This window comes from Callorhinus ursinus, unplaced genomic scaffold, assembly GCF_003265705.2.
Source record: "Callorhinus ursinus isolate GAN/ISIS: 27379988/994484 unplaced genomic scaffold, GSC_fseal_2.0 scaffold5, whole genome shotgun sequence".
Lineage (NCBI taxonomy): Eukaryota > Metazoa > Chordata > Mammalia > Carnivora > Otariidae > Callorhinus > Callorhinus ursinus.
This window is the reverse complement of record NW_027397067.1, coordinates 14,906,088-14,978,176: the sequence shown is the minus strand read 5'-3', so window position 1 is coordinate 14,978,176 and position 72,089 is coordinate 14,906,088. Positions and strand designations below refer to the sequence as shown.

The 72,089-nt window shown below is 36.6% G+C and overlaps 2 protein-coding genes across 8 annotated transcripts; one reads left to right on the top strand and one right to left on the bottom strand.

The window, feature by feature from the left end:
* The first annotated feature begins 10,299 nt into the window (after positions 1-10,299).
* On the top strand, positions 10,300-10,608 carry LOC112823674 (small nuclear ribonucleoprotein E-like). Its single transcript, XM_073892691.1, has one exon. The coding sequence runs from the start codon at positions 10,303-10,305 to the stop codon at positions 10,579-10,581; it is 279 nt and encodes a 92-aa protein (XP_073748792.1). The 5' UTR covers positions 10,300-10,302; the 3' UTR covers positions 10,582-10,608.
* A 13,421-nt stretch (positions 10,609-24,029) lies between these two features.
* Positions 24,030-63,846, bottom strand: YTHDF3 (YTH N6-methyladenosine RNA binding protein F3). Of its 7 annotated transcripts, none has more exons than XM_025870639.2 (6): positions 63,539-63,846; positions 63,027-63,051; positions 59,559-59,704; positions 57,148-57,233; positions 45,895-47,493; positions 24,030-27,131 (listed from the first exon to the last, which is right to left on the bottom strand). In XM_025870639.2, the coding sequence occupies exons 3-6, from the start codon at positions 59,614-59,616 to the stop codon at positions 27,108-27,110; spliced, it is 1,767 nt and encodes a 588-aa protein (XP_025726424.1). In that variant the 5' UTR covers positions 59,617-59,704; positions 63,027-63,051; positions 63,539-63,846; the 3' UTR covers positions 24,030-27,107. The 7 variants fall into 7 exon arrangements, with proteins under 7 accessions (XP_025726424.1, XP_073748916.1, XP_025726425.1 ...); XM_073892815.1 differs by lacking the exon at positions 63,539-63,846 and adding an exon at positions 63,231-63,406; XM_025870640.2 differs by lacking the exon at positions 59,559-59,704 and having other exon boundaries at positions 63,539-63,844.
* Positions 63,847-72,089: the final 8,243 nt, after the last annotated feature.

The window sequence follows — 72,089 nt, the reverse complement described above, 5'->3', positions numbered from 1 at the left end:
GGAGGGCTGTCACATGGGAAAATCAGATTTTCACTGTGTCTTTTTCGAGAAACTTGCTAACGACATCTCTAACGAGAGAGATCACAATTGTTTCTTTATCCTTCTTTGAGAAATCGTTCCCAACTGCCTAGCCAGGGGTGGGGGAGAACTGCTTCAGAAGCTAATTTGGTATCTAAGTTATCCAAATTAGCTTTTTTCTTCGAATATGGGAACGTAAGCCTACTCCAGTAACATGTATTGATGTCACATTTTCTGTCCTTCAGTTTTAGTTACATTTAAGCAAAAGTAAACATTCATTTCTTTCCCAGCTGCTGTAATATGATAAAGAAATTTTTTTCTTTGGACTCAGGGGAATACTAAAACTTACTGAGGTTGACAATTTCTGTTTTAGTCACATCACTGTCCATTAACATAGGTCTTGGCTTCATTGTTAAAATTCAAGACTGCTAAAGAAATATGACTGTCCTAAAATTATATTATGTGACATATGTGTGTGTGTGTGTGTGTGTGTGTGTGTGTAAATAAAGAGAGAGGTCATTACATAGTGTTAAATGAAAAGTCCCTGATACCCAAATATATAAGTTAAAATCTTCTTTCTACATAATATTCCATAGTTAATAGAGATGCAGGATACCAAAGAAGCATGTCATCAGAATTGGTAGGTTTTATTCATGTGTTGCGCACAAGGACTTATCCGAAAATGATTCCTCTGCCAAGCAGGCACATAAGGGACAATTTATGAGAGACATGTTCCCTTTTTACATTTTATGGATTGTGGAAAAAGCCCCCAGGACCTGCGGAGCCTCAACTTAGTAGCTTGACCCCATGGGATTTCACCTGCCTTATTTCAAACAGAAGATGCTCCCAGTTGTCTTTTCTTCCCTTTCACTTTTTTATGCTTCTAGAAACTGAGGATATTTTATTACTTTTGTGTTCCCATCATACAAATTGAAAACACTTATTCCATTGTACTATCTAATTTTTTTACATTTTCATCTTCTGTCAGCAGTCTAAGATGGTACAAATGTTTTCACATAATGAGGAACAATGGGAAATACATTTTTTCAATTTTATTGAGATATAATTGACATGTAATACTGTATTTGTTTAAGGTGTATAACATAATGATTTGATATCTGTATATATGATGATATGATGACCCCAATAAGTTTTGGGACAGTCAGCACCTCACATAGTTACACATTTTTTGTGATAGGAACTCTTAATATCTACTCTCTTAGAAACTTTCAAATATACAATATTGTTAACTAGAGTCATCATGCTGTACATTACATCCCCAGAACTTATATATCTTATAACTGGAAGTTTGATCATGTTCACCCATTTTCTCTAACCCCCACCCCCTGTAACTACCAGTTCATTCTTTATTTCTAGGAGTTCGGTTTTTTTAGACTCCACATATAAGTGAGTTCATACAGCATTTGTCTTTTTCTATCTGACCTATCTCACTTAGCATAATACCCTCAAGGTCCATCCATGTTGTCACAAATGGCAGGATTTTCTTTTTTTACGGCTGAATAATATCCGTGTGTGTGTGTGTGTGTGTGTGTGTGTGTGTGTGTGTGTGTAAAGATTTTCTTGATTCATCCATCAGTGGACATTTAGGTTGTTTCCATGTCTTGGCTTTTGTAAACAATGCTGCAGTGAACATAGGCGTGTAGATGTCTCTTCAAGATAGTGATTTCTATTCCTTCAGACGTATACACAGAGTGGAACTGCTGGATCATATGGTAATTCTATTTTTAATTTTTTTGAGGAACGTCCATACTTTTCTCCATAGTGGCTGGACCAATTTACATTCCTGCCAACAGTGTGTGCACAAGAGTTCCCTTTCTCCCCATCCTCACCGACAGTTGTTATCAGATGTCTTTAATGACAGCCATTCCAAGAGGTGTAAGGTGATATCTCATTGTGGTTTTGATTTTCATTTCCCTGGTGATGAGTGATGTCATGCAACTTTTCATATACCTGTTGGTAATTTGTATGTCTTCTTTGGAAAAATGTCTAGTCAGTTCCTCTGCCCATATTCAATAACAATGGGAATTCTTAAACACTGCTTGTAGGAGTATAAAGTATTAAAACAACCTCCAAAAAAATTGGCAAAATCTAGTGAAGCTGAAAAGGTTCATACCATAAAACTCAGTAATTCCATTCCCATATATGTGCCCTAGAGAAAACTCTTATGTATTTACATGGAGACATGCACAAGAATTTTCAAAGCAATCTTATCTCTAATAGAAAAATAATATAAAGAACCTACATATTCATTAAGAAGAGAATGGATTTTTTAACGCTATGTATTCATATGTTGGGATATTATGTAAAAGTAGAAATCAGTGGATAACAACTACATGTATCAACATGGATGAATTTCACCAACATAAATCTGAACCCCCTCACAAAAGCAAGCTATAGAAGAAAAATGTAGTTTAATGTTATTTACATAAAGTTTATCAATATACAAAACGATACTAATAATGAGAATGAGAACCAGTAATTTCAGGAAAGTGATATCCTATTGGAAACAGGAGAATGTGATCAAAGAAGGATGCAAAGGGGGAATCAGATATACTGATAACGTTTTCTTTTTAAGCCAGGCTGTAAGCACATGTAAGTGAGTGTTTGTTATATTCTTTTTCTAAAAGTAATGTCACTATTTATTGAGTGGCTACTCTGTGCAAAATACATGACATCTCTTAGGTCATATATTCAAAACCATGTAAGGTAGGTATGCTTCTTTAAAGGGGAAGGAAATGCCCAGAGAGATGATTAATTTACCCTTGATTACACACCATGTAACAGCAAAGGTGGGGTTTAAACACAAGTCCATCTCAAATCAAATGTTATGCATTTTCCACTACACATCCATTGTTTTGACTGATTTTTCTTTGTGGAAAAAACTGTTTTTCAATCTAAGATTTTATGGCTGACTCTACCTATCTCCCAATGAGGGATACACACATACCCAGCCATATTCTCAGGCAGAGTAATAGATTCAGAGACGGACAGATGACACAAGCCAGGTCAATGAAACACAATCCTGGGGCCATTATGAAATTCTTGAGAGAGACATATATTCATTGGGTTTGCTTAAGTAATAGGAGATAGTTAAGTTAGGTATTATAAGTTGCTTGGTGGCTAGGATGGAGTTGCCAGGCTTGTAGGGAAATGTAAACTCAGACCACTGGTGTCCTCTTGGTCATCACTTTTGGAAAACCCTCTTAAAAATGAAAATAAGACAAAGAAAAAGAAGACAGGAGAAAAAGGGAGAGATTTCTAACAATACCATCTGAAACCTGGAATCATCACTAAATGAGCCATTTCTTGTGGTTTGGTTCAGCTTCACTTGGTTTTCTGTCACTAGCAGCCAAAAGTGTCCTAATATATCAGTTTTAGTATATGTTTTCATAAAAGTATGGTCATTTCCTTATACATCAGTAAGTTATTATTCATTTATTTGATGTATTTTGATTGTGTCTTTTTCTCTAAACAATAAGCTCCACGAGAACAAGAATCATGATTTATTTTGCTCACCATGGTAGTCTCAATATTTCCCAAAACCACCAATAAGCATTTATTGCATATTCGTTGAATAAATAAATAAAGTTAGAAAGCAAACATAGAGCTCCCATTCAAGAAGCTCAAGAGCAAAGACAAGCCACATGACCTGCCTACAATAATCTACCTAACCTTCATTCATAAATAGAAACAAACAACCAAGGATCACCAGAGATTTGGGGAAAACATTTCATAGAAGTATTGGGTGAGGAAATCTATCAAAATGTAGAACTTGAGAATAAAAGTTTGATAAAAGAACAAAAGCGAAAGACATGGCTTATTTCAGAGATCTCAAATCATCTAACGTAAATTCTAATAACAGAAAATATGTAAAATAGGTGTAGAAGATAATCAAATAATTACAAGGAGAAAATACTAGGGATATATAGACATGCTGACTTCCTCACTCATACAGTGGGAGTCAAGAGAAAATGCCTAAAGTTGGTGTCTCAAGTATTCTTTAAATGTACACAGGTAATCAATGAGAATTATAATGATACTGACAAAACAAAATCATAAAAATTAGAGTTATAAAGGTGGGACAATCTGAGTTAATTCCTTGTTTTTCAGAGTAGGAGACAATGAGTACTATATAAATTACTAAATCAGTTTCTAGAGATAAACGTAGGGCTAGAGAGGTAAGCACTGAAAAAGCTAAAAACAAAAATAATTAAAAGTGGTTAATTCAGGGGTGCCTGGGTAGCTTAGTCAGTTAAGCATCTGCCTTCGGCTCAGATCATGATCCCACAGTCCTGGGATCCAGCCCTGTGTGGGCTTCCTGCTCAGTGGGGAGTCTGCTTTTTCCTCTGCCCCCCCTCATTTGTGCACATGCGTGAGCGCACTCTCTCTCTGATAAATAAACATCTTTAAAAAAAGAAACCCCCCAAAATAAAAAAAAATAAATAAAAGCGGTCAATTCAGAGAGTAGAACTGGAGAGACAGAGAATATAGGAAACTTTTACTTTTCATTGATATCCTTCTGAAAAGCCTGAGGTAATTTTTTCCATTGTGTAGGAATTACTGGTAAAACTGTATTACTTGTATTTTTTCCTAAAAAAGGGAAAAAAATGACCAAAACATAAAAATAAAAAATACATGACCACAGTAGATCTTTCAAAAGATAATATAACATTGTTTTAAGTCAGGTTTACTGTGGTATAATTTGTATAAAATAAAATTCACCTTTCTGTATAAAATTTGTTGATTTTGACAAATATATAGTCATGTAGTTACCACCACAATCAAGAAATAGAATATTTCGATCAATCTCAACAGGGGCCCTTCCCCAGCCCCAGCTCTTAGGAATCAATCATCTTATTTCTGTCCCTAAAGTTTGTCCCTAAAGAAATGAAATCTTCAGTATGCAGCCTTTTGGATTTTGTTTTTTTCCATTTAGCATAATACTTTCAAGATTTATCCATGAAATTGCATACATTATAGGTTGTTCTTTTTTAGCTGAACATCTCATTACATAGATGTGTAACAATTTATCTATCTTAGTTGAGGGGCAGGTGGGTTGATTTTTGACAATTATTAAGAAAGCTGCTATAAATATTGCGTACAGGTCTTTTGGTGGATATATATGGATATACGTTTTCATTTCACTCAGGTGGATGTGTATATGAGATTGCAGAGACAGAGGCTAAATTTGTGATTAACCTTATAATAAACTGCCAAACTGTTTTCTAAACTGATTTTGCCATTTTGCATTCCCCCCAATAATGTATGAGAGTTCCAGTGGTTTTACATCCCCGTCAATACTTGGTATTGTCAATTTTTTTAAAATTAAGCCATGCTACTAAGTATAGAGAGGTATCTTATTATGATTTTAACTTTCATTTCCCATTACTAATGATGTTAAGCATCTTTTCATGTGCTTATGTTTGGTACAGTGTCAGTTCTCCTCCCCCTGCCCCCCTGCCCTCTCCCTCCCCCTCCTTCTCCCCCTCCCGCCCACATGCCCATGCCCACTCTCCCTCTCTCTCTCTCAAATAAATTTTGAAAAAAGAAAAGTTTTATAACTTTCAACATACAGCTCTTTCACATATTTTATCAGATAGATTTTTCCTTAAGCATTTTATGATTTTGGATGCTATGACTGGAATATAAAAATACAATTGATTTTCTATTTATATTGAAATTTTATCCTGTAAACTTGTTAATACTCTTACTAGTGTTGGTACTTTTTTCTATAACTTCTTTAGAATTTTCTGCATAGATACTCATGTCTTCTGCAAATAAATAGAATTTTGCTTTTTCTTTTTCAGTCTAGATTTCTATATCTTGTTTTTGAATAACTGCATCAGTTAAGAGGCAAGCACAATCTTGAAAACAAGGGATGAGAGCTGGTAGTCTCACCTTACTCCCAATTTTAGTGGGAAAGCATTAAGTCTTTTACCATTATCTATATTCAATAGAGGTTTATCCTAGATGTCTTTGCAGGAAGTTGACAAAGTTCTTAGTTTGATAAGAGTTTTTATTAATCAGTGGGTGTTGGATTTTGTCCAGTGCTCTTTATGTATGTTTTGAGAGTATTATTTGATTTTCCTCTATATGGCAATTTATATTAATTACTGAATGTTATAAAATCTTACATTTCTTAGATAAACCTCACAAGTTCACAACCTATAATATTTATTTATTTATTTTTACGTACGTATTTATTTATTGATTGATTAATGATGGCCTCAAAAATAAATTGGAAAATATTCCCTCCTCAATTTGCTGAAAGGAGCTTGAGTAAGACTGATGTGTTGTGTGTGTGTTTTACTGTAAATGTTGACAGAATTAACCAGTAAAAAAATAAAGCCTAGTTTCTCTGTGTGTGAATGCTTTAAATTATGAATCTAATTTATTTTATAAATATAGGTCCCTTCATACTTCCTATTTCTTAATTCATTTTTCATAATTTTTGTCTTTCAAATAGCTATCCATTCCATCCACATTGTCAACTTTATGAACATAAAGATGCTAATAATATTTCTTTCTTATCTATGGAATATCTGTAAGATCTGTTGTGATACCTCCTCCTTTTTTCTGGCTTTGGTTGTTTGAGCATTGTCTCTTTATTTCTCGATTAGCCTACCCAGATGTTTATTAATTTTATATATTTTATGAACAACCAGCTCTTGGGTTTTTTGATTTTCTCAACTGTTGTTATCTATTCCTTTAACTTTTACTCTTCCTGTTATTATTTCCTTCCTTCTTTTTACTCTACATTTAATTGTTTCTTTTCCTAGTTTCTTAAGCACTCTTCTAGCTGCTTTCCATAATTTTTAATAGATTTTATTTTTCATAGCATCAGTTCAAAGTGACTTCTAGCTTTCTTTTTGATGTTATCTTTGACCCATGGGTCATTAGAAGAATAATATTTTCTTTCTAAATATTTGGAGATTTTTCCAGATGTTGTTTGTTCTCTATATGATTTCAAGCCCTTCAAATTTGTTGAGATATTTTTATGGTCCAGTATGTGAGCTATCTTGGTAATGTTCCATGTGCACTTGAAAAAAAAAATGTGTATTATAGGTTCTTGAATGTAGGGTTTTATAAATATAAATTAGATCAAGTTGGTTGACAATATTGTTCAAATCTTTATATTCTTACTGTTTTTTTTATCTCCTTGTTCTCTCAGTTACTGAGAGAAGAATATTGAAACTCCAACAATATCCATGGATTTGTCTGCTTATTTTTCTAGTTCTGTCAGTTATTGCTTTGTGTACTTTTAGATCTCCTTCATGAACCAACATTTTTATCATTTAAAAGTGTCTTTCTTGGGGTGCCTACATGGCTCAGTTGGTAAACATCCAACTTTTGATCTCAGCTTAGGTCTTGATCTCAGAGTCGCAAGTTTAAGGTCTGCATTGGGCTCCACAGTGGGTGGGGAGCCTACATTAAAAAAAAAAAAAAAAAGTCTCTCTTATCTCTGGTACTATTCCTTTCCTGAGTCTACTTTGTCTGATTTTAATATAGGAACTCCAGCCTTCTTGCAATTAGCTTTTTCATGCTATATTTTCCATCCTTTTCTTTTAACCTCCGTCTTTAAATATAGTGTTAAACTAGCCCTAGGATAAAGCTTACTCTTGATGTGCCCTAAGAAAGCTTAATCATAAGCCTCCAAAAATCAAGCTAACCTCTAGGTAACATCTCTAACCTATTAAAACAAAATTCAAATATTTTTTTAAAGAAGACAACAAAATCCAGGAACTCAACCACTCAAGATTACAGTGACAATCAAAATCATACCAGATATGCCAAGTATCAGGAAAATGTCATCTAAAACCAGAATATAAGTCAGTCAGTAAAAAAACAACCCCCCAAGATGGTGGTGATAATGGAATTAGCATGTAAGGACATATTCAGTTACTGATGTTGCCTGCCCAGGCTGTGCAGGCCTGATCAGCCACATCATTTCCGTGAGTCTTATCTCAGTATGGACTCTTCCCGAGAATGTTCATAGGAGATACATAAATGTCCTATCTGGCTTCAGCAATGGCTTTCCAGAGCCCACAGCCTCATAGAGATATGTCTTTAATATTCCCAGTCAGTCATCACTCAGGTGCCCAACCAGATAGTTACGTTGTTAGTCATGGCTCAAGAGTCAATAAAATAAAACACACCTGGCCCTCAGGAGTACTGTCTATAGCAATGGAGTGTGCTTTCCATTTAGGCCATTGGGCTGACCTGACCTTATCGCAGTCAGTCTTCCAAAATTGTCTTTGGTCTAGCCAGCTGCTGCCACCCAGTAGACACCATCAGCTTCACATTTGGCTCAGCCCTCAGAAACCCAGCTGCTCCTTGCCAGAGACTCCAATCAGCATTGTTGTCAGTAGTAGGTACCCCTACTTCAAGGATATCCTGGGGTTCATGGACCCCAAGTGTAGGGCTACTGGAACAGCCTGTTGCCCTGCCTCTATTTCTGCTTACTGCTCAAATCTCCGGCTAAATTTTGCATATTTTCATGTTGTCTTATCTATTGGGCTCAACAAAATGCCTAAATGAGGCAACATTGTCTCCAACCCAAAAAATCAAATAAGGAACTGGGCTCCCATTTTGGTAGTGGGGGCCAGAGGGTAGGTAACTCTTTCTTTACTATCTCAGGAGTCACACTTTGAGCCTCATAACACATGGCTCCCAAGAATCTGGCTGTTTTCTATATTTTATCAGAATTAACTCCTGTCTTCTCTGTCCTGTGAGTTAGTATGTGCTCTAAAGTCACTGACACCTGTTTTTTATGTGGTCTACGGTGTGCAAACTCTAACAAACCCCGCCTCCTGGCATTTACAGCCTTGTATGGTCCTGCTTTTGAGTAACTTTCTTCTAAATCAGTAGAATACCTCAGGATTGAGGGGATGTCCCTTTGTAATTAAATTACATAATCTTATGCGACATCCATCCTTCTAGCAGACTCTCTCCCTTGCTGGCTTCAAGAAGCAAGCTGCTCCTTGGAGAGGCTCACATGGCAAGAGCTAAGGTAGCCTCCAGCAAACAACCAACAAGGAACTAAGGCCCTCAGTCCAGCAATCCTTGAGGAACTAAATTCAGCCAATCATTATGTGAACTTGGAAACAGATACTTTCCCAGCAGATGCTCTAGAGGAGAGCCTAGTTTTGGTCAACACCTTGATTGTGACAGATCCTGAGGCAGAGGACCCAGTTAAGCATGCCAGATTACTGATAAAAAGAAACTAAATACTACACGTCTGTTATTTTATTTTTTTAAAGATTTCATTTATTTATTTGAGAGAGTACAAGTGGGGGGCAGAGGCAGAGGGATAGGGAGAAGCAGACTACCCACTGAGCAGGGAGCCCGATATGGGGCTTGATCCCAGGACCCTGGGATCATGACCTGAGCCAAAGGCAGATGCTTAATCAATCGAGTCACCCAGGTGCCCCAAATGTCTGTTAGTTTAAACTACTGAATTTGTAGTAATTTGTTACCCAGAAATAGGTAATTAATAGAAGGCTTGTCTGCATGATGTCATCAATGCAGTGAAATCTCTCAATGGAGAGAGATTTACTTCATGTCCCAGCCCACCCATTGGTGACAAAGAACATGAGAATTCACATTCTCCTGTTGCAGTACCATAAATGTGTATTGAGGCCCCAGCCAGGTAAAGGCCACTGATCTTGACCTCCTTATGCAAAAAAAGATTTTTAAAAGGCATTAGCAATGCTCAAGGTGAAATTCCAGGTGCCACCAGTTTTTTTATATACAATATCTGGAACAGCCAGGGCTATAATAACTGAATTCAGCGGCAATAATCCACCCTAAGTATCCAGTTTCCATTGGTCTTTTCAATGGCCACACTGTACTATTGTAAAGAATTGTATCCTTAGTACCCCTGCTGCTTTTAAGTCCTTAATCATGGCCTTGAATTCCTTTACTTCTATATTATAATTCTATATTGCTTTCACTGTATAACATGGATGGAACTAGAAGCCAGTCAGTGCTTTCTTCCCACTACCATCTCCAGACAAACAACGTCTCTCAATTGGGAAAACCCTCTTGTAATTTATAAGCATTTACAGTACAAGCATGTAAAACATCAATACAAAGTATGCATTCAGCAATGAAAACAACAACAGCAGTGTTTAACAGTGGTTTCAACAGCCCAATACAGATGACTACAGTTCTCTTCCACATTTGACTCCTTTTTCAAATCTGATCAGTTGACTATGTGGCTCTCACTGCTCCAAAGAACCTAATAAAAGGTTAGCTTCCAGCATGGCATACACTGGCCAGGGCCAAAAAGTGCAGAAAGTGATGGTACAGCTCCTCAACCTCATCTTCAGATACTTGCAAAATAAATCTCAGGTTCAGGTGTGGCTTTATGAGCAAGTGAACATGAGGATAGAGGGCTGTATCATTGGTTTTGATGAGTACATGAACCTTGTATTAGATGATGCAGAAGAGATGCATTCTAAAACAAAGTCAAGAAAACAACTGGGTCGGATCATGCTAAAAGGAGATAATATTACCCTGCTCCAAACTGTCTCCAACTAGAAATGATCAATGAAGTGAGAAGTTCTTGAGAAGTCATGTAGTTTGGATTCTAGGGTCAGAGAGTTTCTTCTAGGTCCAGTTGCCTTTTGGTCCCACCCTTAATCTGTCTTTCCCTTATAGGCTGTAAATCTGGACATAAGAATGTAAGGTAAGAAAGCTCCCTGACTTACTACCTCTAGTAGCTGGGGGCTGATCACCATAGAGGAATCTGGTTCTAAAGAGTCACTTTCTGTTTCACCTTGGTGGACAACTGCCTCTTGGATCCCACCTCCCCCAGTTGATATATAAGCTAAATTTCTCCAGCGCTCACTTCATCCGTCTCTTCTTTGGGAAACCCCTGTTAATCTATATCCAAATGGCCTTATTACTGGGTTCCTTTGAAGGGGTATCATTTTTATTCCCATTCTTGATTTTGTTTCAGACTGCAGAGACATTGCTTATTGGGGGGGATGAGAATGTATCTATACTGGCCAATCATCACAGCCTCCTGCACAGGGACTCCAGGTACCAACAACAAAATTCATAAAGTTCCCCACACTGAAGGTCAGATTTTAAGAACTCATCAATCATTCTCGGGGTATGGGACTCATTATTGGGCTTGCCATTTTTTCCATCGTACTAACCAGTTTGAAGAAGCTACCCCCTCATGCTTTAATAGCTTATTGCATGGTATTTCCTGGAACTTTGGCATGCTTGAAAAAGTCTCCATGAGTTGGCCATGTTGTAACCATTGAAACAGAAATCCAAAGACTTTCTATGGAGCATGATTCTGCCCCGAGTGAATAGCTTGCATAATGGCTCGAGGCATTGGGTTACATGTGAGACAGCTGAGTTGCTGCCAGTCACCCTCTAACAAAAGAACCTTTGCTGTTTTCTCATCAACCAGAAACACCTGCCAAGTCTCTAAGAGTCCCTGCTGGAAAAATGTTTCCTTTAGATTCTGCTTAAAAATTCAATAATTTCTTCTCCCGTTCATCTCTATCGATTGATACTTTTTCCTATATAGCTAAAAGAAAACCACTGATACTTTTTACTCTGCCTGGCGATCCCCTAAGCCAAACTGTGTTAAAAGTATGACTCTGCTTTTTGGCCAATGAGGGCTCCCCAAAATGTAAAACCAGAAGCTTCTAGACCTTCTTAAGGCTTACACCCATTTAGGTAAGTGTCATTTAACACTGCCTTTTGTTGGTTAAGTAGTCACGGGGCAGGAAGATCCTTGGGGGATATAAAGTCTACCTCCCAATCAGGGGCATGATAAAGGAACTGTGGCCATTTGTGAGGACGTTCATGACATTTTTAGGCTTGTTGGAGACATATTTTAAGAAGTATTTCCTCCCAGTGTTATGCTGAGTGAAATCAGTCAATCAGAGAAAGACATGTATCATATGACCTCACTGATATGAGGAATTCTTAATCTCAGGAAACAAACTGAGTGTTGCTGGAGTGGTGGGGGGTGGGAGGGATGGGGTGGCTGGGTGACAGACATTGGGGAGGGTATGTGCTATGGTGAGCGCTGTGAATTGTACAAGACTGATGAATCACAGATCTGTACCTCTGAAACAAATAATGCAATATATGTTAAGAAAAAAGAAGAAGAAGATAGCAGGAGGGGAAGAATGAAGGGGAGTAAGTCGGAGGGGGAGACGAACCATGAGAGACAATGGACTCTGAAAAACAAACTGAGGGTTCTAGAGGGGAGGGGGGTGGGGGGATGGGTTAGCCTGGTGATGGGTATTAAAGAGGGCACATTCTGCGTGGAGCACTGGGTGTTATGCACAAACAATGAATCATGGAACACTACATCGAAAACTAATGATGTAATGTATGGTGATTAACATAACAATAAAAAATTATTTTAAAAAAGAAGTATTTCCTCCCAGATATATATATAACTTGGCATACTGACTTGGTAAAGGTTCTAGCTGTGGTGATCTGGACGAATCACCTGACCTCTTTGCTCAGCTCTGGGCTCTTGCTAGACCAATGTATTTCATTAAGAACAGATTTTGCTACAGCTATTTTATGCAGACACATTTTCACTGACTCATTTCCTGGGATAACAATCTTAGCTATCAAGAAGAATAGACCTTTAATTTGTTCTTGGTGGTAGGGGGAGGTTTAAAACAGAGATTAAAAACAGAAGATAAAACGACACATCCCTCGCTGCTGATAAAAACAACAACAACAACAACAACAACAACAAAGTGTCAAAACGGAAAGCTAAAACCAAGAACACTTCCAGCTTTTGTTGCTGGAAGGAGACGGGCAGCACTGAATTTTTATAGAGTCTATTTCTGACATGTATTTTGCTCACCTGGATGTATCACCTTATCACATTAATGCAGCACCAACTTACAGAAGCATCTTCTAAACAAGTGAACTCTGCCAGTAGCATTTATATCTTTACGTAACAATCAAGTTGATCAGTGGTTCTTGCCATATCTAAATGCTTCTCAAGAAGCAGAAGAAAATGTTTGATTATACCTCATTAAACAAAACGACATAAAATTAGGTGCCTGGGAATATTATCAGACTTGGGCAAAAATCATGGATTGATTAATTCATTCAAAATTTTGTGTTGACAAGATTCTGCTATGGGACAAATACTGCTTATGATTGCAGAATAAAACATAATAAAAAGCAGTATGGGAGAAATGCCTTTAAAAAGGGGGAGCTCATAAGAGGGGGCAACACTGTTAAAATTAGAAAACCACCACCTCTGATGCAGGCTGGTGATGCCCTCAGGAGCAGATAAAAACGCACCCCATCAGTAATATAGAAACTACCTATGCCGTTGGTTTGACAATGCCAAATCTTCATTGTGAATTTTCTATAACTGTGTTTTGTCCTAAAATGGTGCACTGGTGTCACCATTAGACTCACCTTCTAGGAAAGTCATTAGAGGACCATTAGAGACATGTCAGCCTTTGGTATTAAGTCACAATCAAGACTGTTCATCTGAACTGCTAGCTGAGAGTACAGCTTGAAGTGAATGAGACATAATTCAGGTGTAATTTGATACAAAAGTCTAGAGAATGATGTCATGCCACAGAAGAAAAACCTGGTGTAGAAAGCGTTACTGTATTTATTCAACAAAGTGTCAAGACTATAAGAATAGGGAAAACAATCTCTACCCTCAAAAAAAAAAAAAAATACCCATTACCTCCTGTTGAGCACCTCCATCTGCCTGTCATGCTATGAGCCCTTGCAGAAGTTCACATTGCCCCGGTAACAATCTTGCAATAATGGGGTCAATATTCCCAATCTTCTGGTGAAGAAACTCAAGCTAAAGGAGGCTAAAGATATCTTGCCCAATATCAGATCATTTTGCCCCAGGTATGCCTGACATCAAAGCCTCTACTGGTTCTACTACATGAAGCAGTCTCAAGTAGAGAAGACTACTAGTCAGGGGCCACAAAGGAACACCATCTAAATCAGACCATCAGACCAAGGAGTTATGAAAGGTTTCAGGGAAACACAGATGCTGGGATTCAATCTTGGAAGATTGTAGATTTATTCATTTAAATTTCAATTCGTTTGTTAATTATAAGTATAAGCTCTTGGTAGATAGTTCAAACTAAAGGAAGATATAAGACAAAGAGCAAGATCTCTCCTCTTCTCGCCCCATACCCAGCAAGTCTGGAGTTCAGAATTAGCCATTGTTATGAATGCCTTGTATATATTTCTGGAAACTTTATCTATAAAATCCTTTAAAAATTTGCTTTACATTTAAATTATGTGTTAAAATTCTATGTAAATCTTCTATTTCAATTATGTGTTTGATTTTAAAACTCATGGTACAGATCATTCAAATCATATGTGACATGAGTTTTTTAATTTAAAATACACCAACATCTCTCTGCATAAACATTCATGGCTGTAGAGTGTTTCGCTGTAAGGAATTTCACAGTTTATTTTTTAGACGAACAGACTTGTTCCCATTTCTTAGTTATTTGCTATCACAAATAATACTACAAGGAACATCCCCACATACCCACATATTTTGTGCACTTATGCACAGAGGAAAAAATTCCTAGAAGAAGAATTCAAAGTAGTATTGAAAACATGAAGACTATGGGCTTGGAGTGGGGGGGGGGGTACTCTGAGGCTGAGGATCCACTTAGGAAGCACCAGGAAAGTAGGTAGTGTCAGGAAGACAAAAGCATCAAGAGCAGAAGTAGATCATAAACACGGATGTGACCTAAAGAAGATTGTGGAGAAAGCCTGGAACAAACTTTTTGCACGTCCGTCTCCTCACCAGCACCCACCACATATGACACACACGCACGCACGCACACAGCATCCCTCTAATGAGGGTTTTTCATAAAATGCTGTGAATTTTAACCCTTCCGTGTTTCATATGCCACCACATATAACTGATACCGGGCAGAGCGATAGGGATCATACAAGCAATCCCTGGAAAACTTTTGAAACCCAACAGAGGTCCCAGGCAGCCAGACAAAAACACAGTGTGGGACAATGACCTGTAGAGCAGCTGACCTTAATGACCCAGATGTACACGAGGGAGCAGACTCATTTCTAAAATTACCACTGTAAAATCATCATTATTTTTCTTAGACCTTAGACCTTCTTTATAGGAACCTTGGGGATGGTAAGGGAATTGAAGGGGGGAGCGGATAGAAAAAAAGCTTCATTTTTTTGCAATCCCCCAAACTGCATATGCATCTTCCAATACGACAAAAGTTTTCCTGCATATTGATACTGAGATGAGAACGCTTAAGTCAAAATATTATAGTTTAAAGAAAAACAAAAAAAACCTCAACCAGGGCAATGGAAAAATGTAATCAAACCTCAATAGCTCCCTCTGCTGTCATTTTGGGTAATTTAAAAAATGTTTTGGTTTTATCTTTGTTTTATTTTGTAATTATTCACTTTGGAACCACATTAAACTGGGTAGCATTAAGAGTCAGTTGATAAAATCCTTACCGCTTTGTCTACAGTTGAAAGCATCCCTCCTGTACCATGAACAATGGCCATTTTATGATCAAACCTCTTCTAAATGGTAGAGGTGTTAGTGTCATTGAAAGAAATGTTGACAGTTCTGAAGTGAAAAGTGATATATATGCTTCAAAACACGGAAACATTAGTCTCTAAAAATGAGACTAATTTTTAAAAATGAAATGTTTGACGTTTCACTTATGTGGGCAATTTTTGGTCACGTGGAAGCCGAAAAGCCCATGGCTTTGAAGAGGATCTACAGTTGGATGCAAAGAAGGAAAGAAACACTAGCCAAATCAGGAACAGAACAGGATCTTCCACGTGCGGACAGCCAGAACTGCAGGAGGGACAAGAAGGAGGGCGGAAGAAAAGCCGGCCACAGAGCGGGCTTCAAGATGCCACGCACGGTGCGTCTTCATTTCAGTCTCCAACAAATCCGTGCATGAATATTTCTCCTTTTCCAAGTCAGAAAATGGACAGCTGCATATAATTGTTTGGTTGGCCAACAATTGAGTCAAAGGTTTGGGCTCAGATTTAGAAGTGTTTTGCTTTGAAGTAGAAAGGAGAAGTCCTGGGCTTGAAGTCCAGTTCTCTCACTTCCTGGGATCTTAGACAAGTCCAAGCCTCCCAGCCTGTTCCCTCATCTGGAAACTGTGACTGAATCACCCCCTAGGTCCCTTCCAGCAGTCTGAGTGGTCTCAAGATAAATCACTGGATTCCCACACCTTATCCGACCCAGAGAAAATCCAATTTAAGTTAGAATTGAAGGCAATTTTGGAAACAAAAGAAGGAAAGAAGGAAGAAGGAAGGAAAGGGGGAAGGAAAGAAGGAAGGGAGGAAGGAAGGAAGGAAGGAAGGGAGGGAGGAAGGAAGGGAGGGAGGGAGGGGAGGGAGGAGGCAGTTCTCCAAAGCAGTTAAAGAGAATACTGAAGGTAAATGGGGATGTTTCAGCCGCCTACTTCCTCCTTGATGAGGAAAATGAATGTCACATAGCTTTTTTTTTCAAGCACGAATTAGCAGCACCAATTTTCTCCTACTCTGTGCCTCCCCAGTTCAGAGGCTGACTCCTGGTTCCCAAGCAATGAGGCCCACCACTGCAGCAGTGATGGTGACGGTGGCCTTCCTGAGTCTAAGAACAGGCTTGGAGGAGTGAATGACTCATTCAGCAGCTCCTGAGCACTTTCTGTGCTGGTCAGCATTTATGGCAATAAAGAAGACAAAGTCCCTTGACCTCGTGAATGTCACACTTTACAGAACAAAGACCATACAGAGAAAACTTTTAGATAAGTTCTAGGAAGAAAATAGGAGGCAAGAGACTAGGGTAACAGAGTAACTACTTCAGATACGGTGATGAGGGACTTACTCTCTGAAGTCCTTGTAGCAGAGAAGAGAGCAAGTATCCAATACAGGCAGAAGACAGAAAAACTTGGAGGTAAAAATGAATCTTGGGTTTGTGGGGGGACAAGAAAGCCATTGTGGCTGGAGCGGAAGTGACAAGGCAGAAAGAAGGCAGGGACCCCAGCGGGGATCCAGGCTGCCTAACAAACGGGAATGAAAACACAGCTGAGCAAAGTGGAGACGGCAGTCACTGATTACTCGGCAATTTCTCTGGCTCTGGTTACCACGGCCTTTGCACGACGCGTGGTCAGTTAAGTCAGTGGCACGGGAAGAAGTGCAGAGGCCAAGGGCAGTGAGGGAATGCTGACTGAGTGGGAGGGCGGGGGTTAGGGAGACAAGGAAGACCCAGGATAAAAACAAACACTTCCCTTCAGACACAAGTATCCTTGTAAAAGCTCCTTAGGCATACGTATCCATACTAATCTCATGGCACAAATCAAAACTAATTTCTGGTTCAACCATTCCTATTCTTACTTTTATAAGCAATAAAGTATCAGATAAGGTGAGCAAATATGAAGTTAAAAAAGTTCAGCTATGACAAAAGCTAACGAATCAATAGATCCCTTGTAACGAATCTGCTGAAATGTGATTTTGACTTTATGTTCATAGATCAAAAAGGAAAAAGACTGGTGTGCACCTGCAGGAAGGTAAGGGGACCTGGGAGTGTGTATGGTGGGGAGTTGCCAAGACAGACCTCAAGAAGTCGTTCGACAGATCTTGTTAAGGATACCCATTCACACAGCAGAGTATGTACACCCCCAGTCCATCAACAAAGTGTGCCCCAGAGGGGTCTGCGGTGTCAAATGTATATTCATAATCATACTAAGACTTTTCCTCTCCTCTCTCAGGAGGGCACAAGTCCAGTCTTCCAGAGGATTACATGGGAAGTGATACTGCAAAGACTGAACACAAGAAAGATGAAAAGCCAGTTACTTTACAATGTTTCAGTTTTAACTTCAGTACGGTGACTATCAACAGATAGAACCCGCATGAACAAAAGCTCTTCGGGTTCCTCAATAATTTGTGTGTAACGGGGTCCTGAGACTAAAATGTTTTGAGTACTGCTGCCCAACCTGTTAATAGATTTGACATTATTATTACATATTATGAATATTGTATGTTACAAATAGGACATTTATATTGGTGGTAGTTTTATTATTAATAAATTAGAAGAGTCCACTAAGTACTGGGAGGTAGATCCAGGTATCAAAACCATTCAAAAACCACTCGAAGGTAGTGAAGAATCTGTGTCTACTGTCAGCCTGTGCAAAACTCCTGAATGGTGTAAAAAAAGATACACAATACACAATAATGAAACATCTGAGGTTTTCCTCGAAACTAGTTTAAGACCTCACTATGAATGGAAGAGTTTCCTCACCCAACTATAAACATGAACTAAAGAAGACAGGTACCTACATGTTTACTCACATGGTAAACATGTGAGTACAAACTTGGTATTGATGGGTCTTTTTAAAATTTGAACCTTTGGGAGAAAATTGTTCAAAGGGTCTTCTGTAAAATCTTTTTAATCCGGTTGAAAATAAATACTAATGTGAATAAGTAGTTTATTTCTTCAATTATATGCTATAGGAAAGCATTCCATTGGTTTTTCGTTTGTTTTTAAAGGTGTGACCTTTCAAATATTGCCTGGACAGCAGTAAAAATTAACAAGCAAAATCAAAATGAAAAAAAAACAAGCCTATTTGGAACGCCCAAGCTACATAATTCCAAAATAACTATTTAATGGCTTACTTCCTCTTCCTTTTTTTTTTCCCCCTTATTAAAAGGGAGTAATGGGGGAAAAACCATCAGTTTATATGAGCTCTTAGAAATGAAACATGTGCCTTTCTTTCCAAAAGAGAAGTGGTTTACTCAAAGCAATTTCCAAGACTTGAACAAGGTTTCTGCGGCTGTAAATGTAGATACCAGTAATTATTCTGGGTGTATGTCTTCTCTCCAGCATTTCATACAGAAAACATTTCTTACACTTTAGATATTTGAAATAAATATGTGAGTGCTAGCACATTACATTTACTAAGTGGTATGAATACTTTTCTCTTTATTAAATTTATTTGCAGAGATATAACAGATTATCATTACACACATGCACAACAGCCACATGCAGAAAATGGTTAACCTGTTTAATGCAGAGGGGAAAAAAGTTTTTGGACTTTAAAAGAATCATTTAGGTTAAAATCTTAAAAATGAACAGTGTTAAATAATGAAATTGATGTTAGTTAAGGAATGGATTCATAAGAAGTGATACAAACAAACTTCAAGCATTTTAATTTAAAAGAGACGTATACTTTAATTCACCAATTATTTGCTATACGTCCAAGACTTTTTCTTTGATTAGGAATCTGGTGATGCAAGTTCGCTGATGTCTTTCTTCTATGAACCATGCCTCACCTTTAATCGCCTAAGATTTCCCACGGGAGTGAGAACTGAAAATACACTTGCACACTATGTGCAAACTTGCACATTTTTCTGACTTTGCTGACAAGTATTTACAGTTTTCTCATCTATATACCTAATTAGACAACTCACCTCTATCAAGTATTTCCAAAGCCGTCAATTTAGTTTTCATAGAAACGACTCATTGTCACATTTTATCAGTTTACATATTTAAATCTCATAATAAAAGAAACAAATACAACTGGAATCAACGAGTTTAGAAAGAAGCACAGATGACTCTTGGGCAGCATACACACATGGACAAAATACAGAATAGCTACGAGATGCGCGAACCAAGTGCGCTCCAAGCAGCACCGGGTGCTTCCCAGAGGAATGCAAGTCAGTTCATACAGCAAGCCCAAGCAGAAATAATCCACTTAGTATCTTAGTTGGAGATCATAGCTTCAATATTAGCATGCAACGATATTATGTTGAAGTTGTATTTGTAAACATTTTACCTCAAGATCTCTTTCTTTCAAATACGTACGAGAGGGTTAAAAGTGCATGTCAAATACCTCTTGCTTCTCAATTGCACAGTATCACTGATGAAACACAGAACACATCCACATTAGTGTTTTCATTCTGAATTGTTAACTATTCATGATGAAGCTCTTGCTATTTACTAATGATAGAGTTAATTTGTATATTGGCACCCACAAAATGAAGGCTGCCCCAGAGGCCAGGCCATCGGGAAACTGAACCCAAGTCAGTCTGCACTTACACCTGAAACACCTGTCAAGGAAACCGAACACACACCAATCACAGTCCTCCAACTCAGCCTTAGCCAGCTCACCCTACCCTGCTAACCAGTCATGACCTGTTTCCCTGTTGCCTCTTATTGCATTCTGTAAAACTGGCACCTGCCCAAAATCCTTCAGGAAGCATGTTCCACTGCTTCGAAGGCACAGTACTGCCCAATCCGTGGATTATTCTCCCTTGAATAAAGGGCATCAAACTCATTACTAAATTGTTTTAGCTTTGTCATCGATACTAATACACTTAAATGGTATCAATATCAAGGAGTGTTTGTAACAAAGCAAAAAATTTCTTCTTAGGACCTAATTTTCATCTTTGGCTTCAATTTTCTTCTATTGTTTATAGGTTTTCTTATGCTAGTCCCCCATATTTGCTTTCCTTTTGGTCTAATTTGCCTTTGGTTCTGCCATCTGCTCTGCTCTAGCCAGATAAACTAATTTTATGTTGTTACATTTTACTTATTTAGAAAAAGCATGGCTGACAGTCAGCTAAAACTCTGGAAACCAAAAGTTGGCAAAACAAAGATAAATGATAATTTAAGCTTTATTCAGGAAGTGACTGTTCTCAGGATCTCAATAATAAAACATGAATTTAAAGTAATCAGTTTTCTACAATCTCTAAACTGCATGTAAGTAGTGAAGATTACCCTGAGAAATCTTCAATGGCAATCAATAAATTCTAAATTCTCCTAAATCTCTAAATTCTAAATAAAAGAGAATAGAACAGTTAACATTTGAAGGTTTGCCACAGGTCCAGGGATTGGGCTAAGCACTTTCTGAATGTTACCTCATTTAATCCTCCTGGGAAAGGGTCTATTTTCATTCTTTTAATTTTTTAATTGATGAAATCTAGGCTTGGATCTAGTTTAGTGGACCCAGAATTCAAGGACAGGTCTGTAGGCCTCCAAAGTCCATGCTCTTTGCCAGAATATTATGCAGCAGCCTCAGAAGTTATTTCAAAAGAATTCCATCAAAAGACATATGCCAAGCTGTTTAAATCACCCTCTCTTTTTAATGGAAAGAACCACTGTAACCTGTTTAGCTCCTAACTCAGGGCTTTCAACCCAGCCAAATCTGAATTTGTTCAGATTTGACCATCTGTTCTTACTTATACACGTAAGATCAAGATATTTTGCCATCATCTAAATCTCCTTTATTAAGATTTATTTAATACATCTTCAATCCCTTTGTTAAAAATCATCATTCCACACACAAATTTAGAACTCAGGGAGTAGGTTTGAGTCTCCATTAGAATTCCTCCAATATACAACTGTTTTGTTGAAAAAAGGAGAAAGTGGAAAAAGAGTTCTAAAATGATACAAGCAAAAAGGAAAACGTATCGACACAACCTGCTGGGATGAGGCCAAGTAGTAATAAAATATACTCTTATATTCCTCTTCAAAATTACAAGCATAAGGGGGAACACAACTGCCCACTGAAGTGTAGACTGTGATTCTTTAGGAGCACAGTACGGCAAGGAGGGAAAGAATGACTTTACAACGGAGAAACCTAACACTACCTCGGCCAGGTGACTAAGGTCAGCGTCAACAGGATATGTTGGGCTATGCATCTTCGATATGTGATGGAAATGGCAATTTCCCTATGGGTTATTCCCCTTCCCAAAACTCATAACCTCAGTCTAATCCTAAGAAAATCACAAGATAAAATTAGAGAGGCAGTCTACAAAATAATCTGACCAGTATTGTCAAGATCATCAAAAACAAGTCTGAGAAACCACCACAGCCAAGAGGGAACCTATGAAGACATGGAACTAAAAGTAATGTGCTATCCTCGATGGCATCCTGGACTAGGAAATGGACATTAGGTAAAACTTTAAAATCTCAAAAAAGTATGATAATGTGTCATCAAAATTGGTTTATTAATTGTAAAAAAACGTACCATACTAATGTAAGATGTTAAAAGGGAAAGCTGGGCACAAGGTAGACGGGAGCTCTGCACTGTCTTCCCAACCTTTCTGTAAAACTATTCTAAAAAAATAGTGTACTTAAAAAAAAATGCGTAAGGATAATGTAAAATGGTAGTATAATGGGAAAAAAAAAGAAAACCAACCTTGGATTTCTTTGGAACACATTCTCTTGTCTCTTTTTATCAATACTATGGAAAACGTGGGGATTTTGTACCACTGAACTTCAAAATTCACTGAAGGGAAGCATATTCCCATCAAATACAATGAATAAAGTCTAATTTGGGGTATTCATTACTTATATTCTGAAAATAAAGGATGACTATTAAAAATTATATTGGTTTCCGAACTTATTTTCAAAAGACCTAATATTCACCATTGCTAGAATAAGTCATAGCGTACAAAGCTATTTAAATCATAAATTATAGGGGCACCTGGGTGGCTCAGTCGGTTAAGCATCTGCCTTTGGCTCAGGTCATGATCTCAGGGTCCTGAGATCGAGCCCCACATCAGGTTCCCTGCTCAGCGGGGAGTCTGCTTCTCCCTCTGCCTTTCCTTGTGCTGTCTCAAATAAATAAATTCTTAAAAAATCATAAATTATGAAACTTGAGAACAGCAAAGAACCTTGGATGCATTCTACACCAATCTCTTGGTAAGTGCACTAAAACAAAGGAAATTTGCTCAGTGTCAACCTACCATTTAGAAGTAACTCGAAGTCTGGTCTTTCAAGTTTCAATTCTAAGATCTTCCCCTATATGATAATTCCATTCTGATTACAGACATGTCAGATAGAGCCAATAATGTTTTTAAATGACATTCAAATATCTACATCCTTAGGTGTGTTCTATGTAAGGGGTGTTCTTTTGACGGGCAAGTGCGGTGGCAGAAGGGATGAGGAACCCATCAGTGTTACAAATTTCACACTTGTATCTTCCTTGCATTCTAAGTTTTACAAAAACAGTGTTTCATTTACATTTAGTCCCAATGCTGTACAGGTAACTCAAATTAGAGAGTAGACAAATTCCGAACTTAGTGCAGTATTTATAAATAAACTATTTAAACTGCTACTACCATGTGTAGGTGATATATAGTTCTACTTGTCACGAGTACACCAAGAGGAATGAGAAAAGAATACACCTCAAGATTACGCAATTTGAAATACTGTAATTAGAAAGCCTTGGGTTGGTATGTTAACTTCTGACTGCAAGAATATTTTAGTTCCTAAACTAGACTTACTAAACCTAGTATCACTAAGCAAGATAAAGCCAGGCAGGTAAGAATTAGGGTCCCAACAACAAATGCGTAGCCTCAAATATAAATATGCTGATGAGATGCAAACCCTCCCTTTAGGAAATGACCAGTAAAAAGGTGGTTTCTGATGAGGCCAGTGTGGGACACCTGGGGTGATTCTGTTAAACTGTGCCCCGATCACATGCCAACAATGCTGTATGCATCTGGAAAGTTTTGACAGCACAAAACCAAACTCTGGTTTGCTTCATCAGAACAAGTGCCTTAGAGCCCAGCCAATAATCAATGCACCAGCCAGATTCATCACGATCTACGTAAGCTCTATCTACCCCAAAGGATAACATACAGACTGTTAGAAAAGCATTCCTTGGTACCAAAAATGGGGGATTAGGGTTATTAGACAGCTGGTACCACCACTTCCTCCTGTTACATGAAAACAAATAGGCCTCTTTCTCGTTTGCTCTAAGTTTAGTATTAAGAGCATGTAATTCAATAAGCTCACTGGAGCGGATAAAGATTAGGATAAACTGTTATGCTCCCTCTCTTTAATTCGCCCACTTAATTTAAATGGCCAACTAAAACAAGCGATACAATCTATTTGTACTTGAGAGAAACGTCAATCAGGAAATCCGTAATAGGACAGACAAAAATGTTGTGTTTTCTGGCAGGCAATACATATTTTTGAAGATAAAATGAAAAAAACACAGATATGAGTGAACAATTTTTATTGAAACCCTCAAAGATTAAAGAGGACCAAATGGTGAGTTTGGGTACCATAACAGAAAATCTCACCTAACTGTACCATCATTCACAGGAATGAACAAACCCAAACACGACAAAATTCAAATTCTCATGTAATTGCTACAAGTGAATGTAAATGAGCTAATCATTTTATCATAACCTTTCTTTAATCATACGAAAAAGGGAATTTACATGGCATAACAAAAGATATGCAAAACTTAATGAAAACACAATTCTCTTAAATTTTTCAAACTTATTTTTATAGGATGCAGAATGCACTTGAAATGATTAAATGACTTAAGCTGATTCTTTTTTTATTGCAAACTGTTTTAACATCAGCTTAACCCCCATGCATGGTATTCAAAAAGAACACAGCTTTTGAATTAGAAAGATCACTCGAGTTAAAATGAGGAATTAAGTATTGAAATTAGGAAAAGGCTGGGGTTTCTTCTGAAAGGAATCTTCAAGTACCAATACGTATAGAGAAAGAATACTAATTTTGGTTACATTTTCCCCCTTACTGTTAAATATACAAACTATAATACCTTTCAAAATAAAATACCCACATAAGATAACTTTAAAAAGAAACATTCAAACCAGATCTTGGAAAAATATTAAGAAGTTTACTGGGCCAATGTCTTAATTTGTGATTATTCCAACATTTGATGATGTGTCTCCTGCTGTAGAGCCCAGGTTCTCTCCCTTTTGGTCCCTACAGTTAAGAAATATTTAGTTAGTTGTGCTATTGAGACAATCTGTAATAATTTCACTTAGAGAAACTTTTTGCCATACACTGACAGACCAAAGAGGAAGAGAAGGTAGGTGCTCTGAAGAAAACTTAAATGAGAAAAAAATTACCAATTTTGAAAAGATAAAAGTTTTTTTGTTTTTGTTTTGTTTTTCCCAAAGGAATGCTGCACCCATTTCACTTAATATTAGAAATCCAGGTTAAAGGCACTGGGATGTACTCCTCACCATGAGCAGACTACTCAACTACATCTGACATCAGAGTCGGCTATTGCAATCAGCCTGCTTGCTGAGTGAGTGACACTTCTTACATAGAAACCTAATGTAAATTAAACAAGTTTGAATCCACTTATAATTTAACTAGTTTTATAAAAATATTCAGAGTTGCTAATAAAGCACCAAGAAAAAGAGAACCTCAGAGAGGACTCAGACCCGTCCTACAAGGTCACCCCTTTATAGTTTTGTCTAATAGGACCTCCAGAGTGACAACAGTCAGCTTTGACATGTCCTACCTATATAGTCTTAGGGATGTAGAACATTGCTATGGTGACTATACCCAAATGCCAATTTTCACTATAAATAGTTAAGAGACATGTTACAAGATTTCATGGCTTACTCTTAAAAAGGTAAAATAGGTGCAATTTTCCTTTAAGAAAGTCTTTATAGTGTAATATACCATTAACATTTTGAGTTCCCTTCAGTAAACACTGATATAACTACACTGGGACTACCAAAGAACTGTGAAGTAGCTACAATTACCTACAAATACTGTATTTTTTTCCACTTGAATACAGTATTTGTACATTTAAGAAAACATTGTACAAAAAAATTATATAAATGAAAGCCTCAAAGAAGTATCTGTCACTAAATTTTTTGAATTGAAGTGACCAAAGACCATAGTAAATGAAAACATTTCTAAACATGATGTAAACATAAATGGAGTAATGCAAAACATCAAGGTATTCAAATCTACTATATTGCTATTTTCACCCTTAATGTATCTTTCTACATAGTTTTCTCCTTTTGGAACAATAATATAAGGGGCAGTACATTATCTTCATAACCTTATGCCATCAAATCAATTAATACAGATGCTTGACACATTTAATTATACAAAATCAATTTGTTTCAAGTTACAAAATTAATGTTGATATGTAATTAATGAAAAAAAAATAAGATGTTAAAAAGATAACTATAAGAATACCCAGATATATGCTGTATTCCCATTTATATAGATCTGATCAATAAAACATCAACACATTCACTTAGATACTGATTTAATCCATGGATCAAGGCCATATTTTCAAAGTATTTTAAGGATGCCAGGACACTGCAAAAGCTGGAGAAAAGAGTTGAGGAACAGTATATGCTTGCTAAACAAGAACTATGTTTATTTAGCTAGTGAATACCTAGAGTAATAAATTTTTACTTCATGATAGCAATCAGGCTCGCAAACACCCAGAAAAGGAATTAAGGGTTTTAAATGTAGTTATAAAGGTCATAAAAAGTCTGATTAGACTGAGGTACATTTACTCAAAATTTTGAGATTCATTAAGTGGTAGCAAACAAAATAATTCCTCAGACAAATGCACATTTTTCAGTATACATATTATTGGGGGAAGGAGGGAAGAAGAATGTGCATTAACTGGTGAAATCCACCAAGCTGCATATCAATATTCTGTTACACCAAACAGTTTGAAGACAAGGGAAATGTTCTAATATAATTTCAGATTATGTTTCATTTGGCTAAAATAGAGCTTAAGGTTGCTTTGCCATATTAAAAGTTTACTACAATAATTTTTCACATAAACATTTAGACTTGAACTCCAGGACTAAATATGGCATGATTATTTTGCTTTTAATCTGTCAAATAGCTAAAAACTGACAATTTAAAAACTACAACAAAGAAAAAGTTGAAGCAGTGTGACTCTTACATCATTGAACCACTTCTAATGGTTAACTGTTAGTATTTAACAAATTCAAAGAGTTAATGAATCCTTGCATTCATTCAGTCTTCTGTGCCTTAGCTAGGATGCATAATTACAAAAGACAGCAGATACTGGTAAAAGCTTCAGGACAGAAAGTGCTTGACAAAGTTACAGTTCTCAAGTGTGTTTGGTGAGAGTATAAGGGCAGATGCGCTGATGAAAACCATTACAAGAAGAGTCAATTCTGTGTTAGAGTTCAAAGATGTCACCTTAAGCAGAAAAAAAGCTTTAATAACGTCTTCTTTGACTTATTAGGCATTTCCAGAGTCTACATCATTAGTGTTGTAATTCTAACAGGACATCTTCATATGGTTATTGTTTGTTTCTATTTCTCTCCTGAAAGAAAAACACAAAGAATTTTAATAATATACTATCATTATTTAAGAATTTAAATTATTTGTACTATAATACAAACCATCTTCACAAAAACTTCTTCAAATACTAATTGGAGTAATTAAAAAAGATTTACTACTACCCGTACACACCAGAGAGGGATGATTACCACAAAACATTTTCAAATAAAGCAATCCAAACACAAAGACTTATCTCAGGAGAGTATGGCCCCCTCTAGAGCCCTACTTTCCCACGAGATTTTATTTAAGGTGAGAATATGAAATGTCTCTTTGGCCTTTCAGTGAGTTTTTAATGGTGAGGTATCAAATAGACTAAAAGGCCTCTGAAGCAATTTGAAAACTATTGGCTAGGTAGAGTTAGAAGGAAAGGAGGAGTTGCATTAAATTGCATTCAAGTTGCATTACATTAAGATTCTATTGTTAATTAAAAAATACTATGAATCACAAACTTCCTCTAGATCACACTCTCACATTCATCATATTGTAACTTTTTCGTATCAAGAAACATGATTCCTTATTAATTCCTTTAAGAAAGTGGAAATCCCTTGAACAAAAAGTTAAACTGAGTGTTTTCACGAAGTTTATTAACCAAATATTTATCTACAGTACTTCTGTCTGTGAAAAAGGGATGACCAGCATTATGCATGTCTATCAAGTGAATGCATCATATAGTTTGCTTGCACCATCTTGTTTCATTTTTTTAAAGATTTTATTTATTTATTTGAGAGAGAGAGAGAGTACAAATGGGGGGGAAGGGCAGAGGGAGTGGGAGAAACAGACCTCCCCCTCCCCCACTGAGCAGGGAGCCTGATGAGAAGCTGGATCCCAGGACCCCGGGATCATGACCCAAGCCGAAGGCAGATGCTTAACCAACTGAGCCACCCAAATGCCCCTAGTAAGTTTGAACTTCTAACAAGTTCACAGGTGATCCAGACACTGCTGGTCCAGAGAACACACTTTGAAAACCACCTGTGTTTAAACAAATTATAAGACTCACTCTCTTCGTTTTCACTACTCCCACTTTATTTTTCCATGAGTAATACATGTTCTATAATAAATATGAATAACTTTGCAAATGGTCAAATTAGTTTCCCATCCTATGACAGCACCAGAAAACTGTATTTTACATTCTGAAGAAAACTTTTAAGTTCTTTGTTACTAAATTCCTTTCTTTTTTATTTTAATTTACTCCTAGAACTTAAAGAACAGTATTTTATACAGAAAGCTAATAAAATAAATGCCCTACTACATGATAGCTACAAATAATTTTATACACACATCAGTGGGAGACTCTGAAATTAAATAAAACAAAATGAAAGCAGACACAAAGCTAGCTAATTAATCACATTTCAAAAGGATAAACAAAAACAAAAATCCAACAACATAAAGAAAAAAAAGAAAAAAGAGAACTGGTACCGGGAAGCTGTAGTCTAATTTTATAAAGGCCCTAAGCTCTTAAAAAAACATCCTAAACATAAAATTCAGTTGTTCTAAACTGAAGGAAACAAATAGATTTGTATGAAAAATTCTGAAGCCTGCTTTAATTAGCCAGATATAAAAAAAACCAGAGAAATTCATCAACTCCACGAAGAGCCCCAGAAGTACAGACCAAAAAAAAAAAAAAAAAAGAAAAAAAAGGCACTATTTAAGGATATGTTAGACAAAGAGAAGTTTAACTCAAGGGAGATGATCAGCTATATCAGTGAGGATCATGTATTATTTAAATAGAAGTTAGAGATGCTATTTCAGTTTGAACAGTAATCAACTATACACTTTTAACTGGATCAAATTTAAAATATATAAATTACACATGTATTATAATAAATCTATGTATGTAATGTGTAACTTCTAATTCAGTGGACAGAAAAAAAGGAAAATAAAAAAGAAATCAATCCAATAGAACAGATGGGTAGGGGGTGGGGGGGCTTGAATGATCTAGATTTAATTAGGAAGTATAAAATAAGACAGCAGAAATACACATTTATATCAAGCATCAAAAAAATGTATGTTCATCAATGAAAACATAACAATTCAGATGCTTCAAAAGTCCAGTTGTACATGATTACAAGAAAACAACCTAAAACATAAGGACACAAAGTTAAAAGTAATGAAAAGACAACACAAACCAAATAAAGACTGACACAACTATATTAATACCAGACAAAACTGATTTGAAGGCAAAAACCATTGTTGGGAGATAAAATGGTCACTACATACTAAATAACAGACATTTTTAAAATAAGCTGTGACAATATTAAACTAAAAAAAATTTACATATATTAGAAGTTGTCAGAATTATAAAGAAAATTTGACAGGCTTCTCATTATAGCTGAAGAATTTTACACATTTCTCTAAGTAATTGGTAAATCAGAAATATTAGTAAAAATACAGACTGAATATACATGATACAGAAAACCGAGGCAATTATAGGGTACACCCTGAACCACCACAAAAGGTGACTATATGTCAGACTAGAAAGCAAATCTCAATAAATACCAAAGAGTCCATGTCATGCAACGTCACATTTTCTGACATCAGTTTTAGAAGCAAAACTGATAAACAACAAAACACTGTACCCACATTTGGAAATTCTAAAAACACACTTCTAAAAGTCTCCCAAAAGATCATAATGGAAATTCAAAAATTTTTACATCAGTACAGTGAAAATGCTTAGTCTAAGCCCCACCGAACACTTTAGAAATTTACATGTGCAAAACTGGACGAAAAAAAAAAAGCTGAAAAATAATGAACTCATCATCCAATTCAATATGTTAGGAAATGAGTAATAAGTCCCCAAAAGTAGAAGGAATGAAATAAGATAGCAGAAGAAAATAATGAAACAGAAAACAAGAATAAAGAGAACCAAAGAGAATAAATAAAAATTGGTGTTGGGGGGAAGAGCTAGTGTCTGGGGAGAAAAAAACCTAACAATAGCAGAAACATCTCTGGGAAGACTGATTTAAAAAGAAGATGCATTTAATATCACGAAGACTGATACAACTAAAAAGTAAAAATACTATTCATGCCAATATGCAAAAATAAACTAAAAACCTTAAAACTCCCTAAAAATGTAATTTGCCTACATACAATTTACCAAACCAAACTCAAGAATAAACAGAAAACCCGACGAGACCTGTAATAACTAAAGAACATAAATCAACAATTAAAAATCTACCCCACACAAAAACCTACCAGGCTCATGTTTTTGTCTGTTACGTACGTATGTATGTATGTATGCATGCATGAATGCATGTATGTAATCTCTACACCTAACATGGGGCTCAAACTCAAGACCCTGAGATTAAGAGCCAGCCAAGAGCCCTCAGACTCACATGGTTTTGGATGTACATTTAATTAATTGTCCTAGAATTGATCATTCTAAACTTAACACCAACTATTCAAGAAACTAGAAAAAGGGAGACTATTTCCTGAGTATTCTGAAGTTATCAATACTTTGATACTAACAGTGTCAAGAGAAGAATGAAAAAGTAACAGTCTAGTCTCACTTGTGAGGATCTCTTACAGGCTGTTCTGCTGGTAACAGAGTGTAGAGGAGCAAAGGTGAGAACGGGAAGGCCAGTAAGGCTAGCACAGTATTAATCCAGTTCAATAATAATAGCCCTTATATGGGGATCAAAGATGCAGAGCTAGTGAAGAGCTTGAATTCGGGAGACATTTTGAAAGCAGAATCAACAAGACTGACTTACTGATGTATCAACTGATTAGATGCGGAGTGAGAAAGAAAAGTATCAAGAATGAGTTCCGTAACTGGAAGGGTAGTGACCTGTACACAGAGAAGGCTGGGGGCAGCCAAAGAAACAGGAGAGTTATATTAGATTTCAGATGCTTATTAGACAGCCATGAGAAGACAGGCAGTTCGGTGAGTCTGGAGACAGGAGGAAAGCTCCAGGGTGGGCATACGAATTTGGAAATCCTTAGCATAGTAAATGTCTACCAACAAAACTCAGGTCTTCCTGAATATGGTCAATACCTTGGCTTTGAGACAACAAAACCCACATTTACATTAACAAGATCTAAACCTGAGCCTGACATTGTTAGTATTAAGTATTTAAATATAATGAGAGATCTAGGGAATGCTATCAACTACAGACCACCCGAAATATGAGACTAAACAGTATGGAGCTATCAGTGATAACTTCTTGTGCTGTTCTAAAATGAGATACATATTACAGAGCTGACATCATAAACTACATGTACTGGTGTGTTGTTAGGGAGAAAGAAAACCTGAATTATACAAAAGGAGCCATGGTCCAGTACACCTAAAGGACTACGTTTTTAGTGATAGTTCAGAAGGCACTTTAAACACACACTCTTTAAGGACACAAACTTTCCAAAGTGACTCACAGAATTCTTACTTTTAATAATCACCGACAATTCAAAAAACAACTGGCAGAGAGATCCCTCCCTCTCTCATTTTCCATTAATAGAGCTAGGCCTTGACCAGGCAGATTTGGGGATTTGAGGGCTTTTGAATCTCTGGTATAGGGCTTCTTCCCCACCTTGAGCTGAACAGATATTGGAGACCAAGGCCCAGATCCAGAACTTGGCCTGTGGAGATGAGCTCCAGAAGGAAGTTTACTTGCCAACCCACGTCTTTTTGACTGAGCATAATGGATGAGCTAAGACTTCCCTATCTAGTAAACAGCTGGAAAACGAAATTTTCTTCAGTGTCCTCAGAAGGGCCAACAGCTTGCCCTTAACGTTACAAGTAAATAACTTATTCCCTTTTAATCACTGGTAGGTTCATCACTATTAGTGATATTTCAGTAACCAGACCTGAGACTACATAAGCCACAAGGGAAAAAGCAACTGTGTATCTAAGAAGACACACCATCCGAAAAGAAAATGAGAATAAGCACCAGGAACATAATAAGTACAATACAAGAGAACTGCAGAAAGAGCCAGTGAATACCTGGGGGGGTGGGGGAGGAAAGAAAGAGAAAGAGAGAAAGCAGGCAGGCAGTCACTTGAGACCCAAATGCAACAAACACCTTTTGTCTAGCTTAAAAATCTGACTTACAAATTGAAAATTTCAGTAGATGAATTAAAAGGGGAAAACGGTCACTGCCTCATTTAAGGAGTAGAATATTAAGTCCCAGAATTACCTCAAATTACAAAGCAAGAAAAAGAGAGCTGAATATCACAAAGGAAAAAAGTAAGAGAACTGTAGGATAGATCTAGAACAAAATTAATATTCTAGAAGTAGGAAAAAGAACAAATACAAGAGCTAAATAAATAACAACTAAATAACAACAAAAAGAATTTCACAAATTCTTTAATTTTCTTTCCTGCATGAGGTGGGGGCTTGCTTTTCGTCCTCTAAAGTGTGGGGCTGGACATTCTGACTTGCTTCTAAGAACAGAGTATGCAAAGAGAAAAAAGGGATATTTACATTAGAGAAGCCTAGCAGACACAACCTTAACCAAGTAATCAAAATTAATATCACTGAGTACTAAGTTACATATAGTAAGATGAGAAGGACACACCACTTATGCAGTATTCTTCCCATAAACTCAGTCTAATCATGAGAAAGCATTAGGCAAACCAACACTGAAAGACACCTCATAAAACACCTGACCAGCAGTCTTCAAAAATGGTAAAGCCGTGAGAGACAAGGCAAGACAGAGAACTGTCATAGCTTAGAGAAGACTTAGGAGACATAAAAACTAAATGCAAAACTGGTTCTCCAAATCTTGAACAGAAAAAGACATTAGTGGGAAAAGTGGGGAAATCTGGAAAAAAGTCTGTAGTTAACAATACTGTACCAATGTTAATTTCTTAGTTGGATAAACACACTAGCATTATGTAACATATCAATATTAGGAGAAACTAGATATACAGAAACATCCTGTATTATCTTTGCATCATTTCTGTAAATCTGAAAATTATTCAATATAAAGTTTTAAAAAAGCATGATAAAAAGTTAGAAAAGTACAACTCCCAAATATATTAAGTATCACAGTGCTATAGAAATATGAAATACATAGACGTTGTACAGGGTATTAATTTAATGGCTGCCCAGCTTCTCTTTTTATTGTTTATGGAGGTAAGTGTTAAATTCTGAAATTTAAAGTTAAAACCAGTAAATTATCAGACTTCATTTTTAAATTAAAAAAAGGGGGGATAGGCATGTTTCAAAAAAGACAAAATTATATATGAAGAATGACTATAGTTAAAATATATACTACAGTCAATTCAGGAAAATTAATTACTTACCAAGAATACAATCTACTCAGATTGGCTTACACGACTGAAAATTTCACACTAGAGAATAGAACAAGGGCAGTAACAGATGGATAAAACCCCCAGCTGTTCAAAAGCCTGTACATTTGTCCAGATCCATTAAAGTGCTTTAATACTGAGATAAGCTTCTGACCTGCACTGTCCCAAAAACATGATCAATCATTTTGCATTAAGAAAGCAAAAGACAAAGAATATAAAGGAAACAAACCAATTCTGTACTGTAAAATAAATTCAAAATTTTTAAAATCATCAAGGGAAAGGACGATGATTATGCTTTGGAAGCTCTGTTTTGGGAAGCCAACTTTTCAATAAACTTGCATGTCTATGTAACTGAGACGAACATTCTCGATCCTCTGCATGACCACACTATAATAAAAAAAACTGCTTTAAAAGATTCCACTGCCCAAGTTTGCATTTACAGAATAAAGAAGTATTTCAGGTTTGAATAAGTATATGCAGTCTGATAATTCATAAACAATTCATCTGTACCAACCAAAGATCAAGTAATCTCAAAGTGTACTATAAAATGGAAGAGTTAAGAATAAATTCAAATAGTGAAAAATGGTGAACAGCCATAATATGTGTCAGTTTAGGTCCAAATGAGAGCAACAACGTGATTCTAAGAAGTCTTAGAATTAGGACTAATTCTTGTTTGAGCTGTGATTTAGTTTCAACAAAATAACATCACTCATCACACTAAATTAACTTTTGTGTTGATACGTAGCCTTATTTTGGTTTTAGAGTTTTCACTTAATTTCACATTTAAGTGACACTATAAAATCACATACAAAAATGAAGCATAAAGACCAAAAAGAAAGAAAATGGTCTCTATTTACACACAATGTGACTGTTAGGCAGAAAATCCTAAGGATGTTCTATTAAGAACTACTAGAACTAATAGGTGAATTTACAAAAGTCACAGGACACAAAATTCTATAAACCAGCAATGAACAACTGAAAAAACTGAAATGACAATTACATTTACAATAGCATTAAAGAATATAAAATACTAAAATAATGAAAAATTAAAAAGTACATATATAAAATACTTAGAATAAATTCATCAAGAGACATGCGCAGGTCCCCAACACTGAAAAATATAAAAATTCACTGAGAGAAATTAAGTGTCTGTCAAGCAGATTGAGTTCTACAAAGAAATGGCTATTTATCTTTAGTGGCTCACTGGTAAACTTCAATATTTACCTGTCGACTGAATAAGAGATCACAGTTAAGAAAAGAACATACAGGATCAAAATATATGGTGATATGGGTTGACCAGAACACAAGATGTGTGCTAGTTTTCTCACATAAAAAGGATGGTCTGGGGACCCAGGAACAGAGGTTCTGAAAGCCAAACAAAGGAATCCATATGCAGTTCTGTTTGGGATCAGATTTTAGTCTGTTTACAATAAAATGAAAATAATAAAATTATTACATTCCAGACTTTCATTCGCAAGTGGAATTTTTCACTAGCAGCCTTTTCATATCTTAGTTCTTTTATTATATATCCTATAATCTTTTTTTATTCCCTTATGTTATTTCAAATACAAAAAAAATATCAGTATTGATTGTGTAATGTCCAAGAATTGAAATACCTTTCAATAAATTCAGTTTTCTGCCAAGGAACAGTGAAGTCAGTTTCACTCAGTACTTAGAGTGCTATATAAATTTCTAAATTAAGAAACTGCACATAAAAATTTTAAAATTATAAGTAAATAGGAAAGATAATTCAACAACTTAAGTTACTTCCTGAAACTGAAAAAAGATATTTCATATTAACCTAAATACGTTCCTGCTGTTAATCATGTATTTGCTGCTCAAGAAAAATAAATAATTGGAATACCATTAAATTTGGTATCATAATAGGTATGAAAGAAATATCTCCAAAAGATCTGTAATTAATCCAGTAAATTACAGATAGTTCATTTACTAACTTCCTAAAATTCTTTATCAGCACTGGAACAAAATATAGCCACTATTAACTCTCCTATGGGGCAACAATATTAATCTGAGAAAAAAACAGAAACAAATCGGTATTATAAAATGTTAAATCAAAGCACCTCTTTTCCCACCTCTGGCCTACAAGGAATATTTACCAAGTTCAAAACAGAGTCTACTACAATTAAAACTGTATCATCTTTTTTTTTTAACTGTATCATCTTGAATATACAAAATGTCACTCAATGTTTTATCAGAGAATTTGTCACTTAAATATGCAATATAAAAGTTTATGGTATCCGGGTACCTGGCTGGCTCAGTCAGTATAGCATTCAACTCTTGGGTCATGAATTCAAGCCCCATGTTGGGTGTGTGGAGCCTACTTAACAAAAAAAAAGAAAAAGAAAAAGAAAAAAAAAAGCTTATGGTATCCAGGTGCCAAAATCTACTTTCCAAAGAAGTATTCTCTAAATTTTACAGTAAAGATCAAAGGAAAAGCAAGATTTTATGTACTGAATTTGTTTCTGTTAATCATAATCAACTCATTCAATAAAAAGGAAGTCCATCCATAAAAAAAAATTTACCAAAACGTAGTTGAGCACAGACTTTGATTCATTCTTGAGCCTAAGCACTATAATTTGATTAATGGGAAAGCATTAAACTAAATGTTCTACTTGAGAAAAAGAAATATAGAACTGTCAGGGAAATGCTTACTGTTGTCACAGGTACAGTTACTGTTGAAGTGACTTTTTTTTTTAAAGATTTATTTTATTAATTTGAAAGAGAGACACAGTGAGAGAGGGAACACAAGTAGGGGGAGTACGAGAGGGAGAAGCAGGCTTCCCGCTAAACAGGGAGCCCGATGCAGAAGTCGATCCCAGGACCCCGGGATCATGACCTGAGCCGAAGGCAGATGTTTAATGACTGAGCCACCCAGGTGCCCCTGTTGAAGTGACTTCTTGTACATTAACAAAATCTTGGTTACTCTGAGACAGACCTATCATCTCAGAATTAAAATTATTCCCATTATGAAAAATACTGTATGAGGTACAAAAAGTTACTCTTTCAAAATACCTAACAATATAAAATAGTATACATGACTAAAATTCATAGAAGATTCTAGAAATTAGAACCATTTATTAAGGATTTTATAATTATGCCTGGCTTAATTCTATATAAACTGCAGGTTTTCATCTCTTTCTGTGCAACTAGGTAAATGCCATATTTTGGAAATCCATCTCAAAGTTACAGGCAACCGAAAATCCTAATTTCTATATAGAGATAAAAGAGCTATTAAACAAAAAAGTTTCACTTGAGATTATGTTTCCTGGTCAATAAGGATTTATAAAAATGAGAGAAACTGGGCGCCTGGGTGGCTCAGTTGGTTGAGCGACTGTCTTTGGCTCGGGTCATGATCCTGGAGTCCCGGGATCGAGTCCCACATCGGGCTCCCTGAGCGGCGGGGAGTCTGCTTCTCCCTCTGACCCTCTTCCCTCTCGTGCTATCTCTCATTCTCTCTCTCTAACAAATAAAAAAATCTAAAAAAAAAAAAAAAAACTAGTAGGATCTAAATGACTTACAATCAAGTGCAACAAAAGTAAAATTTCAATAAAAGGATTATCTAGTCAAAAGTAAATTCTGTCGTGCAGATTACTTAAATTTATCTGTATAAATATACTCAGAACATTATTGGTTCTTTGTTTTCTTTCATTTTCCAATTAAACTAGCTTTATCATTAGAAGTAATACAAACAAATAGCAAGTTAAAAGTAAAAAGTAAGCTCCCCTATCCACCTCTAGCCCTTTCTATTTTAAGTTCCTCCTATGGGTTGCCACTGTAACTTTAAGTAGCATACTAATACATCAATTTCCTGTTTTCTCAGGGCGCCTGGGTGGCTCAGTTGGTTAAGCGACTGCCTTCGGCTCAGGTCATGATCCTCGAGTCCCAGGATCGAGTCCCGCATCGGGCTCCCTGCTCAGCAGGGAGTCTGCTTCTCCCTCTGACCCAACCCCCTCTCATGCTCTCTCTCTCTCTCTCAAATAAATAAATAAAATCTTAGAAGTGAGAAAAAAAAATTTCTTGTTTTCTCAATGGAGACACTATCAATTCCCATTGTAAAGAAGTAATTTATCACAGTGGATGGATATGTTATATTCTCCTTCTCTTCTCCCTCCTTACACTAGAAGCCACAATATTTTTAGTTTTAGTGGTCTTTATGACTCTAAATAATATGGAAGGCACAAGAACTTGATATATCATCTTTAAACAATTCATTGTTACCTTCAGAAAGATGAGGAAAATACTGCATTTATTTATCCTTCCTCAAATCTTTCCTTCCCATTCCATCTCATAACATTTTGTTCTAACTATAATTAAATCTTTTATATGTTATTGTCCATTTCTACAGATGGAAAAACCAAGAGGGAGCATTCATTATGTAACTTGAATGGATCAAGTACATAGTTCCTAAATTTAAAAAGTACAGCAATTTAAACCAATAAATAAAAATTCAATGACATTCAAACTTTCCAAAGGGAAAGAGATTCTTCAAAGCATTTACTCATTTAACAAATATTTAATCACCTACTTATTTATCAATCATTAGGTGCTAGGGATTCAGCAGAGAACAAAGCAAGCCCTGCTCTCACAGAGCTTATGTTCCAATGAGAACATGATTAGCTAGAAATGTTATTTTCTTTTTAGCTTCCTTCACTTCTCCAAGGTCAGTGGTTCCCCACTGAGGGCTCATTTTCATTTGTCAGGCTTCAAAGACCACAGTGCCAATTTAACAGACTGAGTGGAGATGCTTATAGTCCTGAGATAAACTACATACAATGAAGACCTATCTGATGCACAGTCCCTGTTGAGAGATACTTATTCTAGTGTAACCAGTTACCAGGTGTTATCTTTCTTGAATTCCTTTTTCTGCTGAAAAACCTCTTCAGGTTACTTTCTCATGAAGGATAATGTGGCTACTCCTGTACACCTGAAATCTTTATTTTGCATTTCCCCTTCAATGATAAAATGTGACACTCATCTTTAAGAACATAATTCTATATACCCCACTCCCCTCCACTCTGAAATAAGATTTTCCCTATGAGTATCCAGAGTTGGAGATGGAAAAATTTTGATGATAATCTGATTCTCCTTTGTCTGTAGTAGGTAATTTGTCTTTTGCTCAGGAAGCTTAAGATTTTCTCTTTATTCTGTCTTTAGTTCTTTTCAATTTGAAATAATCCTGCTACTTACTCAGCTTGAGCCCACTCCTTCTGAAAACATACATCTTTTGTCTTTGGGCATTTTTCTCCAATCATTCTTCCCTTTGTTTTGGGAAATTTCTTTGATTTGAAATTTCAGATTAACTGGATTTAAAACATTAACATTTTATTATCCGCTACGCACCGATTGTTTTTGACATTCATGTCTGTCATTTCCAAGAAAATTTTCTAGTTATCTTTTCTTTTTACGTATGAATCCTCCCTAACAAATTTTGTTATATTTTAAATTATCTTCTGCTCCCTAAATTCTTTGAGTTTGTCTTCACTGTTCTGCCATTAAGCTTGATTTTAATCAAATATATCAAAAGTATGTGTTCAAATCTAAGAATGAAGAACTAGGCAAATACTCTGATAACTAGCATGGATTCCTCTTCCAGTTTTAAGTTTCACCAATATCCCTTACTCTAAAAGACAGAGCATGACGTTCCAAGTATTATATAACCTGACAGGATGTCTAGCAGACTCTTCCATGGGGTGCTCTGATGGCAAGGTAACCTGGGGACTTACTCCACTATCAAAATAACCAGAAGAAAAAACAAAAAGAAAGTCAACTAAAGACCCAAGTGATGAAAAGATGGAATTAGCTTCTTAAAGTCCTTGTCTTCTATCACAAGTAGGCCCAAGAACTTAATGGAAAAACATGAACACACTAGGAAGAGAAATGAAATTACTCTAACCATAGACCCAAAAGTAAAATTTAAAACTAAAAACCCTAGGAAAAACCACAGGAAAAAATCTTCCCAAACCAAGAAAAGGCAAAGATTTGGGGTCAGATTAGTTTAAGCCTTCTAAAATTGTTTTTACTATTTAAAACTGTTTTGGCTATTCTAGGACCTCTACCTGATCTTAGCCTAGATCTTATACTAGAAAAAAGGCATAAGACACCGCAGATCAACTGATAAGAGCATAATAGTTATGTAAGAGAATATCCTTATTCTTAGGAAATATACACTATACTTTTTGGGGGTAAAGAACCATGATATATGGAACTTACTCTCAAATTGTTAAAAAATAAATAAAACAAACAGGGAAGAATGTTAATAGGTAAATCTGGATAAAAGGCATATGAGTGTCTCACATATTATTCTTATTCTTCCAAATAAATTAAAAATTATTTCCAAACAAGAAAAAATGAAGGAAAAAAAGATTCGCGAATATTGTTGCATGCTCAATCATTCCACTATATTACTAAGGCACCAATGTATTTTGGCTATTTTCCTACTGATGAACATTTAGGTTGCTACCAGTCTTTTTACTTCATTCTATTTACTTCATTCTTGTGTGTCTTCTGGAGTATTTGGGAAGTTTCTCTTGGGTATATATCCAGGAAAACTGCTGAATTATAAAGTATATGAAATGTTCAGTTTTATAAGACAATGCAAAACTACTTCCCCACATAGCTACTATCAATTTAATGCTCCTATCTGCAACTGCAGAAGAGATTTTGTTGATCTAGTTTCTCCAATACCTTATACCACCAAATTTCTTAGTTTTGCCAAATGAATGGATATAAAATATTTTCTCATTATAGTCCTGACTCATATTTTCCCTAATTATAAGACTTCTTATATATTTATTAGCCATATTTATTTCCTCTATCATGAAATGACTATCCATCTTTTGCCCATTTTTCAATTGGGTTCATCTTTTTCTTAAACCGATTCACAGGAGTTCTTTACATATTCTTGATACTAATTTTTGGTAGGTTACATCCAACATTCTTGCAGTGCCTAACATGTCTTTCTACTTTCTTTAAAGCATCTTTGGATGAACAGATTTTTATTTAAGTAGACTCCACGCCCAACGTGGGGTTTGAACTCACAACCCAAGAGTCACATGCTCTACTGACTGAGCCAAGTAGGCGCCCCTTAATGAACAGGTTTTAATCCGGTCAAATTTTATCAATCTTTTCTAATTAGTGCTATTGTGTGTCTTAAGAAATCCTATTTTACCCAAAGACCGAAGAGTATGCACCTGGGAAAATGTGACCTCCATATATCAGAAGGTTTGAAGAATTTCAGCAAAATACCAGAGGGGTCATGTTAAAAGAGAACACTAAACAATGACTTGCAAATCCTTTTATTTCAAAAAGAAAAAAGGCATAACAAGTAAAAAAAAATTCTACCAAAACACCACTAATTTATCCTTCTTGATGGAACCAAGGAGGACCTACAACAGACAGGGAACAAACACATCCTTCATCACTGGGATGCCAAGAGTATTTAAAAGCAGTTATGCTGGAAAGCTAAGTTAAAGTGCAAGCATGAGCTTATCTAAGAGAAAATCTATAAATAAAAGTCTACACATTCTTCCTGGACAAGGGATAACAGCACCAGGAAGAAAACTGGGCAAGGATATATGATACCGCAAATGCTAAACAGTTAACAAACAGGGAAAACTGTTTTCTGACATGGTGGTTTCAAACTCAAAGCAAAGTTAAAGTACGCCTACTAGCACATCCATTGTACTGGTTCTTCCTTCTTACTCTCACAGGCTGATGAATCACTCTTTGACTGGTAAAGTCGACAATCAACATGATTCTCTCAACTCCACATGTGCAGTGTGGGAAGAGAACGTGTAACTAACATGAAGCACTGAAAGGAAGAAAGAAAAAAACACCACGAACCTGTTTTGCAGCAAATACCTGACCTGGATGATTCTCTTCCAGGTTCAATGGTGACAGAAAAAAAGTCAAAATGAGTCTTAAAATATCGTTTCACAAAAAAGGATACTAATAAAACTATAATGAATCAAACTAAAAAGCTTCTGCACAGTGAAGGAAACCATCAACAAAACTAAAAGGCAGCCCCTACTGAATGGGAGAAGATATTTACAATACAAATGACATATCCACTAAGGGGTTAAAGACCTGAATGCATTTTTCCAAAGAAGACAGATGGTCAACAGACACGAGATGCTCAACATCACTAACATTAGGGAAATGCAAACACAATGAGATCTCACCTCACACCTGTCAGAATGGCTAGTATCAAAACGACAAGAGATAACAAGTATTGGTGAGGATGTGGAGAAACGGGAACCCTTGCGCAGTGTTTGTGGGAATGTAAATTGGTGCAGCCACTGTGGCAAACAGTATGAAGGTGCCTCAAAAAATTAAAAATAGAAATACCATACAATCCAGTAATCCCACTTCTGGGTATTTATCCAAAGAAAACAACACTGTTTTAAAAATATGTATACACCCCTACGTTTATTGCTGCAATATTTATAAACAGCCAAAATATGCAAGCAACCCAAGTGTCCATCAATAGATGAATGACTAAAAAAGATGTGGTGTGTATTGTATATGTACACACACACATACAACAGAATATTACTCAGCCATAAAAAAAAAAAAAGAATGAAATCTTGCCAAATGTGACATGGATGAACCTAGAAGGTATTATACTAAGTGGAATCAAAGACAAGTACCATATGATTTCACTCACTTACATGTGGAACCTAAAAAACAAAACAGAAACAGGCTCATAAATACAGAGAAGGGTACAGGAGTGAGGGAGGGGGGGGGAGGGGTGGGTAAGGATGGGTAAACCAGGTGAAGAGGATTAAGAGGTACAAACTTCCAGGTATAAAATGTCAGAGATCAAATGTACAGAACAGGAAATAGCCAATACTGTTAATTACTTTGTATGGGGATAGTAACTATACTTATTGTGGGTGAACATTTTGTAATGTATTGTAAGTGTCGAATCACTAAGTTGTACACCTGAAACTAACACTGTAGGTCAACTATACTTCAAAAAAAAAAAAAAAAAAAAAAAAACTATATTGAGTCCAAATCATGGCTGCCAGAGGTTAGACACTGGGGAAGAATGCAAATACAAATACAAAGGTATAGTACAAGACAATTTTCTGGGGATGATGAAACTACTCTGAATCCTAATTGTGGTGGTTATCTACAAATGTGTTAAAATTCATTAACTGCCCACTCCAAAAAAGTGAATTACACTGCATGATTAAAAAAAAAAAAAAAACTTTTAAAAAGGATATGTACACGAATTTATAGGTGCTTCATTTACATTCTCCAAAAACTGGAAACAACCCAGAAGTCCTTCAAAGGTTGGATGGATAAACTGTAGTAAATCCACACAATGGAGTGATGCTTAGTAATTAAAAGGAACAAAGAACTGATATATAAAACAACATTGATACATTGCAAAGATACCATGCCGAGTGAAAGAAGCCAGTCTTAAAAGATTACACATTGTGTAATTCTGTTTATATAACATTATGGAAAATGCCTTATAGAGTCAAAGAACAGATTAATCAAAGGGGGAAGGAAGCATTTGACTACAAAGAGGCAACAAAAGGGAATTCACAATTTTACTGTATGTAAATTTCCAAAAAAAAAGAAACAAATTAAAAAGCATATGAAAGAGGAAGTTTCAAAAATGGTAATTATAGGAAGCAGAAATAAGCTTTAAACAATCAGCTTTGTGCTCAATAAACAAGATGGATTCTGAATCAAATAAAAAAACAATCAACAGATGTAAGTGGTAGCTAGATGTAATAATGTAAGCAAACTAATATTGTCACTGAAGAATTCAAAACTTGACAAATGACAAAATCAACACAAAGGAAACCAAATTAATGACATGGAAATTCAGTCTCCAAATGTAGAGAAAAATGATAAAGAATCAACAGCACCCAAGGACAAAGATGCACTATATTTTTCGACATAACCAGAAAAAGGAAAATATATATTAAAAATTTGGCCTATAGACAGATTAAAGAAAATTATAATAGAGGTCCATACTAAACACATTCCACACAAATGTTCATACTCCAAGAATAATCTTTTGTGTACACAAACAGAAATAGCTATTTCCAAAGAAAGAAAATTTAGGCTGGCCTCAGACTTCTCCATGATATAAAACTATAAATAATGTAACTATAAGTCTAAGCCTGAATAAAAAGCCTGTGACCTAAGAACTTTATATCCAGGTAAATTATTGTTCACATATCATGGTCAAAGAAAGACATTTTCTGAATCTAGAAGGACTTAATACATTTATTATAAATATTTATATTCCATATAAACAATAAATATATATACCAAATTACTCCTCCTAAAAAAAAGTTACATAAGATTAAAAAAAAGGATTCAAAATAAACATGTCAAAGGTGGGTTAGACATCATCAAAAGACTGGCAGTAAACCATGAAACAATTTAAATGCACAATTTTAAAGTTTAAAAATTATTAACTTTAAATCACTATGGTATGTGATTGTAAAACAATATGTAACTGTCATAATTCCTGAGACAATTATATAATAAAAAAATAATAAAACTAGGACTAAAATTTTCAGACTGGGTAGGGAAGAAATGTGGAAGACATACAAGGGTGACCTCTCCTTAGTAGTGGGAGGGAAGAAAAAAGTTGAGAAAATAGTTCCTTGCCATGCATCTTTTTTCCCTGAGCAATCTCATCCCACTTTCGCAGTATCAACTATTTAAAAACAGAAAGCTCCCAAATCTGACTCCCACCTCTAACTGCTTAATCAGAGATTTCACTGTCTGTATTTCTCAAAAGCATCTTACAATCAGCACATCCTAAAAGGAAAACCTGTACCCCACTTTTCATACCCCAAATCCATTCTCCTGATCCACTATTTGTAATGGCAGTGATAATATGACCATTTACTCAACTGCTGAGCTCAAAAATTCAGGAGCTACTTTCAATCCCTTTCTCCCACATTTGACGGGAATCGCTAGCACCAGAATCAACTAAGTGCGCTCATTAAAAATGTACACCACCAGGTCCCTTATCAAATTACAGGTGACCCCTGAACAACATTGGGTGTGAACTGTGTGGGTCCGCTTATATACAGATTTTTTCTGTCAAATACAAATACTGTCAAATACAGTACTCTCTCTTCCTGATGATTTTCTTAATACCGTTTTTTCTCTTGCTTACTTTAATAAGACTACAGTATACAATTCATGTAACATACAAAATATGTGTTATCAGCAAGGCTTCCTATAAACAGTAGGCTATTAGTAGTTAAGTTCTGGGTGAGCCAAAAGCTATATACAAATTCCAAACTAGGAGTTTGGCACACGTAACCTGTACATTGTTCAAGGGCCATCTGTATATCAGATTTTCCTGCAGTGGGTCTCAAGAACCTGCGTTTCCAAGAAGCACCTCAATAATTTAAGTGCCCTAAGGTTTACAAACGACTGCTCTAGAATCATTATTTCAATTATTATTCACCAGTGAGGAACGTTCACCAAAATAACTCCCTTGTCTGCACAGACCAAGAAGCCACAGGACATGCAAGTTCACACACAGAAACAAATTGTTGACATTTTACAGAGTTAAGTTCCCACTTTACCTTAATTTCTACATAAGAGCTTTCGATAGTAACCAACATAATTTATTAGAAAAGCTTCTACCTTTATCCCTGCTGCATTTGAAAAGAAATTTAAATGTACTACCTATGGAAAAGTCTGCTAGTTGTCTACTCCCTCCATTCTTTCTTTTCCTCTTAAAAATAGGACCCAATTTTCTTTTGTGGTTTGAAACAGGAAACATTCCTCAACCTGTCTTGCTCTGTGTGCCCTGTGATCAAATTCTGGCCTATATGATGCAAGCAAAACAGTGCATAACTTCAGGAAAGTCTCCCTTAAGAGTCCCACAGAGGGTCAATAACGGAGTAAGAAATCAAATTCTGCAGTCAAAATCTAAAAGTCCCTGCCTTCCCAACTCTAAGCTGTGTTCCTAAAGTCAAATCCTTACTATACTTTGTACAAGTGCTTTAAGTGTACAAATTACAAAAACGATTCAGGAAAGAGTTTCAGGGAAAAAGTCTATTTTACGTCTCATAAATACGAAATAGTCAAACATTTACAAAAGCTGTTTCAAACTCCTAATATATTTTTGCACAAAATTAATAAAACAGAATTAGTACTAGAGTCCCTCACCAGTTCCTAAGTCTGCTTAGTTATAAATGCAGAACTTATGGAACTTTGATGAACACAACTCAATGACCTTTATCCCCTGAGTATGAAGAACAGGCAAATTCAGAGTCAGGATGACCCTTGGGAAGAGAAAATGATGCCCATGTGCCATGAGAGACCCTGAAGGGAGTTTGCAGGGTTCTGTTTCTTAAGCTAAGTAGTTGGTTTCCTTCAGAGTAAAGCTCCTAAACTCAGAATGTAATACTTAAAGGCGTTAAAGAACACCCATCCATACACACCACCCGAATAAAAAGACCCTACACAAAAAATTACTGTACTCTTACCCTACGCATGGCTTCCTCCTCTTCTTGACGCTTTTCATAATGTGCAAAGTCATCAAAGATTGAGGTGGTATGCTTGAAAGTAGCAATTATTTTAAGCACTTGCTTAGCTTTTTCTAGGGGTACCTCTTGAGTGTCCCTTGAATTGGTAACTGGTTTGTTGTCATTATTTTCTAAGCGAATATGCCGTAATTGGTTATTGGGAACATCTTTGACAAAGATCCATTTAACTTCAAATTTGCCCTTCCACTTATCCTGAGACCAGACACCAGCATATGCATTATAGTCCACAACAGACTTCATTTCAGCCACTCCACAAAAATGTCCACTGCCATTCACACTGAAGAGTAAATAGAGTGGGCCTTTCCCATTCAGGGAACGGTAAGCTGCATCCAAACGCTTATTACCATGCTCAGTACTACACCAGATAGAGTACTTAATTGAACGGTGTATGTCATCCTCAGAATAGCTTTTAATTATAAACACACGTCCATTCTTCAGGTTCCAGTCAAAGTCTTTGGGATTATAATTGTTTATGGCCTTTAGCTTTTCCAGCACTGGATGCACTTCTACGCTAGAAGGTGAAGCACTGACAGGAACAACACCTAAACCAAAGTTTTCACCGCCCACTCCATTGTTCTGGTTGAATCCAGCTCCCCTATTCCGAGGAGCTACCCAGCGATTCTGCAGCTGCTGCTGTTGTGGCTGCACTTGGTGAGGCTGGGCCTGTGGCTGAGGTCCTTGTTGCTGCTGTGGTTGTGGTGGCTGAGGCTGCTGTTGAGGCAGTTGGCTTTGCACCAATGGTGGTGGTTGAATTAATGGCTGAGGCTGCTGGATTATAGTTTGAGGAGGCAAAACTGGTTGGGTTGGTGGAGCCTTTACCACTGACCCCTTTTCATCCCAAGTTCCAATATTCATGTTGTGTTTTATAGGAGGTGGTGGCACAGCAGAACCCCCAATTCCCACATTGCCCTTGGGTTTAAGTTTCGGTTGAGGTTTGGCAGGCTTTCTGGCAATGGCAGCCCAGGAGGTTGGTTTAGGCGCTGCACTGCTAACTGGGGGCACACTATTGGTTGCAATGCTAGTCATACCACTGCTGCTCAAGGCTGTACCTACAGTTTTTGTCACTGCAGCTGTCAGGTCACCACCAATTTTCAGTCCGGTCATGCCTTGCTCAATACTACTAATGCCAGGCACCTTACTCAAAGTATCATTGCCAAATCCAGCCTGTCCATCTGTAATAGCTCTCCCAAGAGAACTAGGTGGATAGCCATAACTGCTACTATAAGCAGAACTTTGTGTTGATTGTCCCTGAGATCCACTTGTCCCCCATGTAGAGAAATCAGCATTACCAGGAAAAAAGTTAAATCCATGTTGACCAAGAAATGGAGGGGTATTTCCTAATGCCCCAGGTTGACTAAACACACCATCTGGTATATAATGATGTTCTCCATTACTCATTTGTCCATAGGTTGTCAGATACGGCATAGGTTGGTCTCCAGCCGTGGACCATGCTGCTTCCCCAAGAGAATATGGAAATCCAATGGATGGAGCATAGTAACTAGGCATGTATGGATCTGACATTGGTGGATAGCTGTTACTCTGGAAGACAAAAGATCAGAATCAGGAGCGAAATATCCTCTGAAGAGCAGGGGAAAAAAAAGACTCTGAAAGATTAAAATCAAATAGTTTTAAATAAATGAAAAACTGACGTGCCCATTCCAGATAAAATAAAAATCTCAAATCCAATTTTATCAAGACAAAGATTTGCTGGTATTTTTATTTTAAAATATTTGTTATAAAATTGCAGGATTTTTGCGGGGGGAGGAGATGGGTAGGATGGGGATAATTTTTAAGAGTCAGATCCTCTGGCACAATTTAAAAATACCATCATTTCTACAAAAATCTGAATTATAAACTCCGCACACACGAATTGATCATTTACAGCCAACTCTATTTTAAGCAGCTGATGTATCCAAAAATTTATATGCAAAGATTAAACAATCCTGGAAGCTATGCCAAATAATAGAGGAACTATAGTATACCTATCTATACGATGGAATCCAATTCGGCAATTAAATTTTGTACTTTTATTAAAATGCTCAAACTGAGAAAGAAAATGATTCAAGATTATACTTATGCCATGATCTAAATGTTTGTTTTGTTTTGTCTTGCTCGTTTTGAAAAAGAATCAAAACAAAATCCTTACTATGGTTTCTTAATGATGGGATAACAGGTGCCTCTTTTCTTTGAACTCTAATTTCCAAATTTTACCCAATAAAATCACCTTCCTGGTCAGAATTTTAATTTAGAAACAGTGAGTTTCTATATTTTTTTTCCAGAATTACTGCAATTAAATCTCATTTGTTTTGAATACTAACTAATCATTTAGTAATTTGCCAAAAATGAAGGCACTAAATTCTAGTTAAAGGAAAAAAAAAACAACTTTGTTACTAGCCAATGTAAAAAATAAGATACTTTAAGGATTTATTTTGAAATGGGTTTCTTAGGCCAAAAACACGTCTGAGAATAGATTTTCACTCTGGTTTAGCTGTGATTTTTCAAGTGTTGGACAGACCTTTAGAATGTACAGAATTAAGCAAAATTTAAAAATTAAATGCAGTCAGGGCAACTAGTACTCATCCTTATAAGGGTGAATACCATTCTGAGGGCTGATAATTCACTTAATATATAGAGGCATTCTTATCCTAAGTCCCCTGGAGCAAAGTATTTAACTTTTTTTTTTTCTGTTACTCTCTCAGAACTATGCTGCCACTACTTTCCCAGCCAAGAAGGTGTATCAATATAAACATGTAACAGTAACTTCAGAGATACTACCTGGAATTCAATTGAAATTTCTTTTAAAGGCCCATCAATGAACACTGAGATACTGTCACTATTAAGTTACTTTGACACACCTCATAAATGTTGAAACTGTCCACTGTCTATGAGAAAGTTAATTTAAGATTTTGTCCTTTGAAATGATTCTGATATAACTGATATAAAAATAACATGAGAATCAAATAAAGGTTGCATTTAAATTAGTAATTGTGACATAGATTTACTATTTCCAGCAAAGCTTGGACTTAAAAACAAAAACAACTCTGTCACTTAGTACTACTTAAAAAAATGACTTTTTAAATATACTCTCAATACATTTTACTATATTCAAAATGGGAAATAAATGGGTTACTGTTTACCAATCTAACTGAACATATTCTTTAATGGCATTACATAATTAACTACATTTAAAAATATATTCCAAGAATGCTCACAATATTAGTATAAAGGAAATAACGAACATTTTCGGAACCACAACAGTACTGGCATCACCACACAGACCAACACTGGAAATACTGACTGCCATATTTAATAAAAGAGAAGCCCAAAGAAAGCTCACAATCACCAACGATGTTTTTCAAAGAAAAAAATCTTTCAGAAATTAGTAATGATTAAACTTTATTAGCCATGAAGAGCGTGCACGCATGCACACACACACGTGTAACCCGATCACTAAATTATTTGCTAAAAATAAAAGTACTCAAAGGGCTTCACACTGACAAGGAGGTCCCTGCGATATAAAACTCTTCAAAAGCTTAATAAAAATGAATAGGTCAGCCAATATAACATATATAATAGATTAACATTTTTTTTCTTTAAGATATTCACTTGAGAGAGTACGCAAGAGAGAGCATGCAGGGCGGAGGGACAGAGGGAGAGGGAGAAGGAGACTCCCCATTGAGCAGGGAGCCTGATGCGGGGCTCCATCCCAGGACCCCAGGATCATGACCTGAGCCAAAGGCAGACGCTTAAGTGACTGAGCCACCCAGGTGCCCATGATTAACATAGTTTTAAAATTATCTTTTTTTGAAGTTGCTAAAAAGATTCTTCTATTACTGTATTATTTCAACCACTTACTGAATGCCTACATTGTGAAAAATACTGATACATTCATTCTAAAAGAAAACCTACAGTTAAAGAGACACAAAACACAGGGAAGTGAATAAATTCCACATGGGGGAAGAGCAAGAGAGCTGTGCTGAACAGGGAGGTAATCAGTTTCAAAGTTCTAATTTAGAATGCTGGCACTGAAATCTGGACTCAGCACGTCCTTACCTGGATGTGAGAGTGGAAAATGAGACCAGGTAGAAAGTTTGTTTGTTTGTTTGTTTATTTGAGAGAGTGAGAGAGACAGAGAGAGCACAAGCAGGGGGAGAGGAAGGAGAGGGAGAGGGAGAGGGAGAAGCAGACTCCCCGCTGCGCAGGGAGCCCCATGCGTGACTTGATCCCAGGACCCTGGGATCAGGACCTGAGCTGAAGGCAGACGCTTAACTGACTGAGCCACCCAGGTGCCCCGAGGTAGAAAGTTTTTAAAGTTCGTTCCTCATAACCAAGTTTTTGCAAAATTACACTCCTAACTTACGTTGAATTTTTTTTTAAAGACTTTATTTACTTATTTGACAGAGAAAGACACAGCAAGAGAGGGAACACAAGCAAGGAGGTTAGGAGAGGGGGAAGCAGGCTTCCCGCTGAGCAGGGAACCCAATGCGGGGCTCGATCCCATGACCCTGGGATCATGACCTGAGCTGAAGGCAGACACTTAACAACTGAGCCACCCAGGCGCCCCATGTTGAATATTCTTATTTCACCATCACAAATGCTGAATTTTGCAGTTACCTATCAAGTTCGTAACTTATCTATATCACCTACATCATAATAATTCAGAGGTTAGCAAACTAAAGGTCAAAGAGTAAATATTTCAAGCTTTGCAAGCCAAATAATCTCTAGTTGCTGTCAGTCATCTTTCTTTTTTTTTTTTTTAAACAACCCTTTAAAAAGCTACTAGCTTAGGGTTTTTTTCAAAGGAAACAGGGCATAGACTGGATATGACCCCAGGCTAGTTTGTCCACCCTGTTTTAACTGATTATCTAATCTGTACTAATTCCTAAAAAAAGGAAGCCAATATTCTCTGGGGAATGGGAAAACAAATTCTGTCAACTCTGTTACCCATGGGGCTGGACCAGGCCCAAACTCTTTAGGGTATGGGGGCTTTTATCAGATAACTTTTCAATTATTTTTTTAAATCATAATTTTTACTAATTCACCTGTGAATTATTGATTTTATCAAAATAATAAGTTTAAATTACTTTAAAGTGTATTCCATTAGTCACACCTGCTATCAAACAGACAGCTCTGGCTAATAAGCAGAGATACAGTGCTGTCCCTATCTGACTATAGAGCTCTCCAGTGTTACTGCTACCACCTATACTTGAGTATATTGGATAAGTGGCGTTCTGCACTTTATCAAACAACACTACCCATTTATTTTTCCAGTTTTTTCAGTAGTTTCAGCTGAATAAGATGTTTTTTTCCCTTAGCTCCATCAAAGTACTTAACGAGCTTCTAAAGGCAAGGCTTCATTTTGGGTTCTAGTAAGAACAAAGCTATAGGAAACTTTCAGAGTTTCAAAGTAAGATATGGTCAACACATTTTGAATTAGTAGAGCTTCAACTGTAACTGGAAATGTTTAAAAATATGTTCTGCTAAATTTAAGACTATTTTTAATTGCTAGCTATGTGGAATATCAACCAGAGGAATCTACCTTAGTAGTGAAGAGGAAGAAAAGTTCCACTTACTGATGATGCAAAATAACAACTAAAAACTTACTTTCACCTTTTACTTCAAACCTGGTTATAGTGAGACATAATCAGTATAACAGTTTATGTTCAAATAATCACTTTAATAGTATACTCATAATTTGGAAACTGGTTAGTTATAGTGAAATTTTACTATATTCTTTAAAGATATGCAACCTTTAAACCAAACGATGTGAAATGTTTGAAGTTTCCCTCACAGTCAAAGTACTATTTGGAAGAGGAAAAATTACATCAATATATAAATATATAAAGTGATTTAAAAAAATCAATGAATATAATGAAACATACTTGTAACAACAGATCCACAGACCCTTTACCCACAGAAATAACTTAGAAACACAATCTGGGGAGGCCATTTAACATAAGGTTGAAGTGAAGCCATGAGATGTCTAAACTTTAATCCCAGCCCAGGTACTTATCAGCTATGTGAAAGTCGCCAAGTTACTTAAACTGTGAACTGTTTTCTCATCTACTAAAAGGAAATAAAGATACAGTGCCTAAGACACATAAGTATTCAATCAACAATAGTTACATTTGTTAATACAACTTGCCCCTTTTAAAATGTAAATTAATCCCCAAACACAAGATATAATTTCAGACCTACGCCAGATCTTAAAAGAATATAAACTCATGGTGTAATGTAGTAGTCAAGGATATGGACTCAATTCTTTAATCTTTTACTTTCTATGTCAGTGATCTCATTAGATCATGTAATTTCTCTAACCCTGACTTCGTTGGTAAAATGAGGATAATAGCTGCTGGTCTTATCAGTTGTAAAGATTTTCTAAAATCTACCGCGCTAACTACAAAGTGCTATATGAAAATATAAGAGTAAGGTCTTTTACCTTTAGTTTTTAAAAAAATATTTTTTAAGATTTTATTTATTTATTTGTCAGAGAGAGAGAGAGAGCGCGCGCGCGCACACACAAGCAGGGGGAGCATCAGGCGGAGGGAGAAGCAGGGTCCTCTCTGAACAGGGAGCCCAATGCGGGACTCGATCCCAGGACCCTGGGATCATGACCTAAGCCAAAGGCAGACGCTTAACTGACTGAGCCACCCAGACATCCCAATTTTTCTTTTTTATTTTGAAATCTAAAATACAGAAAAAATTAAAAGATCTTCCTTATAATTTTAATATAATTTATAATTATTTCTTAGTCATGATACACATCAATTGTTTTTCTATTATCTCAAAGAAAACTTGAACAAGAAGTTCATGACTACTGCTGACTTGAGACATTTTAATACAACTCAATCATAGCTAGTCTTTCACACAAAAACTTAAGATCCGTTTTTACTTTCTTTCCAAGAAAGAAGCTATAAATATCCCAGAAGTTCAATTAGAAAGGAAAAGGCGTAATTCACCAATAAAAGCACTTCTGTACAGAGAAAAACAAAAACTGTTTTCTATTAAGAACCTGAGGTACTTCAAACTCCAGAACAGTTTAGAATACTTTTCTTTTTTTTTTTAAAGATTTTATTTATTTGACAGAGAGAGAGAGATAGCAAGAGCAAGAACACAAGCAAGGGGAGTGGGAGAGGGAGAAGCAGGTCTCCCACAGAGCAGGGAGCCCGATGCAGGGCTCGATCCCAGGACCCTGGGATCACGACCTGAGCCAAAGGCAGACGCCCAACAACTGAGCCACCCAGGCGCCCCAGTTTAGAATACTTTTAATGCTTATATGTATTTTCTTCTAAAACTTTAAAAATATTATTATACTTTTCAAAAAGTATACCCTGCACATATCTAATCACAAGGATGTCACCAAAAAATGTATTATACGTGGTACCCAGTTAACCTAAATATTTCAACTGTAATTCTTTGTTCCCTAATTCTAGCAGATAAAGCAATCCATTAATTCAATACTTAATAAATGCCTACTATGTGCCAGATACAGTGCCAGTCACTGGAGACAAAAAGATGAAGAACATGGACTCTGACCTGGAACACTTCCCAGGTCTAGTGGGGAAGACACATATACCCTGCAATTTGATAGGTACTGTAATGGAAGTACAAGCAAAGCAAAACAACCACTCTAGTACAAAGAGCAGGGAAGCAAGTAACTGGGAGAATCAGAAGAGACTTCATCAAGGGATAAATATAGGAGTCTGTATGTGTGTACAGATCATACAAAGAGCGAGATCATGAAAGAAAATATTCAGAAAATATTTATATTCTTAGAAAATAGTGACTCCTATATCCTCAAGCAAACTGGAGAAAGCTGACCAAAGACAAGACAGGGAGGGAAATGGAGCAATTTTAAGGGCACTCATAGAACAAATGTATCCACTGTTGTGAAGCTGTGGTAACTCTATAACATGACAGTGGCACAGACTTGGACTTTAGGAAGATTGCTGAGTGGCAATATAGAATTACTAGTTAGAAAATCACTCCAACAGGCAGAGATAATGGAAACCTTAACTAAGGGCAGTGATGGCAAGGATGATAAATAATAAAATTCAAAATATTCTTTACTTTCTTAGTTCTCTATTCCACTTCTCTGACAAACATGGCTAGGAATTTATCTCCCCATATAGACAAGCAGACAAACTCAAACATAATTTTTCCAAGTTATTCTTCAAATTTATATGTACAAATTACACGGCATCTTTAACAGTACCATTTAAACCTAAATTTTCCAATCAACTTAATTACCCGATTATTCTGAGGAACTTTAGAGAACTAATTTTAAGACCTGAAGGATGAACAGTTACTTTTCAAATAACTATAAAAATTATCCCTTAAGAAACTGAGCACTAGAAACTAGAATATGCTACCACGGAAGGCCAACAACCTGTTTTTAAAGTATCCCTGGATTTGATCTGAATTAGATCTAAGTATACAAAACAATTTAAGTCATTAGCCAAAAAATTAAACACCTTTCCAGATGAAAGATTCATTTTTCTTATTCACAATATTAAAATCAGATGAAGGAGTTTAATTTAAAGACATACTACACATTTAATTGAAAAATTTTTTAATTGAACATTGAACTATAAATGCTCACATAATTTTAATATGTTACTAATGGGGCTCCTGGGTGGCTCAGTCGTTAAGTGTCTGCCTTCAGCTCAGGTCATGGTCCCAGGGTCCTGGGATTGAGCCCCACACCGGGTTCTCTGCTAGGCAGGAAGCCTGCTTCTCCCTCTCCCACTCCCCCTGCTTGTGTTCCCTCTCTCTCACTGTGTGTCTGTCAAATAAATAAAATCTTAAAAAAATAAAAATAAAAAAATAATATGTAACTAATTACTTGAGATATTTCACCAATATTTCTAGTTTTCACTAACCTGCTTTAAAAGGTCAATTTTTAAAAATTTTCTTTTACCTAGGTGTTATGAGTAACTTAAATTCTTATACAAATCATCTCTAAGATTTCAGATAATTTTCAATTTTTCTCTCCAATAAGCCCAGTTTTCAACATTCTATAGTGTGAGTACTCCCTCAAAGGTAAATATGTGCTCTGGTTACAGATAATTATTTTTAGTATTACAGAAAGCTAATTGCTAAAAACCTATTCATTAGTACTGACAAGGAGAGGGAGGATAGTACAGCCTCAGTGGCATCAAATTTTAAAACTTCTCTTTAAATAGCACATGAAAATATATTCAGATATCATAAAAAACCTATTTAATTAATAGAAAGCATGAGACTATTTAAACATCACATTAAAACAAATCTTTTTTAGATTATTTTTGTCCCAAAATAAGGAAACTTTTTTATAAATACAATTTAAAAATTGGGTTCACTAAACAAATCTCTTCGATTGTTAAAAAATAACGGTTTTCTGACACTTCTAAAGTTTTTTTTTTTTACGAGTGCAATCTTATGCAGAATTCCAACATATAAAACAGATAAAAAGCAGAGCACAGCTCTGGTTGCTGCAGGGGATGGGATCAAGAGTACTCTCCCCTGGTTTTCCCTAGGCAGACCTGAAGCCTCTCTGTGGAATGCCAAAAAGCAATATTCTAAGCCCCTGTGACAAATAAATTATATAATCTGTTACCACGTAAAAGAGGATCCTTATTGGTTACAATTCTCAAACATTTACATTCCATTAAAATTCCTTAAAAACAGAGATTGTTTGAAAACAAGAGGATCTTTGTGACTATATCCTCGTCTTAGAAAATCATTTTACATTGTAACACATAAAGTATGAAATCAAGTAGCAAAAACATTCAATTATTTAATATTTAAAACAATTTCCCAAACTTATCTGATCATGAAGACCTTTTTGAGAAAATATCTACTATACTTCATAACATCAGAATTTCTAAAAAAACTGGAAACACTGCCATAAGAGATGTTAACTGAGATTACTGTATGGGCCCAAATAATAGGATACTGAACATTTCTTTTAAAACTTGCACTGCAATTCAAAACAATGATCTTCCTAATTTCCAGTTATACATTTCTTTCACAACCTTTAAGTGCAAAGTAAATTTGCTACCAAGATCATAAAGTTAGATTATATAAGTATGAAATAATTTTTTTATTCTCTTATGAGCAGCCAAACATTCATAGATTTTATCAACCGTTTTTATTCTTTCTCATTTATTTATTCCCTCCCAATACAAGCTAGGAATGTAGATCAACAGATAGAAGGGGGTGGTTAAAGAGAAATGACCAAGGGGCAGATCAGGTTGAACATAACCATGGCTCTCCACACTCCTAAAAACAATCCTACATACCACAAATTGGGAACTACTTCTTTTCAAACTTTCCCTACAACTCTAAAGGCCTACAAAGATATTTGTTTCCTTGTTCTTTTACAATTTAAAAAAAATCTAGGAGATTTCCTGGTACATTTTTCATATACCTTTTTTTAAGCAAAACAACGAGACCAATTTTAATATTCTTTCCAAAAAACTGGTTAATAATGAAAGTTTATTTTTTTAATTTACATTAAAAAATGAATGCAGATATATGCGGATGTATATAGAGACCAAAGAGACCAAAGAATACTCTTTCGTTTTTCAATGCTTAAGTCTAAATTATACCTGTATACAAACTCACACAATTATCCGTGAAAACTCTAAACACCAAAGAACCCCAAAAGTCACCAGTTTATTTGATTTTATGAAATTCTCCAAGCCTACAACACAGAAGGAAAGTGTGTTTATAAATCTTCTATTCCCTATGTTAACTAGTTGTATTAAAACTTTAATTCTCAACGCAATTCAAACTGGAATACCTTACAAAAGAGAAAACACTACATTTAACCAGAATTTCAGGCATAACTACTCCTTTCCCACAAACGTGTAGCTAATTAAACCTTGTAATTTGCTTTGGCTATGAAGATATGGCAGCAACATTAAAAGGTTAAATTCTTTCAAAATTCAAAAAAAAAAAGTCTACTATACCATATACAAATAATGTCCATCTTCAAATCTTTATATTTCACAATCATCTAGTTTCAGCCACCTAGAATTTCCAAAGAATTCTCCTGTACCACAAACCTGCTACTGTTACTCACTATTATGCAGGCACACTAGATTGATACATGTTATGGTTAGCCTCATTCAATTAAAATATCTATTTGAAAAACCCATTAATACTAATGTAAGTTTAATTTCCTAAATATGGGACTGTCAGACTTACCTGATTTGTCTGGCTACTTAAGTATGGCTCAAAATCATCATCATTTACAGCATCTTTTTGATGAATCGAACCGTTTTGTACTGAAACTAAAAAATATGTTTATATTAGATGTATGGTAATTATCTTTATGAAACTGACAGAATAACCTAACATTTTCAATATTTTTTGACCAACTCAGAAAAAGTTGTCCTGAGTTGTTCTTTTTTTAAAAATTTAACTTAATATAGGTACAAATATTTATGTGCAACCAAAAACTTAACAAATCTTGTATATACCCAAGATTACATAAACTATATATACACTTCCCATTACCAAAAACATAATGTAAATATCTCAATTTCAACATTGTTGCAAGCAGTTAAATTGTTGGAAGGGTTCCCTGATACTTTATTTGAATCTAAAATAAACACTTCAAATAGTGTTGTAGATAATCGATTGCTGAATGTTCTCTACCTTTGTTAAATCTCTACATAATTTAGCACAAGAAAGATAAATAAAAAAATGAAATAACTTTCCTTGGTAACTTAAGTTAGAGTAAATGTCTTAAATGTTTCCAGTTAAAGAAAGTGGCTAAAATTCATTGAAGCAGTTATCACAAGGAATAAATTATAAAAAATCTAAATAAAAAGGCCCTTAATTCTAAACCAAAAAATTACGAAAACTTTCACTTGAAAGTACAAAGACACTAAAGATAACCATGATTATTCTTCAAACACATAAGAAAACCAGAGAATAATTTATAATGCTGTATTTGTTCAGAGATCATTTCCAAAAATGCTTTATAAAGTTATTATTCTCTGAATGCTGTCTCAGAGTGCTTTTGAGCACAGACTAGAAATCAAGTCCTGGGTTTGAATCCCAAGTCTTCAACTGAGAAGTGGGGTGATCTCTAATTAGTGGCTTAGTCTCTCTTAACTCTACTTCTCTGTTCAAGGAGGTAATTAACAGTACCTACCTCATTTCATCTGAGGATTCAAAGACAGTATTCAATAATCTTGGCTACTATTATACATAAAATATTACAAGATCCAAAAAAAGATTAAAAATTACTTTAGGACCACATAAACAGAAGTTTTACAAGGCTAACACTTGACATGATGACACTGTCTAAATATACTATTCTACTTTTGAAACACGTGAGATGAAAAAAGCTGAAAGTTTATGTTTGTTGACTAATCCCTCAGAAACAAAAACAAAACCCTTTCTGAATCTGAAAATTCACTGCTTAAAAATACAGTGTCACAAAGTTATTATAAATTAAGGCTGGGAGCAATGAATTTAAGTTGTGTGTTCCTCTAGAGCATCATTACATTTTTATTTTCCCTAATTTTCCAAGAGTTTAGATCACCAAAAATGTATTACAAGCTGACAGTGGCATGGGAGCAAAGACAGGTGAAATCCCTTCATTCTTTGCCACTAATGATCACTCAGAGAAATGATACTACTCTGTGAAGCCTTCAAGGTAGACCTCTTATGATACTACATTGCCCTCAAATCACAAGAGCAACATGAAGGTCACCTTGATCCTGGCTCCACTGAGGTGGTTTAACTGTATTTGGTAAGGATTCCAAGAACCAGAGTTGAGGTACATGTGCTCCCTGAAATTTAAATATATAACAGCTACTAGAAACAAAAATAAAGAGAAGGGTACCTTAGGTTATTTCTGGTGGGCTAATCATTTCAGCCCAAGAGATTCTAACATACCTCTTGTCCTTCACCACTGGCTTTACCACCCCTTTATCAAAGGTGGTTATGCATGGTCTATTACCGCTAAAAAAAAAAAAAAAAAAAAAAAAAAAATCCTCACTACACTATTGGACTATGACACTAGTATATGTTACTCTCTGAAACAGCTACCCATTTCAAAATCACAACTATCTATTTCTTGTATTCATGATTCTCAGAAATTTAGTCCATGCTGCTAATAATAGTAAAAAGTACCCACTTAAAAATCTGTCTAAATCTATATTATGGTGCTATTCTTACTCATTTCCTCTGTTCTATTCTTTATCTTCTAATTCTAAGATGCTGAGACTAAGAACAAAATATTCTCATGCACTAAGTAAATATACAGTCTACGGTCTGTGCATAAATGATGCATAAATATGTCTAAAAAGTTCTAAAAGAGTATTCAAGGAGTATGTCAATCTAAGGAAAAATATTTAAAGTATTTCATGAATACTAACAAGCAATTTGCATTAAATTAGAATCTGAATAAGAAGCTAGCCCTTGAATTTCAGAAGCATACCTTTCCTTAAGAAATTCAACTGTCTTTAAAGACTTTAGTTTTTGAACATTACTTAATGACAGTCTAATGTCTTGGAGACTGAAAGCCATTAAATAGCAAAGATATCCAAGCCAGTCCCATAGTCTGTACAAGTTCTTCAGGGAAAAAAGAACAGATGACTTACATGATTCTTCGCCTGTTTCCTCTGCTCTATGAAGCAGAGTCAAATCAAGATAGAACATGGGCCTTAGGAGCCAGGTGATTCTTTGCTCTGGTCCTGACTACATCAAGTTAGGAAAGTCAACAGATCTGTGCATCATGTTTTCCCACCTACAAAAACAGCGACAATACCATATACCCTCTATCTCCTTATAGGAATGTTTTGAGGATTAATAATAAAATGAAGCCTAAAACGACAATAAAGTGCTTTGCAATCATTTCCAGAGGGAGTGTGGGCACAGGATACAAAGGAACACTGCCAAAACACTGCATTTTCCACTACTTTTCTGAAACACTAAATAAGATACAGCCAAATTCAACCTAATTCTTTTAAACTGCAGTTTTACCAAACAATTCTGTCTCTCTGTTGGGAAGGGATGGGGGGGGAGAGAGGAAGGAAAACATAAATTCCTTTCCATATATTTGTCTATTTATACACTTAAGGCACAGGAGGAAGCTGGTGGCAAGGCTGCTAGGAGTACAGGATCTGACACTTTTATCTGTGGCGCCTGCAGGGAGAGGAGAGGTACCCTTTTATTCTGGCAAGCAAAAATTCTGGTTATTAATAAATAAAAGTGATATAAAATCCGTTTCAAATTATGAACCAACAAAAATAAATAAATCATGGACCAATAGTTAAATTATCCTTAAATTTCTACTATCCTTCAGTACTACCCTAGCCAAGGATAATAAAGAGTTCTAATATTTAATGTAAGGAAAATCTAGTAACTAAAAAGAACTCAAACTTAACCAAAAAAAGTAAACCTAGAATTATTACTTATACTACGAAAGCATTTTTGCCTTACAAAGAGATTGGTATAGAATTCCTTTAAAATTTTAGCTGTTAGTGCACTTAAATCCTTAAGGATATACAGGAAAAAACTTAGAAAAGCAGAGACACTAAGACAGGTGTTAGGCTCACAGTGTCAAATGAAGATAATTCAGAAAGGAAATACAGCATCTCTGAAATTAAGTCATCTGAAAAGGATTATGCTTTCAGAACTTTGACAACTCCTCAGCGACATGTATTTTTCATGTTTGAGAAGTTGAATTCAAGTTTAATACTCATATTCTTAGAATATTCACGCTGTAGTTCAAGAAAAATAACTGCTTTCTGCTTCACAAAAGTAAACAGAACTGTAAAACAATTCTACTAGCTTGAAAACCAAGTCAGCTAAGGCACTGTAGTTTTTCTCAAACACACACATAGCTACTTGTATCAGTTCACTGCAGGTGCTGCCTTCGCCTTGTAATTCTCCCTGCAGGGGCATAAAAATACAAGTGATGTATATGTGTATTTGTGCACTTGCAGCATCTACCATTTTAAAGCATTTTAAATGATTACCAATACTCTTAGGCCAGTAGAGTTTTTCCCTCCTGCCATGTCTTAGGCAACAATCTCCCTGTACCTTAAAAATAGATGAGGTGAGGAAGGTGAAAATAAATCCAGCAAATAAAATGGCAACTAGAGCAGTGGACTACTGTAATTGTAATTCAGCATAACATACAATAGGATTTACAGCTAGAATTATCACTTTTATTTTGTAGATAGAGAGGAAATTCTGACCAAAAGGTACAATGTGTTCAAGCTCACTTGGCAAGTGAGTAGCCACAGGAAGTATTAGAACACAGGTCTCCTAGGAATCCCAGTCCATCATTCTATCCATGGATAAAACTATGAATGGAACAATAAGGGTGAAAGAAAAGAAAATTTCTTGGAATAAAGAGCTATCCAAATAAATACTCTGTGTGTGTCTAGATATATCTAAAAAATGCTATGCTGATGGATCAAAAAATTTTAACCCAAAAAATACTTATTTATAAATGTCAGTACGCAATTATTGTCATAGATAACTTATATCTATACCAGAGCTATCACTAGGACATACCTAAGGGAAATGACTAAATCGCAATCAAACTTAACAGTAATTCAGTAATGGCTTACAATGCTGCAGATGCTTTATTTTGTTTTGTCAAACAAGTAAGTACTTCATTGAACTTGCATACTTACCTTAAAGCAGGTAACACAAAACACTTAGCATTTCAAATAGCCTTGCAAAGTGCCACCTCCCCACAGATCTAGGATAAAATAATTTATGCTAGGCAATAATGACCACAGATTTCACATATCTCCAAGTCTATATACTTCCTCATGAGCAGACTAGCAAAAAAAAAAAATTAATGGATCACGCTTTTGAAATTTACAATATTTTAAAACATTTAAAATAAATAGTATCAAACACTGAGGTTTATGCTTACAACGGAAAACAATCCTAAAATTGAACTTTTAACTCTAAAAATTAAAACTTCTAAATGTGCATATACTCCCCCAAAATACATCTTTAATCAAGACAAAACAATAAATTTATGCTACCCGATACAGTGCCATTTATCTGGTATGTACAAATTCTCAAACTGTACTACAACTCAAAATTAACTGACCTGAGTACTCAGAACCTATTCTTTTAAAATCTGCGAAGGCAAATAAAAACCCTAAGAATATAAAGAGCACCAATAAAGACCTTGAACTTACATCTAAAAAGCTTATTTTCTAGGTAATACTTTACTAACTGAAATAAAAAACAGGAAGTATAATTCTATTTAGTCTAATTTCAAGCCCTATTACAAAATGTTATGAATATATAATTCATTGTAATGTTAACTGGCACTATCCCAAGAAAGCAGTTATTGTTCTATACTTACTAATGTCACATGATTAATGTCATAATGTTTCAGTTGACTATTGTTCCATATTAACAGACACAAAAAACACATTTTTTTAAAATGCTTTACTTTCAACGGTTTTTTTGTTTTTTTTTTTAACTGAAGAGTAAATCATAGAGCCAGAGCAGAAACCTCACAAATTATTTCCTTCCCAGGCCTTTCTAAAATACCAGATTGAGTCACACCTTGCAATCAGGGCTACACAGCTAGATGACATGCCTGTTCAGTTTTGATCTCTCTCATGTTGTAACTGACTTCACTAGAACCAGTGGTTAACAGTACAATTTTCACTAATGTGACATGGAATACAACTTGAATTGCATTTTTTAACATAACCCAGCAATGCCGAACAAAATGTCCACTTATCTGCACGCATTTGGAGAAATTTTTGTGGTAGAAGTTACATAATACAGATAAATTGCAAAATTAAAGAAATGTCACCACGTTCATAATACCTCCTTAACTGAAATACAACTAAGAAAACTGTTTTTTTGGTACAATTTGGTTTCTAAAAAGGTAGCTTCAAAGCAAGGAACTACCGAAGTTTTGGGTAGCATTTGGCTGGTTTGGCCGTGATGAGTATTTCTCTAAACATACATTTCAAAAACAAACAAAAAACTGGAGCAAAAACAAACAAAAAGGCCCTGGCAAAGTTTAAAAGTGACATCAGACGAACATTAGGAGGCAAGATAAAAATACTCAAACTCACCTTTATTTCCTTGCCCTTTAGGTCTCTGCGCAGCAAGACGAAAGAGGTGGTAATGAGAAGAAAAAAGAGAGAGAGAGAGAAAGTGTGTTAATCAAAGACATTATCAAAGACAAGGTATTTTCAACAATCCGCGTAGGAGGAAAACCCACCACATCCTCCATAGCCTCCAATTTCCCAACCACCCCCAGTCTTTAAACCTCCTACCCGCCACTCGAAATCCGTCTCCCAGAGGTCGCCTGGTCTCAGCCCCAGGTTTGCCGCCCTCAGATTGCCCTAAGGCCCCTAGGAGCCGTCGTTCCCCCACCCACCGCGGCTCCGCAGCCGCCCGCCTCGGCCGCAGGCTCCGGGGCAGGGCGCACGCCCCGGCCCGGGCGGCAGGACCGCAGCAACTTGCGCCCGAGGCACCGTTATGGGGCCGGCAGCGGCGGCGACGGGGAGGAGCCGAAGCCCCACGCGAGGGTGGAGCTCTAGGGCTCGGGCCTTCGCCGAGCCGGAGGCCTCTGCTCCCTCACCTGATCCACGCTAGTGGCTGACATTCTTCACCGCAACCCGAGAGCTGCTGCCGCTGCCGCCGCCGCCGCCGCCGCCGCCGCCGCTTGGGCCTCTCCCCGTGCACTCACAGCAGTTGGCTGCCGCCCTCCGCCGAGTGACCGATCCAGCCGCCGCCGCTGCCGCCGCTCGTTCAGAAACCAGAAAGAGGGCCTCGCGCTCGGGGGTCCTTGGAAGGGGCCCTTCTTTTCGGCGTGCAGGCTCCTCTTCCCCCTCTCGCTCTTCGCTCCTCGGGTCCACAATGGCGGACAGACTCCCTAGTCTCACTTCCGCTCCGAGCCTCCCTGACCTTCCGCTCTCCACTCTGACGTCCCTGCTCACCTCGCTCTTCCTCCCCCACCCGCGCGCCCGCCAGCTACCGACCTTGGCTCCGCCTGCACATCGCCACGTCACCGGAGACGGGGAAATCGCTGGTAGGCCCCCGGACGCATGCGCCGGGGAGGGAGTGCGCCTGTGCGGCGGCGAGCGCCACCTTCCAGGGACGCTTCGGTGGCTGCCTTCTGGGCGACTCCCGGGATGCAGGGCGCGCGGCGGGCGGAGGCAGCAGGAAGCGGGCCCGAGCGGGATGCCCTCGCACTCTGGGCAGGAAGTAGGCCTGGGAGGGAGGTGGCGGCTCCCTGGGAGTAGAGCGGGGCCCTTCGAAGGCGCAGTGCCGGCGGCGCGCTCCTGGTGGCGGAGCGGACCTTGGTGGGTTGCAGCGTCGCAGTCGCACCGGGTGAGCGAGCAACGGTGGCCGGGCCTCCCCCAGAGCCTCCTGAGGCCATCCAAGGCCACGTGGGCGGGTGGTTTAGTCAACCGCCCTCGGGACAGAGATGCTGGGCTTTCTGCACAAGCCAGCACGTGCAGCGAAAGTGACTGGGTTAGAGCTCTGGACACTGAAGCAGAGAGGAGGTGCGCCCGCCAAGTGTTCCTTCTCACCAAAGCCCAGGCACATGCTCGGAATAACTCATAATTAACCCATAACCTCTGGAGTCAAATTTACCACCCAATTCCTGCACTTGGGTTCCTCTCCCCTCAAGTTATAATCTCAGGAAAGATACACACAGTTACAGGAGGTTTTTCAGTCCTGAAAGTTAGTTTCAAAAGAAACTGGTTAAGTTACTTTGTGCAAACTGGCAAAACCAAAGCAGCCGATTTGCAACATTTTGAAAGTTTTGTTGAAATAACATCTTTGCAATAAAGGCAAAGATTCCTTGCCTAACAGGTGTGACGTGGACTCTAAAAAAAAAAAATTTTTACATGACTAAATCCTTTCTTTACTTCAAAGCCATCAGATAAGTAATAATTGAGAAAGTATAAAATTGTTGAATTATAGGATTCATTTTGTGTTTCACGATGCAACAGTATTTTAGAAGCACTGAGAAATAGAACTGAAACGTATCTTGAGAGTCCACTGCTTCATACAAATCACCAAGACGCATTTTTCAGGTCTGGTCAGCTTCCCATGCTCTCTCATTTTGCCACAGGGCCCAGGGACTCAGCCGGATTTTTGGCTCAGGCTGAACACTTGCCACTTCCCAAGACTTCTCCCACCCTTCCAGTTCTTGTTCTCAGTCTCTCCAGTCTACCCATCCTCCACTTCTTATAGTGTGAAAGAGTTTGCTGCCACATTTTATGAGTGGGGAAAGAGTATACAAGAGGAAGCTTGTGAAAACTTGCAGGCCTTGTCCTTAATTATCTTTGTTAAAAACCATGGCTTTGGAATCCAATCTATCTGAGTTTGAATTCTGGCTGGGCTAGAATTAGTTGCATAACATTGGGAAAGTTACTGAATTTTTCTAAGTCTCAGTTTCCTGGTAACGAAAGTAAGGTCAGATATGTACAATTCCTGGCAAAAAAAAGCTTTCGACAAGCATGGCTAGTTTTGTGTTTCTTTGCTAAATAATTACCAGAATGGTGGTAATACCTTACACTCATTGAGTGTTCATTTCAGGCACTGTAATAATTACTCAAATCCTCACACCATCCTGGTGTGTTAGTTCTGTTACAAAAACTGGCCCACAATAAAGTTAAGGAACAGGCCCAAAATAACACAGCTAGTTACAGAGAGCCAGGATTTAAACACAGGCCTCCTGGCTGTGTTTGGCTCCAGAGCTTGTATTCTACCCACCATAAAATACTGCCTAATGACATGATGTTTGATGAGCTTCTGTTTTCTTTCATTCCTGCCCCTCAATAGTCTCCTTCCTTGCTTCTTGCCATTTCTAGCATCGAGGTCTGAACTTGCAGAATGGAATGGTAACTACCCATTTAATTTAGTATTAAATTAAATTTTGAAGTACATTAAAGAGACTACCTAAAATCATTTCCAATGCCTCCAGGAGTATGCAAATGAAATTTTGGAAAATGCTGCTCTGGAGTTTTGATTCTAGACAAAATTTCACTTTTTTCTACAAGGCCACCGGTATATCAGGCTCTTGGTAAACAAAACACTGTTCAAAGCTTGGAAAGGAGAGGGTAGGTTGGGTTTCAGCCCCCATTTACCCGTCAGCCATCTTGGTGCCTTATCCGGTGGACCTCTACTCTATAACTAACTAAGCAATGGCCCCATACTTCTGCATGACTTTTTGTATCAGTTAAAATGAGTTTTGGCTGCAGGTGACATCAAGGTCAAAATAACAGGAACTTAAGCTAGAGGTCTGTTTTTCTCTCATAAAAGAAGTCTGGAGGTTGTCAGTCCGGGGCTTGGGCTATTGTCACAGTGTTAGGTATCCAGACCTCTAGCCTGTTGTTCCACCGTCCTTGTGATAACACTTCCACCTGTGATCCAAGATGGCTGCTCAACGTCATAATCACATTCCTACCAGAGAAAGCAAGGTGAAGAAAGGCATCCCTCTTTCCTTCATGGACATTTTGAGAAATTGTGTTTCCTACTTCAACATACCTCCTGGTTTTTCTTACGGAAATACCTGGTTGAAGGAAACCTGGAAGCCATTCTGGGTGGCTATGTGCCAGAAAGTTTACTACTAAGGAGGACAGGGATGGTAGATCATGAGAGATAGCTAATTAGTACTAAACTGTGTATGCGTAATTACACAGATTCACTTCCTTACTAGAGTATTGATTATGGGGTTACAAATAAATTTTAACTGAGTAGGCATTTGCAAATACAGAATCCAGGAATAATAGGAATCAACTGTATTTAAAGTGACAAGAATAGTGATTGACACAATGTCAGTAAGAGTTCTTTTCTTGTGTAGGTACATACTATGATACTGAATTATTAAAATTTTATATGAATACTGTGATTCTCTGAGTAAAATATATTAGAAAGCAATGTGTAGATTAAACAAATTTTATGTCATTTTCAGTTGATTAAAAGTAGTGGTTAAGTCATAGAATGTGAGACATAGCCTTCTAGCCCATGGGAAAATCAGATTTAGCTTAAATGTCTTAAAGTTATAATATTTTTCTCAAAAGACAAACAATCCAATTAAAAGAAGGCCAGAGGACCTGAATAGACATCTTTCCAAAGGAGATAAACAGGTATCCAACAGACACATGAAAAGATGCTCAAATGCAAATCAAAACCATGATGAGCTATCACCTTACTCCTGTCAGAATGGCTAAAATCGAAAAGAGAAGAAATAACAGTTGGCAAAGATGTGGAGAAAAAGGAGCCCTCATACACTGTTGGTAAGAATATAAATTGGTGCAGCCACTTTGGAAAACAGTATGGAGGTTCCACAAAAATTAAAAATAGAAATACTGTCTGATCCACTACTGGGCATTTACCCCACCCAAAAATGAAAACAGTAACTCAAAAAGATATACACACCCTTATATTTATTTTAGCATTACTTACAATAGCCAAGATATGGAACTGACCTAAGTGTCCACTGATAGATGAACGGATAAAGAAGATGTAATACATGTACACACGTGCACACACAGGAATATTACATAACTGTAAAAAAGGACAAGATCATGCTATTTGCAACAACATGGAAGGATCTAAAGGATATTATGCTAATAATAAGTTAGACTGAGAAAGACTAATATGATTTCACTCAGGTGGAATCTGAAAAAAACGAATAAATGAAAAGCAGAATCAGACCTATAAACAGAGGAAGGGGTGGAGGTATGGGAAAAATGGGTGAAGGGGAGTGGGAGATACAGGCTTCGAGTTATGAAATGAGTAAGTCACAGAAATAAAAGGCACTGCATAAAGAATATAGTCAATGATATTGTAATAGTGTTGTATGGTGACAAGTGGTAGCTACACTTGTGGTGAGCGCAGCCTAATGTATAAATCTGTCCTGTCACTATGTTGTGCACCCAAAACTAATGTAACATTGCATGTTAACTATACTCAAAAATTAAAAAAAAATAAAAATACAACATTTTTGTCAATACTAAATCCACCGTAAGGTCAAAGACTGAGTACATGCTATTAAATGGGTTTTGTACTTACCTGAATTTCACATATATATCAAATAAAAGATTTTAAAAGGAAAAATATTCATTTTTAACGTGAAAATGTTGAAAAATTCCAGTTTTATTTTGTTTTACAAGTGGGTTTTTTTGGAAATCAGAAACTTCAAATAGAAAATTTTGATATTTCTGACAAATCTAGCATAAGCAGTAAAATTAGATTTGGATTGTAAAAGAGTAGAAAAAGACAATACTTGTTTGTAAGTGTCATTCAAAAATCAGAAAAATCACGGGATTTTTAAAACATTGAATGAATATGTAAATTAAATTTCATCTAATAATAGAGTGTACAAAGCTCCTGAAACTGACCAAAAGACCTCTTCGTTAGTAAAAATAATACTATTTCTTATTAATTGACAAATACTGAATGCTTTCTGTGATTATAGCACATCATGAATCATTTTGGGAAATGCAAAAAAGACATGATCCTTATACTCAAAAGAACTTGTCTAGTTATGAAGATAAAATATGCCACATTAATGCCTCAGTTGGACAGTGATTTACAGTTTGTGATTCACATTCTTATATGAGCATCACCTCAGTCCTCTGAGGTAGGATAGGTAGTATACAGTTCATTTGCCAAAGAAGAAACTTAGACTTAGATCATAATAATAGTAGGTGATAAAATGCTAGAGCTGGAATTAGAACATCATTTTTCAGATGATTAGGCCAGTTTTCTGAACAAGTTTTAGGCAACTTTTTTGGAAAGTCCTCTGCCTTTCCCAAAAAATTAATGTGTTCAGTGCCATGGAAGTTTTAGGAGATCAGTAGATATTAGGAAGTGGGCCTTGAGGAGTGGATAACAATTACATGGGCAGTAAAAGAGGAAAAATCTCGACAGTGGGAGCACGGTGAACAGGAGCATGGATAACTCAGCAGTGGTATAATGGAAGGGAGGGGGGCAAGAATCCTGGAATTGGTGACTTGTAAAGAAATACTGATTCTCTCAAAGTGACCTTGATAGTCATAGCAGTTTTACCCCCTCCCCTCCTCCAATCCCAATAGCACAATGGGACTAGACAAGAGAATTCTCTCCCAGGCCAATGAGAAAAGAGTTACCACTGATTTCAGCCCAGCAGGGTACATGTGGAAATAAAGTAGCTACTCCCCCACCAGCTCCAAACTGAAGCGCTCACCTCTCCATTATGGGTACGGTGGCTCACTGGTCTCAGGCTGCAGGTGTGACAGTTGTAGAGAAGAAAAGCCTCCCGTACCTCAGGCTTAAGATCTAGAGGGCCAGTGCAGTGGCTGCATCTATTTCTGCCACTACAAAAGTGACATGGGTAACTGGCAGTGGTCCACACATGTGAATACAGAATTACAAACAGTTGATAGCTGCGGAAGGGATGTTTTTTGAGTTACTCATCAACACTGGTGTAACTAATAGATGTGGGGGTCACAGTTCCCATGATTTCATATGAAAGTGCTCAATATTGTGATCCCCATTGTTCTTCCAGGCAGGGGCAGCTTGCAGAATCATCTATTTCTAAAAGGCTTCTGTGCCTAGAATGTCCTGTCTGAGTTCCTTCAGGCCGCTGTAACAAAATACCACAGACTGAGTAGGTTAGAGGGAACAGAAATTTATTCCTCACAGTTCTGGAGTCTGGGAAGTCAAGACCAAGTCTCCAGTTTGGTCACGTTCTAGTGAGGGCCCTCTTTCTGGTACATAGCTGGCACTTTTTTTTTTTTTTTTAGATTTTATTTTTATTTATTTGACAGAGAGAGAGCACAAACAGGGGGAATGGCAGAGGGAGAGGGAGAAGCAGGCTCCCTGCTGAGCAGGGAGCCCGATGTGGGACTCGATCCCAAGACCCTGGGATCATGACCTGAGCCGAAGGCAGACGCTTAACCAACTGAGCCACCCAGGTGCCCAAGCCAGCACAGTCTTGCTGAGCCCCCACTAGCACAAAGGGTGTGGGATCTCTGGGAGTGGGGGGTTATCTTTTATAACCACACTAATCTCTTTCACGAAAGCTCTGACCCCATGAGTTTATTACTTCCAAAGCCCTCACACTTCCTAATACCATCACATTAGGCATTAGGATTTAGACATGAATTCTGGGGGACATGAACATTCAGACGATAGCATGCCCTTCCTCACCTGTTAACATTTTCCCATTAAGATCTAACTGTTACTTATCCTGTAACACCTTTGATATTACCAGTCAAAATCAATTGCCCTCTCCTCCAAAACCCCTGAGTACCTTTTAAACAATCAACTCTCCTATCAGTAGACTCATAAATACAATAAACTGAATGTCTATTATGTGGCAGATGTGTACCAGGTCATTTACATATATTATTTAATTTAGCTTCACTCTAGTATATTTCCTTTTCACGTGAGAGACAACTGGCATTTGAAGATATTAAGTAACTTGCTTAAAGTCATTTGGATGGTCATACATTGATTTGTAATGTGCCAATAAACCCTCTTAAGTTGGTTTGTAATAGTGTAACAAGAGCCCAAGTGACGAGATCTCTGAAATGGAGACTGTCTAGGAAGGCTTCACAAGGTCAAGGAGGTCACATAGAAGTGATTAAGAGGGCAGACTCTGGAGTAGGACCTCTGAGTGTGTATCCTGGCATTAGCATTTACGAGCTTTGTAGCCTTGGGCTAATTTCCCTCCATCTCTGTGCTTTGGTGTTGCACCTTCCTCTTAGGGTTCTTGAAAAGATTAGATGAGAGATGATTATGTGCAGTGTTTGCCACTGTCCTCCAAAGATAGTAAACATTCAGTAAGATTAGCAATTATCATTATTACCATCTTCTTTATTACCGCCGTTAAATATAAAAATGTACCAAGCAAGATGTGTGATAAGAGCTCCAATATTTTACTAACAAAATCTTGGTTCATATCCCAAGAATGCCTCTTCAGAAGGCATGTCTTAAACAAGTATGTAACACTCTCAATGCCAATTTCTTAATTTCTAAAATGGAGAAAAATATGTTAGGGTTGTTTTGAGCGTTAAGAAATCATGTCCAAAAATATTTTGTGAAACTGTTAAGCGTTTCTGCAACAATGGTTTTTATTATGAACTGATCAGTAAATATTTTGAGTATTTTATACACTGCTTGAGCACTTAAGTTTAAAAAAATTGTGAAATCCAAAAATGTATGGCTAATGATGAAAAATTTAAGATATTCACATATTCACTATTATGTTTTTCTTCTCACTTTATGAGATGTTAATGACCAGGTGGTTAATTCTCTGTATGTAAATGGTAACTGTGCTCTTTAAACTGTGACAGTTCAGTCTTTTTTTTTTTTTTTAAGTAAACTCTAGGCCCAACATAGGGCTTGAACTCACAACCCTGAGATCAAGAGTCAAACACTCCACTGACTGAGCCAACCAGGTGCCTCTGTGACAATTCAATCTTAAAGTACTTAGAACATACTTATTACGGATTGAATTGTGTTCCCCAGAAGGATATGTTGAAGTCTTAACCCCCAGTACCTTAGCCAAATAGAGCCACTGCAGGTGTAATTAGTTAAGATGAGGTAGGAGTAGGGGAGACCTTACAAGACAAACACAGATACACACAAGGGAAGAACAGAGTGTGATGACAGAAACAGAGATTGAAGCTGCAAACCAAGGAGTGGCAAGGATCTCCAGCAAGCCACCACAAGTTAGGAAGAGGCAAAGCAAGACCATGAAACTTCTGACACCTTGCTTTTGACCTCTAGCCTCCCGAACTATAAGACAATAAATTTCTGTTGTTTTAAATAACCCCCCCCCCAGATTGTGGTACTTTATTACAGTAGCCCTACCAAACCAGGACAATACTTTATGAATCCCTTTTAAGAATATCAGATGAACTTAATTTAAAAAAAAATCAGAATTATCTTGGGGAATTTAAAAAATCATAAAAAACTGAAAAAAATAATAAAATACTATCTTGGACCAAAGCGATTCATGAATCCAGAATTCTGTGAGAGGCAATGAAGAATAAAAACACATGGATTTTTCCAGTCATATGTATTTGGCTTCAAATTCTTGCCAAGCTACTGAATAGCTGTGTGAACTTAAGTTATTTAACACTTGCTCAATTTCCTCATTTTAAGAATGGGATCATCATGCC

What these genes read in the sequence shown, in the direction of transcription:
- LOC112823674 (XM_073892691.1), top strand. Translation starts at nt 10,303, where the DNA reads ATGGCATACACTGGCCAGGGCCAAAAAGTGCAGAAAGTGATGGTACAG.
- YTHDF3 (XM_025870639.2), bottom strand. Translation starts at nt 59,616, where the DNA reads ATGTTCTATCTTGATTTGACTCTGCTTCATAGAGCAGAGGAAACAGGC. An exon ending in GGAAACAGGCGAAGAATCAT is followed by an intron (nt 57,234 to 59,558) that starts GTAAGTCATCTG and finishes CATATTTTTTAG; the next exon opens with TTTCAGTACAAAACGGTTCG. An exon ending in AGGAGGAAGCCATGCGTAGG is followed by an intron (nt 27,132 to 45,894) that starts GTAAGAGTACAG and finishes TTTTTCTTTCAG; the next exon opens with GAGAGAAATAGAAACAAACA.